At 52.3% G+C, this 69,767-nt stretch overlaps 3 protein-coding genes across 3 annotated transcripts in view; all 3 read left to right on the top strand.

Moving 5' to 3' along the window:
* The window catches only part of LOC144228887 (kinesin-like protein KIF6), a 102,455-nt gene extending 82,990 nt beyond the window's left edge, over positions 1–19,465 (top strand). Inside the window, exons 6-9 of the mRNA XM_077760789.1 lie at positions 3,007–3,104; positions 10,538–10,627; positions 12,639–12,745; positions 18,488–19,465. Of these exons, the coding sequence (XP_077616915.1) occupies positions 3,007–3,104; positions 10,538–10,627; positions 12,639–12,745; positions 18,488–18,498 (306 nt within the window). The 3' untranslated portion in view covers positions 18,499–19,465. The remainder of the gene's footprint in view (positions 1–3,006; positions 3,105–10,537; positions 10,628–12,638; positions 12,746–18,487) is intronic.
* Positions 19,466–31,567: 12,102 nt separating this feature from the next.
* KCNK16 (potassium two pore domain channel subfamily K member 16) lies at positions 31,568–37,729 on the top strand. The gene is made up of 5 exons (XM_077760788.1): positions 31,568–31,780; positions 34,884–34,998; positions 36,030–36,196; positions 37,059–37,224; positions 37,506–37,729. Exons 1-5 carry the CDS (start codon positions 31,568–31,570, stop codon positions 37,727–37,729), a joined length of 885 nt encoding a protein of 294 aa, XP_077616914.1.
* A 1,725-nt stretch (positions 37,730–39,454) lies between these two features.
* On the top strand, positions 39,455–54,121 carry KCNK17 (potassium two pore domain channel subfamily K member 17). Its single transcript, XM_077760790.1, has 5 exons — positions 39,455–39,806; positions 43,422–43,536; positions 48,345–48,505; positions 48,905–49,079; positions 53,380–54,121. The coding sequence occupies exons 1-5, from the start codon at positions 39,534–39,536 to the stop codon at positions 53,688–53,690; spliced, it is 1,035 nt and encodes a 344-aa protein (XP_077616916.1). The 5' UTR covers positions 39,455–39,533; the 3' UTR covers positions 53,691–54,121.
* The last annotated feature ends 15,646 nt before the right edge of the window (positions 54,122–69,767 follow it).

The raw sequence follows: 69,767 nt of genomic DNA, 5'->3' as shown, positions 1-69,767 counted from the left end.
CCTGGGGAAAGTTAGGGCCTCTGGGGACAGGCTGTCAGAGGCAGGCCCACGTGCTCTCAGCCTAGGATCAGGAGGCAAGCTCTCATCTTAGTAACGAGGAATGCAAATGGTCAAGGATGCGCTGTCTCTGTGCTCTGGTGCCTGCCACCTAGAAAGGTGGGCGATGGAAGGTGAGCCCAAACCAGTGGATTTGCCACTGTTTCTTTGTGTAACATTCTCCTGCGACACCATATTGACAGCATTGGGTGTTTTTTATTACAGTCATATACAGTAAAGCCTTGGTTTGTGAGCATCATTCGTTCTGAAAACATGCTTGTAATCCAGAGCACTTGTATACCAAAGCAAATTTCGAGAACCATTGGCTCAGCTGTGATCATGTGACATTAGACGTACATACGACTTGTATTGCAAGGCCTCACTCATTTATCAAGTTAAAATGTATTAGAAATGTTTGCTCATCTTGCGGAACACTCACCAAACAAGTTACTCTCAATCCAAGGTTTCATTGTATATATGTGTGTGCTTATACATATGTGAGTATAGGTAAATATATGCTTCTATAATTTATGTGTACATTGTAGAAATTTTGAAAAATAGAGAAAAGCACAAAGAAGTAAAAATCACCATAACCCCACCATTGAAGGATAACCAATATTATCACGTTGGATTATATTACTTTTTTCTCCTCTGCATATATTTCCATTTTTATTTTAAGTTTATTTGTTTACCTTGAGTCTGGGAAGGGGCGGAGAGAGAGAGAGAGAGGGAGAGAGAATCCCAAGCAGGCTCCGTGCTGTCAGCAAAGTCCAGTGTGGGGCTGGATCCCACAAACCACGAGATCATGACCTGAGCTGAAACCAAGAGTCAGATGCTTAAAGGACTGAGCCACCCAGGCTTCCCTCCTTATATTTTTATAAAAATGGAATCATATGGGCTTCAAAGTATCATGAATGGCTTGTGTCCTGGGACTTCATGGTACAGCATGACCGCTCTTCCATGTTAGTGTTCTACATCATTCTAATGGCTATCACTCTTCCATCATATGAATTTATTTTAATCCACTTAATCTTTGCTTGCTTAATGTTTAGGTTGTGTCCAGTTTTGCACTGGAAACATGTTTGTAGAAAAATGTTTGCATATTTGCTAGACAGATTCCTGGAAGCTCTCTAATATTATGGAGGCTAAGATAACAAGTCAAGAAGCATTGATGCAAATGCCCAGGTCCAATTGTCCTCCGTAAGTCCTCATTTCTGGTATAATGGAGGTAGCTGGCAGATCTCTCAGAGATCATCTAACAGCTGATGCCTTCATTTCAAGGACAAGGAAACTGAGAGCCTAAGAAGGTATTTGGTCAAAAACACGCAGCCAAGCAGTAACCAGTGTGTTACCAAGTGGCCATGTTACCAGACAAAAGAGAAGAATATTTGGATAAAACTTAATATACAAGATGACAAAGAAAACAAGTAAGACTGAAATAAAGTCATCAAAATATTTTTGGGGTGCCTGGGTGGCTCAGTCCGTTAAGTGTCCGACTTCGGCTCAGGTCATGATCTCACGGTTTGTGGGTTCAAGCCCCACGTCAGGCTCTGTGCTGACTGCCAGCTCGGCGGCTGGAGCCTGCTTCGGATTCTGTGTCTCCCTCTCTCTCTGATCCTCCCCTGCTCACACTGCCTCTCTCTCTCTCTCAGAAATAAATAAAACATTAAAAAAATATATGTTTAAAGCAAAGCTATGGTATAATAATATGTACACCACTTTACAAGTGTATTAATGAGATACATTTATTAATATTTAACATAATTTCAAAGTAGTGGTGAACACAGTATTTCAGTATTTCTGCCACAGTGTAATATGATATGAAAATATCTTGTGATTTCCAGCTAGTGATGAAGTCACTGATACCACATATACTACTATGGTTTGTTGTCTACATTGTATCATTGAAAGAAATGCTAAATTTCAGGTAGAACTTAGGAAAAAGAAAAGGGTCATTGATTCCCATCCACATTCACAGCACACCTGGGTCCTGTCTGTTCTCCCATTAAGACCCCTTCGTGGTAAGGCCGTCAGCCACTGCTGGTCCCCAAGGGAGTTTAGCCACTGAACAGTAGACGATGAGGGTCATCCTGTGTGACTCAGGAAGTGTCCAGGAAAGGCTGACGGATTCAGATGGCGTATTTTACTCGTCTAGGCAGCAAAAGCCAGAGCAGCCAGAGATGTCAGCTCTGTGTACCCTCTGCCCCACAGGATGTCACTGAAGCAGAATGGACCAGATGACTGTGGTAGGGCTGATGGGGCACCCTGTTGCTGAGGAGTTCATTCTAGGCTGCCACTAGGCAGCTTTATAGCCTGCAGCTGTACACTGAGTGAAGCGAGGCAGAAAGCCTTAAGCCTCATCAGAACATGGGAGGTGATGAGAAACTGTCCCATGACCGACCCCCAGGGAGACAGCAAAGCAAGTGGGAAACAGACTAGTAGCATCTGCTCATGAGCCTGCTATGCTGTCAGGTTCTGGGAGAACCACAGGGCACTCTGCCAAGACTCAGAGAAGCTGCAGTTGAGGCCTTGCTCTCAAGCCCTGTGTGGAGACACGCAAGGTTGCCAGGGCACCACGGTGGAGCCGTTCCGTGGCAGGGAGTGCTGTGGATTTCTCCTGCCTCTGGTAGCATCTCTTTGGGACAAAGGGAAGCAAAACCAGAGAGGATTTCTGGAGACTTGTCAGATTGCATGTTAAACCCTTCTTCCTAACCACAAGTAAGTAATACAGGCTCAAATTGGGAGACTTAGCCCAGAAAAGGACAAAGAATAAGTCAGACATTATTATCAGAGATAATTTTTGAAGCCCATCATTACAGTGATCAGAGTGTCTAGATTAATTGTTTCCCCACACATGCTGTATATAGCAAGTTTTAGAGCTAGCTTTTTTGCCTTAAGAAATAAACATCAAGGACATTTTCCCATGTCACCAGATTCAAGCTAATACTTTGAAACTCCTTGGGCCAACAGGTAAATTCTTCAGCAGTGAATTCACTCAATCACACGAAGCCCTTTCCCCAGACACCTGAGTCCCAGTGTGAAAGGCCTCAGCTTCTCTGTAACCAAAGGTAAGGAGTGAGGTTGCAGAAAAGTTTTGCTGCCTCTCCTCAACCTGTTCCTGCCGCTGTATGTATGGGTCTCGATAGGCCACATAGATGGCCACAGTGAATCACTCGTACTGTTACATTTGTAGATACTCAAGCAGTCGTTCCAGGAGTATTTGAACAAAGGCTGTTGAGCACACCCCTCAGTCCTTTCCGCCCCGACCCTGACAGCCAGCAGACCTACTGCCACGGTGACAAGAGACAAGCGCTCTAATTGTCTGAGCCCTGGCCCTGCCCTCTGAGTGGGAAGAAGGGGTTGGCAGTAGGTGGAAGGGAGAGCTTGGGGGAGAGGGGGGAGGGGACTGGAGAGGAGGGGGACGTTGGTGGTAGGCCAGTCAGGATACAGAGGAGCTCTGCTAAAGGACTGTCCTACCACAGACTCAGGAGGGATGTGGGTGGCCTCCCAGGAAGGTGGCCTCCACATGAGGACAACAGGAGCCAGTTTCCCTGAATGCTGGCATGACCCAGTGGGGACTCCACTTCCTCCCACACCACCTTCTGAAGGCAGCTTCCTTGCCATGCCACCCACATTATTATCTCTTTCCAACCACACAACTCAGGTGGTAGAGCCAGTGACGCACGCCTCGGCCATCCTCCATCCCATCCCCCAGAGAGCTCTGGTACTGCTAGGCCAGAGGCCAGGGCAGCATGTGAGGGGTGCCGGCCTCTGCCACCAAGGAGCAGTCCTGTGACTGGGATTGAATAGGAGCTGAGCTCTCAGGTTGGAAAATGTTAAATAGAGCTTCACTCTATTTGACTGGTTGGGCGGGTGGGGAGGGGGGCGTTGTGCCAGACAATACCCTTAATATGATGTTATGAGAATGGCACCTTACCTCTATGGTCTTCTCAAAATCCCATCGTCCCAGTCCAATCATGAGGAGAACATCAACTGGGGGACATTCTTCAAAATACCCAACAGCACTCCTCAAAACTGTCAAGGTCATCAAAAACAAGGAAAATGTAAGAAACTGTCACAGACAAGGGGAGCCTAAGGAGACATGACAGCAAAATGTAACATGCTAGCCTGGATGGATGGGACCCTAGGTCCGAAAAAAATACACTAGGTAAAAATTAAGAAAACTCAAATAAGGGATGGACTTTAATTAATAACAATGTATCAGCATTGTTTGAAACATTGTGCCATACGTGGCACATTGTGACAAATGTGCTATACCAATGTAAGATCGCACAATAAGAGCAACTGGGTATGAGGTACATGGTACCTCTTTGTGCTGCTATCTTTGCAAATTTTCTAAAAGCCTAAAACTATTCTTTTGTTGTTGTTTTTAAGTATGGTTGACACACGTTACATTAGTTCATGGCTATTGAGCCATGGAAAGACATAGAGGGAACCTAAATGTATATTACTAAGTTAAAGAAGCAATCTGAAAAGGCTACCTAATGTGCAATTCCATCATGACATTCTGGAAAGGGCAAAACTATGGAGACAGTAAAAAACAAACAAACGAAGAAAACAACTAGTAAATGCCAGGGTGAGAGGGAAGAGGTGGACAGGTTGAATGGGGAAACACTAGGGATTTGTAAGGCAGCAAAACATATGGGAATATGACATTCTGCATTTGTTAAAATCTGTAGAACTGTACAACAAAAGAGTGAACCCCCAGGTAAACCGTGGACTTGAGTTCATAACATTGTATCTCTATTGGTTCATTGGTTGTAACAATATACGACATTATATACAACGCTAATACAAGACCAAGATGTTGATAATAGGGGAAACTACAAGATGGGGGGGGGGTTATATGGGAAGTCTGTACCATCTGCTCAGTTCTCTGTAAACCTAAAACTCCAAAAACAGCCCATTCATTTAATAGTCTTTAAAAAGACAGTGTAGGTAGGTTTGCTCTACGGCAATACAGACAGCTTAGCATCAGTGTCCTCCGCTGGCCCTCTCCGCATTCACCTGGGTATCTGCCAGCCTCTGGAGCATGTGAGCTTGCAACCCCTGAGGAGCTGTGTCCTTCCCCTGAAACTCCTAGACTCCGCAAAGCATGTTTGAAAACCACTGGCCCGGCCAAGAGGACAGGGCTTTCCCTCCTTGTTGCTCTGGCCCAGTCCTGAGTCTATCATGTATCCCACACAACACCAAGCTCCCCTCCCAATTATGAGGCTCAGAACCCCTTGTTATTTCCCCAGCCTCTTTTCTAGATCTCCTACATAGTTCCTTATTGGTAGAAATATCCTGCCCAGCAAATAGGAAGCTCCATCTCTAAGTTTTCTTTTGTGTCAAAGACAATGAAGTGTGTGTGTGTGTGTGTGTGTGTGTGTGTGTGTGTGTAAAGTCCCAGTACACACACTCCAAGGGCTATATGGTAGAAATAGACCATGCCTGCCAAGTGAAGTTCAGAACTCTGAATTTCAAAGTAAAGATCACCCATGGAAGCCTTTCTCAAAATCTTGCTCCCAGAACTGTACCCTAGGCCCCTTTGATGGCTGCTCACTGGAGGGTCTTTGGGGAGAGTACCCAGGGTGGCCTTGGAGTGACAGATGCCCTGTCATCTCCAGTGGCAGCCAGTGCTTTGGCTGGACCTCCAGCCCTCAGCAGAAATAACCAAGTATCCTGAACAGAATTCGCTAAGACACCCCAGCTGTGAGTGGTTGGCACCCCTAAATTCCCTCCCACACAGCAGTCCAGATACCAACAGATATAGGCAGAAAGTTTCCAATGGGTGAGAGGGAAGGTCCCTGCTACTACTGGAAAGGGACAGGTCTGGGGGCTCCACCTCTGACAAAGAAATCACCTGCCACATGCTTTCTAATGCTGGCGGAAAAGAGCTCACGGGCTCTAGCAGGGGTGAGGCGGGGAGGAGAGCCTGTCCCGGGTCATCGCTCCTGAGACATTTTCTGCGAACATCCCATAGTGTGCTTGTTGACATCCTTAAATTCCCTGAGGAGACAGCATTAGCTTTCTTCTCTCCCAGGAATAGTATCCTGTCATTTCCAAGAACCACACATAGTATCATTGTCCCCATTTTACAGATGAGAACACCTAAGCTCGGAGAGCTCAATTCACTTGCTCAGGGTCACCCAGCTAGTCAGTGGTAAGACAGGATTGGAACCCAGGCCTGTTGGTGTCCAGCCGCCCTGCTCACTCCTCACTCAATGACTGCCCTTGAGGGGCACCTGTATATTTTCTTTAGTAAGAGGGCAGTTTCCAGCCCATATTCTGTGCTATTTCATACAACCTTGCTTTCTTTAGATTCTACCAAATGCCAGGCCCTCCTGCTTGGAGCCTCCCCTCTTTCAATGTGCCCATAGCCTGATTTGCCCAAGGGGCCAGGATTTTCGAAAAGGAAATCTACACTTGCTTACAAAGCCAGCCTCTGACTGAAAAAACCAGAACTCCCTGCCATCGGCCCCCACCATTTCTGTCGAGAACCCCTGAATTCAACCACTCATTTAACTAACTGAGGCACGGAAAGGAAAGGGATTGTTGAACCCTGCGGTTGGTAATGTGAAGGGCTACATTGTAACCCTGAACTCCAGGCTCCATTCTTCCCACCTCCCTCTCCCCTGCTCTCTCCCCACCTCCTCTCTCCTCTCCGCTTCACTCCTGCAATCCATTCTTCCCCATCCCCTTCCTCCACTTTCTCTCCCTACCCACCTTTATCCCCATCCTACATTCCCTTTCTCCCTCTTTCTTCGTTTGCTTTCCTGTCTGAGCTTCTTGCCCCTTCTCGCAGGCTCTCCATCAGCCAAGGCTGCCTCTTTGTATTGCTTGTCCATCTGTCCCCCCTGCCACCAGCCTTTACCTGCCCGCTTCTGTCAGAGAGTGCCCACCATGGAAGAAGTCTAAGAATCAGCCACTGGGCAAGGCCTCCTGGAATCTTCTTGGAGAACCACTATAAGAATCGTGGCCCCTTCCAGCACCCACCTGTGTGAAAAGTAGGGCCGTGGCATTCCTGGACACTCCTTTTCCTTAGGTATTCCAGCTGAAGATAGTCCCTGGATGTGCTTGCCAAGACACCCTTAACCCTGAAAATCCAAGCCATGGATTTCAGAGGTGTGCATCAGATCAGCCCGTTGGCCACCTGCAAGGAGCCCCTTCCGTTTAGACTTTCACAAAGAACATCTGAAAGAAATCTTCATTGTACTTCTTCCAATCAGCGGGCCCTTGAGCAAGGCAGCTCGTCCTTGGGGAATCTCGTCATCTCATCTATAAGATGCGTCAAGGTCCCTCTGATGCTATAATTCCATGAGCAGATAAATGCACCAGTGCCATTGAGAGCTGCTGGGGTGAGAGAGCGAGGGTCCAGCAGGCAGTTTCCACCAAGCTCCAGAGAGGCTGCTCTACATGGACTCACTGCGGGCCCGGGGCGCCTGTGCCTGCAGGCTGATCACACTAAATGCACGACACTCTGGCAACCCAGGAGGCTTTTTATTAATACTACTTATTAATTCTTATTAAGAAAGAGGTAATTAATTCTGATGGCTGGCATGTTCTTTCTCCGAAAGGAATGTCAACGTGAGAAATGAATGCAGTGTCACAGGCTGGTTGGTCAGGGAAGAAAACAAAAGTAATTTGTGGTATGATCCTAAGGGTTCAGAAACTTAGTTGCAGGGACACTTGAGCAGCCTCAGGACTGGAGGAGTCATCTCTCTCAGGAGCCCAAGCCTTCACATAACGCCATCCTCCTGAATGGTCCAGGCAACAGGCTGGGCAGCTGGGCCTCTGCAGAGGGTCCTAGATGCCCCATCTTTCCATAGTGTGATCATGACACCTTTCTGCCCTGTCCACTGTCCATCTATGCCCCTCTTCCACACACTACAGTGTGGCCCCTCAACAGTTTGTACCTGTGGATGCTCCCTGGAATCTTAGGCAATGACCTACTGGGAATGCACTGGGAATGCACTGGGTTAATGAGCCATTTGAATGCCAGTGACTTGACCTTGCAAGAGTTGCTACAGTTTCCAGACTGACTCTGACCTGGTGAAATGGAAGCACCTATGAAATGGAAAGCCCTCTCTCCCCTTCCGGAGGCCTGCACCAGGAATCATTCAGAAGGAGCCCCGATCATTGGCCACTGATCTCCAAAGAAAAGCATGCAGAGCCTGCCACCTCGTGGCTGCCTCTAGTTCTACAGCTTCTGTAACCAGACAGCACAGATCCTCATCTCTCCCTACCACCCAGTGGAGTCTGGGATGCAAGGAAAGAAACATGGGGATGGGAGGGATTCCCAGGCTCTGATTTCCTTTCCCGTTTGTTTGGCCCACAGTCTTGAACCTGTGGAGGCAGGCGCAGGGAGGGCTGAGCTGGGAGAGGGCAGAAGGCTGGAGCTGGGGAAGGGGCTGTACCCATGGGTGGGGGAGCAGGTTGTGGGGCCTGTGGAGTGCCTCAGACTGATGGTGCAGGCTAGGCAAAGCTGGTGGCCCTGTCTCACCCTAGCCCACCTCTCAGCCCGAGTGCCGCCATCTGTAAAGGAGAGTTCCAACCAGAGGAATGTTTAGGCCTCTCCCAGGTTGGATATGGTGTCTAGGCAGGACCATCCCAGAGAAGGGAGAGGATCCTATCATGTCACTGGCATCTTGGGACAGCTTTGGTGGCCGGCGTCTTCACCTCCCAAGGAGCACTGTTGGGTTCTGCTGTTTATAACCAGGAGTCAAAGGCAAGGCACACACATCAGGCAGCCTAGTTAAATGGGCCAAACTGCACCTCCCTGAGTGAGCCAGACACCTGTTGGGTCTGACTCATCATTTGGGACCAGGGGCTGGTTGTCAGTGTGGCCAGGAGTGAGCCATGCATCTCCTGCATGTGCTTCCTAAGAACCCCACAGAGCCAAGTCCAGTTAATAAAGTATCATGGCTGAGAAACGGATTCTGATGCCTCACAGAGTCATGGATCGGATTCAGACTCTACCACTAGCCAGCTGGTAACTTTTAGGCTTTCTTTAACCCCCCTAAACTTCCGTTGCCTAATCTATATAATGAGGCAATTGAGAGGATTAAATGGCACGATGTTTGCAGAGCACTCTCCAGGATCCGGTGTGTAGACATAGGTGTCTGTAAATGACCGCTATTCTGCTACGAATGTGCACTATTCCTCCAAGTTAAGGGAAGACTGACCCCAATGGCAGTTGAGAGAGCATCCTGGCTGCCGCCTCCATTTCAAAAGGGGCAGTGGGCACTGCCTACTCATAAGCTCTGGGGGCAGGGCCTCCCAGCAGAACCGTGAGAGCACGAACCCTGCCCGGCAGAGTCCAGCAGGACCTTTGCCCAGTGGGTCCAGAAAACAGGGCTGTGCCCCCAGTGAATCCAGAAGGCAGAACATTGGACCAGAGAGGATTATTCTCAAGCCTCATAGAGTTTGCATTGCTAGATTTTGAACTTGCCTGGGACCCATCACCCATCCCTTCCTTCCTTCCTTCCTTCCTTCCTTCCTTCCTTCCTTCCTAACTTCCTTCCTTCCTTCCTTCCTTCCTCCCTCCCTCCCTCCCTTCCTCTTTCTCCCTTGTGGAATGGAATGTCTAACCTATGCCTATCCGCCATTGTATTTTGGAAACACAAAACTCATCTGCTTTCACATGTTCACAGCCGGTGAGAAATTCCGCCTCAGAGTGATTCGACTTCCAGTCTCACCTATCTCTGATTTAGATGAGACTTTGGACTTTAGAGTTGATGCTGGGATGAGTTAAGCCTTTGGAGGCTGGTGGGATGGAGGGAACTGTTTCACTTGTAAAAAGGACATGAATTTGTGGGAGGTAGAGGGGTCAGGGGCAGGGACAGAATGTTATAAACTGAGTGCATCCTCGAAAAATTCATATGTTGAAACCTAATCCCAGATGCAATGGTATTTGAAGGTGCATCTTTAAGTCACAAGGGTGGAGGACTCATTGATGGGATTAGTGCCTTTGTAAGAAGAGGCCAGAGAGCTAGCTCACTCTCTTTCTGTCCTGTGAGAACACAAGAATTTGGCAGTCTGCCAGAAGAGGACCCTGTGAGAACATGACTGTGCTGTATCCTGATCCCAGCCTCCCAGCCTCCAGACTGTGAAAAACAAATTCCTATTATATCATCACATCACCGTCTCTAGGGTGCAAGGACCCTCTTGCTGGCTTGAAGGTGGCCATGCTTTTGCTGTGTCCTCACATGGTAGAGAGACAGAGAGAGAGAGAGAGAGAGAGAGAACTCTGATCTCTCTTCCTCTCCTTATAAGGAAACCAGCACCATCTTGGTGGCCCCACCCTTAGGACCTCCTCAAAACCTCATTACCTTCCAAAGGCTTCACCTCCAAATGCCATCACATTAGGTGCTAGGGCTTCAACATATGAATTTGGGAGACACAAACATTCAGTCCATACGGCTCCTAAATATCAACTTAAATTTCTCTTCTGGAAATCTCCTCCCAGACCTTTTCCTTTTGTCATTTTCCCTTGCAGTGATGTGAATGCCAGGAAAATCTCGCCCTCACCTTGCCCCATCCTGCACAGCCGGGAGCCCAACAGCACCAGCACCTCCCTGAAAAACAGGTCTGACTTCTCCCTCCCATGCCTGTGGCAGCCCTGGCCGTGAGTGGAATGGGTCAAAATTGCCAGTTCTCTTCTCCCACAGCCTGAGGGGCCTCATGTCCAGTGGATGCACAGACACAGCCCAGGACTGGCCTCTACCTTGACACCCCAGGAATACCCTGAAGTCTCTCACAGATGCTGAGTCCCAAGGCAGGGGAGTTTTCTCCCAGGGGTCTCTGCAGCCCTGTGCGGGCAGAATTGCTTCAAGTGTCCATGTAAATAGATGTACCCAGGGCCATTAAAGGAAGAAAGAGCCAGCCCACCCCAGCCATTCCAACGTAGCCCCATTACAGGGTCCCCAGGCTGGGAAGGGCAGAGAGTTGACAAGCCTAGCTAGCCTCAGCCCTGTGAGCCATTCACTCCAGACCGAACAAAGCTGTCAAGGCCTCTCCCCAGCAGTGCCCTTGATGCCTTCGGACTACAATACCTGAGCACCCTTCTTCACCTGGCAGACCTTGCTCACCTCTCAAGTAGTCCGAGGGGTAAGGTCCAGCCATGTCCCCTGCTCCAAGCCCAGACAGAAGGAACAGCTCTGTGCAGTCTCACTGGAGCACTTGTCACAGACTGCAGCTGGATGCCAACACAATTACTTGTGATGGTGAACAGCCCCTTATTGTAGACAGTCCTCACTGCCTTCTGAGAGAGTGGATACTATCACCTGCCGTGTGGAGGCACAGTATGAAGATGGATGAGGCTTGCAAGCCAGGAGGGCACTGCTTTGAATTTTCTTGGGGGGATACTGGTTACTGGTTGGAAAAAGAGGAGGGAGAAAGGTACATGCATTCTTACCTTTTTAAAAAGGATTTCTTGGAAGGCCCATACTACTTCTCTTAAATCTCATTGGCTGGAACCTGGTCACCTGACCACACATAGCTGCAAAGGAGGCTGGGAAATGTAGTATTTTTTTTTCCAGTCATGGCAAGTTACTCAGCTAACGACTGTGGTTTTGCAGAGAGAGGGGAGAATACTTATCTGCCCCAGAAACTAGCTAAGCTATGGTTGAGGGTAGGGATGCACTGGGGAGATGTCCCTAACGGATGTGCCCTCTATGTTGGGTGCTGAAGGAGACAGTCAGACCCCAAGTGGAATGGGCTTGGTTTAGGGAAGGGGAGAGGTGGTGGGTGCATCAGGGATGGATGCTGAGACAAAGCATATTCGACCCTGCAAAGATCTTGAGGGGAGAGAAGTCTGGGGAAAGGAGACAGCCAAAGCAAAGCCATTGAGTAAGAGAAGAACAGAAAGAAGGGCAGGGCTGGGATGTCTGGGTCAGTTGAGCATCTGACTTTGGCTCAGGTCATGATCTCACAGTTTGTGAGTTCAAGTTGCACGTTGGGCTCTGTGCTGACAGCTCAGAGCCTAGCACCTGCTTCAGATTCTGTCTCCCTCTCTCTCTGCCTCTCCCCCACTCCTACTCTGTCTCTCTCTCTCTCTCTCAAAAATAAATATTTTTTTAAAAACTTAAAAAAAGAAATGAGGAGCACCTGGGTGGTTCAGTCAGTTAAGCATCCGACTTCCACTCAGGTCATGATCTCACTGTTCATCCACATCGGGCTGTGCTGACAGCTCAGAGCCTGGAGCCTGCTTCGGATTCTGTGTCTCCCTCTCTCTCTGTCCCTCCCTGACTCACACTCGGTCTCTCCCTCTTTGTCAAACAAACATTAAAAAAAAAAATTATTTTTAAGAAAGAAGGGCAGGGTAGCTGGAGTGTGGTAGTAGACCGGAACCCAGATCACACTTGAAGAGAGTCTGAATTTCACTCCAAGTGAGGAGAATCCACTAACTGGGTTAAGCCAGAGGAGGGGGATGTGATGAAGGGGTCACTGTGGCTTCTGTACAGTGGAGAGGTGAGAAGGCAGACTGCGGTCCCACAGCCTCCTGGGTGAGATCCGGTCACTGAACATGGAAAGCACTTTGGAAAGGCATGGAGTTCAAATGTAAGGTGCAGTGATGTGTGACATGTGCTTGTCCACAGCGTCCCTGAGAAGCCAGCATCATCTGTCCCTCTCACTGGGGACAGCCAGACTGACTCCGACATCCTGGCATTCATCAAGGCCAGACAGAGCATTCTGCAGAAGAAATGTAAGTGCACCTTCCTCCTCCTCCAGGGACACAGGTCACCCGGTTCTGCTCACCAACCCTTGAGGGAAAAGCCAGAGGGAAAAGCAAAAGGGAAGGCCAGAGCCAGAAGGGAGCTTCCTGCATATTCCTGAAACCACAGGACTGAGCTTGTGGTCCTTTCACACATGCCCGGCCTCAGCTTCCTCCTGGAAAAAGCTCCAGGAGACAGCATCACAAACACCAAGACAGGCCCAAGGGGGTGGCGGGCCCAGGTGCTCTCGCCCTGCTTGTCAAAACTTCCCTCCCTCCTCGGGATCTTCAGCTCCTTTGTTCTGTGTCCTCAAAGCCAGTTCTCCTTTGTCCAGCCTTCTCCATATGGGAAGGAGCTGAGTGATGGTTTGGTAACTTGAATCCCTAGCTAGAAACATCACTCTCCTTTTGGAGTGTGGTTCTTGCCAATGAGTTGTAGATGTAAACACCACTTGAGAGCTCAGGCCTGAGAACACTGCTAACAGTTACAGAAGAAATACTTGTGTTGTGTCAGACCACAGGACGAGGCAGAGAAGGCCCCTCCTGGCCTTTGTGACCCACCTTCTTCCTCCTGGCAGCTGACCCCTGCTGTGGTCAGGCCTTCTCTTCTCCTGCTTCCCTTCTCCCCCAGAGACCCACAGCAATGAGACCCAAGACTCTGCCCTGGCCCTGTGTTTAACCTTGTCCCAATAAGCCAAAGGCTACCAGACAGGTTGAGCATTGCTTTCCCATGTCAACACCTTGACGGATGAAATGCCAGACTTGGATCCTATAATGACTGACACCTGCTCCAAGAGGCCCACAGTCAGTTTCATGGCCAACTGTCTGCAGTTGAGACACTAGGAGGTCTGCACATGAGGGTGGAGTGCCCAGGCAAAGGATGGCCTTGCCATGTCATCCTCACCCTCCCCGAGATGCCAGCCTGTCCACTGTTCTCTCTCCACCCCTGGGATCAGCAGCACTGTCAGGTCTCCCCAAGACCTGTATTTATTGGGCACCTTCTGTATGCCAGGCACTGTATCGGTGCTGGGGCCATAGCCATGAACAAGATGGAGTCAAGATGGTGTTCTGGGGGTGGGGAAGAGATAGATGATGAATGAACACACCAGCAAATAGAGAAGATCATTTGAGGTGGTGGTAAGAGCTGTGAAATAGCTAAAATCTATAATGTTGTAGAGGGCCCCCAGGGAAGACTGCCATTCGCTGGGGCAAGGGCAGAGACAGGGGCTCCCTAGAGAGGAGAACCTTGAACCAGTAGCTGAATAGTAAGAATGGAGTGGCCGTGCAGTGTCCTGGGAGCAAGCGTTCCAAGCAGAAGGAGCAGAAGGTGAACAGCCCTGGAGGGAGCTTTGCTTGGTCACAGGATGGGAAGGAGACCTGAATCGCTGAGGGGCTCAGCTCGAGAACAGGAGCCAGATCAACAGGCCTTGTGGACAAGGCCTTCTATTCCAGGTGTAGTGGGAACCCACTGAAGAATTTAAGCCATGGTGTGGTGTGGTCTGCCTGGGGTGTTGGCAAGCTGACTCTGCCCATTGCACACAAGCAGAGGTGGTAGAGGCCCAGGAGTAGCATAGTCATTCAGCTCCTGGGGAGGTCCAGCAAGGGGTGAGGGCAGCCTGGACCTCACAGGCGATCAGACATGAGTCATGAAGGAGAGGAGAGCCGGCAGGCTCATGGGCATCCGCTGAGCAGCTAACAGGATGGGGATGCCATTGGCCGGAAAGCAGGGAGGGTGGGCACCAGAGGGAAGTTGCTGGGGGAATTCAGATTTCCGGCTGGCCCATTCAAAGTTTCAAAAGCCCTTTGAGACCTCAGAGGAGATAAGTAGGCCCCTGAACATGAGTCTGGAGCTCAGCGGCGAGGCCTGGATGGAGTATAGAGCCATGCACTGGGTGAAATTCCTGTTAAGGAGAGCAAATAGGGTTATTTGTGCCCTTGGGGCACTCCGACATTTGGAGGTAAACAGGAAGATTCAGCCAAAACTACTGAGAAGGCACAGCCAGGGCAAGAGAAGAGCCCGCAGGGGAGTGAGTGTGGCCTCAGGCAGGCCTGCAGGAGAACGTGGCCCAGGGGAGATGGGCTGGTGGAGCCCAGAGCTTCTGGAAGGCTAAGCAAGGGTGGGACACTGCCTGGTGGCCACTCTGCGTGTCACAGGGGCCCTGGACAAGCACCCTGTAGGCAGAGACCTGAGAGAACAGAGGAGCCATTGTGGTGGTTGAGGAGTGAAGCAAGGAGTGAAAGTAGAGATAGTGGAGTGGAGACAGATGACCCAGGGGCTTGGCTGGGAAGAGGAGCCGCCAGGAGCTGGGGCTGAAGGGAAGCGGTGGTTGTGAAGACACGTTTGCCTACGGAGAGGAATGATCCAGGAGAAGAAAGGAGGCTGGTCGTATGGAGAAAAAGGCCAAGGCTGCAGGGGAAATTCTTCAAGGAAGGAGACCGCATGGCGTCTGGGACATAAAGTGGACGAAGAACCCCCTCCCCTGGAACAAATGCGTAGCAATCAACCATCATCCGTCCCCTCAAGGAGTCTACACGTCAGCAACATTGATTGTTTACCCAGCTTTTGCCCACATAAAGACGCTATTTCCAACCGTCTCGGACAAGAAGAGGCATAAACCCAAGGTCTATGTCAAGATGGCACACTCCTGCTAACTCCATTACGCATATGACACAGAAAACTGTACTGAAAGGTGGGGTGCTCTAAGTGTACAGAGTCAAGAGTCTGATCCCCTTTTTGACAGGAAGGGAAACTGAAGCACACAGGGTTGAATAACTCGCCCAGCTAACAAATGGCGGAGCAAGGATAACCCAGGTTTTCTGTGCTCTCTCCACTTGGCCACGCTGTCGTGAAATGCCACTCTGCGGTCGGTCGGGTGTTTGTCTCCTGGCTTCCACCCACCCTGCAGCTGGGAGCTTTGTTCTCCAAACAAACAGCCTGGAAGTAATTCATCAAAACAAAAGTTCAAGGGTTCAATTTTTATTCTTCAGGGGGAAAAAAAAAACCAATCTTGGGTTCTTAGTGGCCGTGAGGCTGCAAAGGAAGCTGAAGAAGGGTGACAGGGGTTCCGCCGGGTCAGGGCCAGAGGGCCAGCAGGTGCGGCCTCCCCCGACGTGCAGCAGATGGCCAGGCCCCACCACGCAGCACTTTCCACACAGCCCACTTATCAGGCCTCCCTGTCAGGCAAACACATAGGCCAGGCCCCGGGCACCTTCCCCAGCCAAAGCAAACACTTCCCTCTCCCCTGCCCTGGGCTCCCTCTGCTCTTAATTTAGTGGTGCTGTCTGTCTGGGCTTCTTCAGGAGTGCTCATTATGGGGAATTTGTGACTATCAGCCTAAGAGCGGGAGCCCAGAGAGGGTGATTTAGCGTAAGCCTCGCCTGCCGGCTCACACACTTCACCAAGGGCCGGGATGAATCTAGTTGATTTAGGATTCATGGAAAACCTGTGGAACATTTAAATCCCTGCCAGGGGCACGTGTGGACAGGTATATATCCCCCGTATGGGGCGTTCATCATTCACGAAGTCAAATCTGCTGTTTCCACCTGCCAAGGATGGCTTTAAAATCTGAGACAATGAGGTTAACCCCTTTCTAGAGTGCTTTTTTTAAAAGGCCTTCCTTAATCCCTGAGTTTGAAACTGTTTCCATCTGGACAGGAACCTTGGTGTGACCCCCATGGCCCCTCTTCTCCAGCCGGTGCCAGGCAGAGCCCCCTGCCAGCCTGGACGCTCCCGTCCCCACTCCGAGAAAGCCCCCAAGCTCTCCGCTGGGCAAGATCTGTCCCAGGGAAATGGAAAGACCCCAGAACCGGGAGGGAGGAGGCCTAAATGTGAGACTCCTTGACCCTTGGCCCTGTGTGGCCTTAGGCAGGTCACCTCCCCAGCCCCTTCACTCATCTGTCAAGTTCAGAGTCTGCCTTCGTCAAGGTGGCCAGCTTCTCCTGAGATAATGTCCATAAAAGTCCCTCGTACATGGCCAAGCACCACGGAGCTGTTAGCGGGAAACTGGCCTCTGGTGAGAACTGGCCCAACACGGTGAGGAGCGATCTCCTTTCAGTGGCTTCTCTGTAGCAATACCCTCTAGTCTGGGAACCTACGGTCGCAAAATCCCAGTGTAGACTGACAGCTCTGTCACTTCACTGGGGTTCGTCAAGTAAAGAAATGGCGCCTTTTCTGCTGGGCTGAGGTCTGGATCTGTGGCGCTCCTCCTCAGCCGCACCCCTCCCCTGGTCACCACTGCAGGCAAGTGTACGTGGGATACAGTGACCGTCCTGGGGCAGGAGCTGGCTCAGATCCTATGCTCCTCCCCACTGGTAGCGCTGACTCGTCTGGCCCAGGCTGCTCGTCAGTGGTGCAAAGGGAACACCAGAGCCAGGAAGTGCCCAGGAGACACATGCCTGCTGGTCCCCGGTACCTGCCCTCACAGCCCTTGGAACAGAGAGCCCACAAAAGCAGCGGGTTTCAGCCCTGGCTCCTCATTGGTGTCACCTGGTCCCCTACCACCACCACGAGATTCTGATTTAATCTGTCCTGGGAGTGGCCTGGGCATTGGGATTTCTAAAGGTTCCCCCCACCCACCCAAGGGTTTCCAATGCACAGCAGAGCTGGGAACCATGGGTCCAGAGTGACCGGAGTGCATCCCCTTCATGTGCACTGGTGGGCCCGGTGTTCTCCCTTCCCGCTCTGTCATCTAGAACAGCTAGGAATGTCTGAAAAGTAAGGACCATCTTCACTTAATTGAACAGCCTAGGGTCTTGCACTCAGAATTAGATCTGAAGGACCAAGGGCTGGGAGCCTTAAATTGTTTTCAACCTCTGCCTCCCTGTCACCTCCCACATTCAGTGCAGCACAGAGATTTACTGGTTCTTCCTCAGTGATGTCAGGCAGACCATGACCACAATCCTCCCCCACTCGCTGCCAGGTCCCCATGCCCGCACCCAGATGGCTGCAGCTGCCCCACTTCTCAATCTCTCTGCCCTCTGCAGGTGTTTTTAACACTGTGTTCCCAAGCCCTTTTGCTCTTATTAAGATAGCCAAACTTTAAGCGAATTAACTGCATGTCACTCATACCATTTCTTCTCACACATTAATGTGCCAATAAATCTAGGGGTTAAAGTGCAGATTCTCGTCCTGTAAGTCTGGGTAAGGTCTTAGATTTGGCACTTCTCAACACGCTCCCTGGGAATGCCAATGCTGCTGACCCACGGACCACACTCTGAGAAGCCAGGAGCCATGCCAGCTACCTTTCTTCTACCAGGCACCTCATCTGCTCCATCAATCTGGGTATTTGGAAAGTAAGACCCAGATAACTAACATGATTTGCCCATGATTTGCACCATGGGATGGGGACCATCCTGGCTAGACCTCAGGGGCCCTGGTTCTTAGTCCAGATAACCCTTCTCCCTCCCTGTCCAGCCATGGGAGGTGACAGGATGGGCCACGGTGCTCAGGTGAAATATAATGAATATAAGGAGCAAAAAGAGAATCTCTTGGAGAGTTTGGTAGGGATGTCAATGGGGCTGAACAATGACTATTGGTCCTGGTTCAGGGAGAGGGCAAAGGAGGCATCATCCTTCACTGCTGGGGGAGTAAATGCAGCCCCTAGGAGTCTGGGCACAGAGAGACACACTGCCCAAGACCCAAGGGGTCTGCCGTCGCCTCCCCGTGCACTTCAGTCAGGGAGAAATCAGTGCCCCCATGCACAGCCTAACCAAGAACACCCTGTCTCTTTTCAGGTTTCCAGTAAGCATCCGGCTGTGCCCTGTGCAGCAAGAACAGAGTATGGATGAAGGAAGGCGCCTTTTCTCACTCACCCTGGCTGCAGATGTGATCTGTGGACTGCTGGGAGCAACTAGTGATTTGGGTTCCAAGAGAGAGAGCTATGTTTCCTTAAGTATGGTGTCTGGAGGCTGCCAGTGAGGCTGGGGCTTCTTGCGCCACCCGTGCTGTGGGTGCTGGGGCTGTTGGCCAGACCAAGCAATGCCAGGGTGCTAAGGGGTTAAGATAAGGGCTTCTGCTCACTCCTGTAGTAGTTGATTTTAGACCTTGGAGATGATGAAATAGTACCATCATAATGTAGTGGCAGGGGAAGCTCGTGCTTGTAGAATATGGAAGAAATGACAATCTGTTATTTTTAGCTACCTACCAGCCCACTCTCTGCCCCACCCCCTGGTGTAGGAGCCCAGGAATGGCTGGGACAAGCCAGGCAGGACGTTGCGGCCAAAGACAAAGCAGTGGAGCCCAAAGCATCCTGATGGCCAGTCCTGATCTCCCAAACCAAACCTTCCACCATCACCCTGACGGCCCAGATGAGCCATATTTCCAGGGAGTCACCTACCCTGCAGGGTCCAAGGACATCGTTGCACCCTGGGAGCCGTGGATGGCTCCTAGGAGCTCTGCAGAGAGCATGGGAGGGGCAGTGTGGGCACCTTGGGCCTCACACCCTCACCCAGCCTCTTGGGGCTCTGCAGGACTTGGGCCAAAACTCCCCAAAATCCCACCAGGAAGACAGAGCTGCTGGGGGCTTGCCTCAGTGAGCGTTGCAGCACTCCATGGCCTGGCTGCAGGATACAGACCCAGCGGAGGGTGGGCCAGCCCTCAGGAGGCCCTCCAAGGGCAGTGGCGCCAAGGTCCCAAGCCAGCAGTAGATGGGGAGGGGTGTGGAGTGGGGAGAGGAAGGGCATTTGAAATGAAACTAACTGAATAAAAGTGTTTGTCTACCACTCCTGCTCTCTCTGTCTTATGAATACAGGACCTGGCACCCTAGAGAGAGAGCAGAGAGAAAATACATCAAATTGGCTTACTGTCCCCCCACCCCAGGACTAGGTAAAATGATCATGCAAGGGCTTCTTCGTGGCAAAAGTCCTCTCCTCCCTGGCTTTCCATGACCACCCAAATAGAGCCACCCCCTAGTTACTCTCTATCCCATTTCTCTGTTTTTCCTCATCACCGCCTGACATATCATCTTTCTTTATTTGCTTATTTTTTTTATGGCCTGCAACCCCTCCCCCAAGACTAAAAGCTCCATGACAACAAGGACCTATATGTCTTGCTCATCACTATGTCCCCAGCACAAGTTGGCACTCAATAAATACTCCTTCAATTAATGAGTGGCAGAGACAGAACCCAGACTTCTCGGGCTGGTGTCTGGCCCACACCTTAACTCTGGCTCGGTGACTGAGGCCCATCGGGCAGGGTCCAGCCTCCCTGATCCACTGCTGGTCCTCATAGTTCTGTGGCACATAGTAAGTCCTCAATAAAGTCTGTAGAACCTAGGAAGACCCAACAAAGCCCTTATAGCCAGATCCTCGAAGCCTCCTCGAGTCCACAGGCCACACATGTAACACAAACACACTCTCAGAGTCCTGAGGAAGCATGGGGTTGGCCAGAGTTCCTCGGAGACAGCCTCCGTGTACCTGGCACACCTTAGTGCCCTCAGCCATTTAGAGCTGGTTAGAGTCTATTGACTTTAGATCTCCTGCTGAGAACTTATCTCCTGGATCCAAAGGCCTTATTGACAGAGATGTGTGGTGTGCCCCATGCAGGGTGTGAACCCGCCTCCCATAGCAATCACTGAAGGCAGGAGAGGAAATGAAGAAGAGAGAAAAACAGACAGCTGGGCCTGGTGCCTTGCCGAGGGAGCTGTATACAAAGTGTATACAGCAACTGGAGAGGGACCCCCCCCCACATGTCCCTTCCCAATGGAAGCTGGACCTTTGATGTGGACACATGCTTGACCACAGTACATCTTCCACAAAGTTCACTGGCCTTTAAAATGGGAGAAATGGATGCAGTGCTCTGAAAAGACTCTCCGGCAATCCTGAGCTCCATGGGGCATCTGAGTTCACTCCAGGCCAAACTGCAGAGCTTTCCAAAACATCTTCTGGAAAGCAGCCTGGCCAGGGACTCCAGCCCAGTCCCTACTAGAATTCAATTTGCTCTGCTATTCACTTGACAAGAGATGTTGGGAGGAGGACTGTTTAGAATGTGGCTTGCTCAGATCTTGCCATAGGGATTTTTAGGAAGCAGAGAAACTGTGGTAGATTGAATAACCAGTCTGAAGACTTTGCCCCCTGAAATAGAATTATACACCCAAAGCTTTGCCACAGCCTCATGGAGGCAGGGTATTCTTTCCTACCCCTTAAATTTGGGATTGACCCTGTGACTTGCCTTGGTCAATGGGATGTTAGCAGACATGATGCAAGTGGAAGCTTGACATGACCTTGCATGCTCGGGCTCACCTCTTGCACTCCAGGGATCTGCCTTGAGAAGAACATGCCCTGGGTAGACGCTGCCCCTTCAGCCTAGATCCCAAAACATACAGAGAGCAGATCTGAGTCCAGTCTACAGCCTGGAGCCAAGGCCAGCGGACCTGGAGCCTGGAGCAGAGCCTTCCCGTCAAGCCCAGCCCAGATCAGCTAAACCCTGGCTGACCCAAAGACCCAAAACCATGAGAATAAATGCTTGTTGTCATAAGCCACTAAGCCTTGGGGTGATTTGTTATGAAGCGTTAATTGTAGCCATAGGTAACAGATACAGATATTGAAACCCAGAAATGGTATGTGACTAGATGCAGAATTTCTCAGAGTTCACTCTTTCCGTCCATGGTGCTTACTGAAAGGGTGAGAGTAAGCTGTCTATGAAAAAGTAAGACCACCATTTATGGCCATGATAGAGCAACGGGGGCCTGATTTACCCTCCTGCTTTAAATAACTGAAAATGACAAAATGTATAAAACAATAAAACACTGGAAAAAGCAGTACAGGACATTGACCCCCAAGAGAAGGGAAACAAGTGAGGTGAACCCTATAGTTGCCCAACTTACAGCTCCTCACAGTGCTTAGGCCACAGTCCTGGAAGAGGGCACCAGGTGGCGCCCAGTGGTCTTCTGAATTAAGGAATTAGGGCCTGGAGCTCAGGAGGCAAAGCCAAGTACAAGAGACCAGTGAGCTGCAGACAGAGAGAGTGGACACACTCCAGAGATCTCTAGAAGGTACTCTCAAGGCTTCAGCTAACTGCTAGGCAAGGCATGTGGGTGAGGAAATTACTCAAGGCTGGGGAAAGAACCACCTTAAAGAAGCAAGTGGAAAATCTTCCAGAAATAACACAGGGCTGGGAGTACTTCATGCTCCCAACAGCCACAGTGGAGAAACCTTCTCACAATAAAGTCATTGAACAGAAAACACATAAGGTATTGCCTTGGAAGTGGCACCAAAGTAGCCATAGATCAAAGCTATTCTGGTCCCACCTAACAAAATCTAAAAAGTAAGCCTCAAGAGAGTCAAACTGTTTTCAGTGAGTTTCCAAACAGAGCTCAAAAATATTTAAAGGAATAAAATAAAAATCTAACACCCAACCATATAGAAGGGACACTGGTAGAAAAAATTACCAAGGATGCAAAGGAGCAGAAAAATATGATTTGTAGAAGAAAAACCGACTGATAGAAATAGAAACAGACCCAGGAATGACACAGATGATTGAATAAGTAGACAGGGACATTTTTTTTTTAATGCAATGGGTGTGTGTTTAAAACACAGGCAAGGGATGCCACGTGGGTGACTCAGTCCACTAAGCGTCTGACTCTTGATTTTGGCTCCGGTCATGATCTCGAGGTTTGTAAGATCGTTAGATCGAGCCCTGTGGGCTCTGCACTGACAGCACAGAACCTGCCTGGAATTCTCTCTCTCCCTCCCTCTCTCTCTGCCCCTTCCTCTCTCTCTTTCAAAATAAATAAACTTTTGGGGTGCCTGGGTGGCTCAGTCGGTTAAGCATCCGACTTCAGCTCAGGTCATGATTTCACAGTTTGTGGGTTCGAGCCCCATGTCGGGCTCTGTGCTGACAACTCAGCCTGGAGCCTACTTCGGATTCTGTATCTCCCTCTCTCTCTGACCCTCCCCTGTTCTCTCTCTCTCTCTCAGAAATAAATAAAACATTTTAAAAAAGAATTAATTAAAATTAAAAAAATTAAAAAACAATAAAAAACAAAATAGATAAACTTTTAAAATATATGTATAGGCAGAAAGATGCCTCCTGTAATTCCTTAAATGTAAACATGACTCACCCATCTGGTCATTCTTTTAACAAGGATGTACCATCCACTGTGCTAAGTTCCAATGACTCAGAGGTGACCAAGACAGAGAAAGTGCCAGCCCTCTTAGAACTTACATTCTAGGGGCACCTGGGTGGCTCAGTCAGTTTGGCGTCCAACTTTGGCTCATGTCATGAACCTGTGGTTCATGAGTTCGAGCCCCACATCTGGCTCTGTGCTGACAGCAGAGCCTGGAGCCTGCTTCAGATTCTGTGTCTCCCTCTCTCTCTGCCCCTCCCCTGCTCACCCTCTCTCTGGAAAATAAACATTAAAAAAAATTTTAAGAACTTATATTCTAATGAGGGAGATGGACAACTAACAAATAAGGAAATCTGAGCTAAGACAGAGTTGAGCTGGGATAGGATGGGCCTGGGCTCACTGTCAAGGTGGGTAAGAGTGTGAGATCCAGGGACAGGTTCAGAGAGGAAGGTGGGAGAGGCAGGTTTAGGAGTAGGATGGAGGGTCAGGAATTCAATGACATGAAGAGGCGTGGGGCTGAGCAGTCAAATAGGAACATAGAACATAGCAAATAGGAGGTTTGGGGGGTGTGAGCCGTCTAGAATATAGGGGGAAAGAGTATTTCATGACATGTGTCCAAGGGTCTGCCAGGGTAATAAGGCAGAGGAGATGTGGAAAGTTTGGCTGTGAATGTTAGAAATTGAAAATGTATGGGTAAAATGTGGGAGGAAGAAATAGCCTTCTCCTGTGTGGAAAATGGCCTCTAGCTATGGTCCTGGATGTTTTGGTGAGGGCAGGGGAGGAGGCAGCAAGCTTTTGGGGGGTTAACTGCTTTAGTTCTTTGGCCAAGTGCCAGCAAGCAAGGCTGAGCTCATTTTATGCACATTGAGGCGGAACTCAGAGCAAGGAGCAAAAAAAAACTGGTGAGGGATCCCTCCCTCTCACTTCACTCAACTTCTTGTCTTGAGAAGGCAGCCCTTCCCTAGACCAGCCCCCCTCCCCTTCACTCCCAGTCCCAGGTATGAGAAACTCATGTCATCTCTTCTCTGAAGTATCTTTTGTGTTTGCTTTTTCCATCAATTCCCTTATAGCCTAGCAAGGAGATGCCCTCAGCCATGACTCAGAGAGCCCTGAACTTTGAAGTGCCTTGCCAGAAAGATTCTAAGTCTCCTTCCAGTGCTGGGACGTGCCATGGCCAACAGTGCCATCCATGCAGGCCACCCCGAGCCCTGGCCAGGTCCATGTGGACCTCATTCCCTTTCCTCCCTTAAGGTCACACTTGCATGGATTGGTTGATCAGATGCCCCAAGGTGCTCCAGGATTCATGCCTACGGATTTGTGCTGGGGCCCCTCGGTCAGTCCCTGGTTCCAGAAGAACAGCCTGGCAACCTGACCATTTCATCAACCAGTCCAGCATTTCCTTCATGGCATTGCTCGGGACTAGACTGCCGGGATGGTGCCGACCTGCTGACTTGAGTGACTCTCACATAGGATAAGTATCAGACATAGAACAAAGAATCTTCACATGCACTGAATGAACAACAAACAAATCTATGAGTACCTGTTCTCTACGATATTCTAAATCTTCACCAGTAATCATTATACCTCACACGGACTCATGAACTTGGCAGTTTTAATCAAATTCTTTATATAGACAGGAGCTTACAAAAAATATTTGCCAGGACCCCACACAGTCAGGAGCAGCCCTGGCCTTTTCTATACTCTCAGTTTCTCTGTTCATTTTGTTTCCCAGGCCCTAGGGAGGCTCTGCTTCTCCCTGGGGCCAAGATGGACTGTATCTTGATCAACAGGCCACATCTACATCCTGGTCTCTGTCTTCCCAAGCTTATTGCTGCTTTTGCCCCAATGCATCTTGCAGCTCTGGGATTTTCCATAGTATGCAGACATAAGGAGACATAGGGGCTTCTTTATTTTTTTATTTATTTTTTATTTTTTTAACATTTTTTTTTTTACAAATAGTTTATTGTCAAGTTGGTTTCCATATAACACCCGGTGCTCATCCCCACAAGTGCCCTGCTCCATGCCCATCTCCCCCCTCCCCCCGCCACACCCATGAGTCCTCAGTTTGTTCTCAGCATTCAAGAGTCTCTCATGGTTTGCCTCTCTCCTTTTCCCCAACTATTTCTCCCCCATGGTCCTTGTTAAGTTCCTCCCAATCCTCCTATATGTGCAAACATATGATATTTGTCCTTTTCTGCCTGACTTATTTCACTCAGCATAACACCCTCAAGGTCCATCCATGTGGCTACACATGGCCAGATTTCATTCTTTCTCATTGCCATGTAGTATTCCATGGTATAGATAAACCACATCTTCTTGATCCATTCATCCGTTGATGGACACTTAGGCTCTTTGCATGTTTTAGCTATTGTGGAGAGTGCTGCTATGAACATTGGGGTACATGTGCTCCTATGCATCAGCATTTCTGTATCCATAGGGGCTTCTTTAGTACAGAGTGTCTAATGGATCCCTTAGCAATCCCTTTGCCTTTTTCAAATTTAGTGCCCAACACAAGAGAGAGAGGCATGATCTTCCCACTCCTGTTGTCTCCCCAGGGTATTTGTCTGACAAGCTGAATGATTCCCTCATTAAGTTCCACAGATGAGCTCTTTCCCTGAAGGATTTACAAAGTACAATGACTCAGAAAAAGGGGTATAAAACTAAGAGTCTGGCAGACACTGGCTGTGTCCTGCCCATGTCCCCCAACCCACCTGGAGGTCCCACGTAGCGTTAGTGAACAGTCGTCATCCACACCAGCAGCTTCCTGTCTCAAGTACCTGTCTGCCTCTACCTGAAGATCCTCTTCATCCACAGGAACCCTCTCAGTCCATTTGCAGGACAGGCCAGCAGCGCAAGACTTAAGCTCTCCTGGAGTAATCCTCAGCTAATGAGGGGCAGGTGCTGGTGGGTAAAACATCCCCAGCTTCCTTGTCCACTAGAGGTCAACTCTGAAGTGTGTCCCACATAGCCTCCTAGAGGTCCCCACGGGGCTGAGCCCCAGGTGCCCACAGCAGACACCTGTTCAAAAACTCACCTTGTATTGACTGCCCCCTTCTCCATCTCTCCTCCCCACTCTCTTGGGATCATTTCCTGGGATCGCTTCCTACATGAACTACTCACTCCCAAATTTTGCCTCAGACTCCATTCTGAGGTAAATCCAATTTTAGTGAGGGCATCTATTTCAAAATCATGAGTCAGGAGGGGTCTTGCGTCCAAGCCCTCCAAGTGGGAGCCCCAACCCCAACTTCAACCAGAGCCCTTCTCTTCACGGTGCTACATCCTGGGACACAGGGAAAGAGTTCATATGAGAAAGGAATTCTGCTGCTAAAAAAAAAAAAAAGGAAAATCTGAACAGGGTCAATACCAGGTGTGTTTGTTTAAAGTCTTTCCCTCAAATCACCCCTCAGCCTTCTCCCTCCTCTCTGCTGTCCACACAGTTGGGCTGGACCTCCCTGAGGTCACACTCTCTGGCCATGAGGACAGAGCCCTATACAAACCCATGCCACCCCTGCCTCCACACAGGATGCTCTCCTGCACCTTCACTGTGGGGACACATCCAGGAGCCCAGACAACCATATGCAGAACTTGTCGCTCTGGGCCCGTGGTGCCGCCAGTCAGGGGGGCTCAGGGCGGCAGGCTCTGAAACCATGGCTCCTTTTCTCCATCTGCCCTTTTCCCTGCAAGGGATGTACCCGGGGCAGGTGGGCCTTATCTTCTCCCTCAAGTTCCGGTCTGGAACGTGCCCTTTTTCATTTGTGCAGATAGATGTCTATTGAGTGAGTCCCTAAGCGAATACCGATGTTGGTTGGTGGGGTGGAGGCCTGTCCTTTTCCTTATCTCGGGGCTCATCCAGGTGGAAAGGGGCCCGTGCCCAGCTGCTCTGTTTACTCTGCATTCTCTCTCCATTGTGCACGAAATTGATCTGAGAGGGGTTTTGTTTTTCTTCTTTTTCCTCCAATCTCCTTATTAGTTCAGCCTCAGAAAGTCCCTTATCACTTGCCGGATGTCAGGCCACACTCTGCCATCAGGCCTGGCCATGTTAGACTCTCCATTAATTGATTTTGCCCTCCCCACTTGGGAAGCACAAATTGGCTCTGCCCATTAGCAGCAATAATTCCCTGAAAGGGATTATAAATCATGCCCTGTGTCTGTCCGTCACTCACAGCGGAGCGGTGCCCACGTGGGGAGGTGTCTGGCAGGGAGATGGAGCATTTGATGGGCAGGGAGGTCCCCACGGTGAGGCAGATTCTCTTCTAAACCTGACCAATGAGGCCACAGCCGACTGGAGGAGTCACCACAACAGGCCCCAGCACAGAGGGTTCGATCGGCATGTATTGAATGAGTCAAGGCAGAGAGAAAGAGGGCCCCTTCTGTGGTGCAGAGAGCCTGGAGAACTTCTGACTTGACCCCCATCCATCAATTCCACCATTATGTTACCACTCTTTGGCTCAGTGGGCTTGGGGCTTTCATAAGTACCCCATACACACACTAAAATGGAAGCGCTCCTGAGAAGGACTCCATCCTAAACTCAAGTCAGGTTTTTGGGGGTCCATGAAAAGTGAGCATGAGAACAGGAGACGAGGGGTGCAACCAGAGGAGAGCCGAGGAAGGAGCCTCAGAGGGGAAAGTGAGCAGCCAGACACGGGAAGGACAACAGGCACATAGAAGGTTCTCAATAAGTAGGTCATAAGTGAATGCAGCGGACCTGGGCAGGGGGCTCCAGTTGAGGGCTGGGTCGGACACAGAGCTCTGGCCCCCAGCCCCCACCCCTTTCTCCCACACAGATAGTCCATGCTCTTCCCTTCATTCCCTTGTACCTTGGAACGACCACCATTGCTTGTGGATGGTGTCCAGACCTGTGGAGGATACTTGGGCTGAAGAGGTTACTAAGACCTGCCTGAGCTTCCCGCAGACGTCAGTGGATGAGCGTTCTAAATGATACACAAGAGCACTCTTCACACATTGAGCTTCTCTAGGGCAATAAAACAGGATTTGATGATTACACGGCCCTGCAGGTGTAACTTCAACTCTAGCTTAAAGCCAGGAAGTAGCAAGTCTGTGATGATAAGATGGTGGCCAACACTGCGTTGTCCCAGTGTTGGCTATAAAAAAACACTGGTCAGGGGTGGGTTTTGTGAGTCCTGATGCTTCCTTCCTCCTCCGAGACAAGCCCACATCCCAGCACAGTGTTGTCTGAGAAAGCTCTGGGTATAGAAGAGCCTTGGATGGGACAGCTTGAGATCCACAGGTGGCTTCTGGGAACCCAGAACCAGGAGGATCAGAGAAGACGCAGCTGCCACGCCCAGGCAGGGCACCCCTAAACCAAGGGACGGTGAGGTGCTTCGGAGGGGGGACACCTAGGCTGCCTTCGGCACCGGCTACAGTGCCGGGATGTTCCCCATGGGTAGCGTCCATGTCCTGCCTGCACCTCCACACCCTGTTATTTGTTGTTGTTCTGGTTCTGGCCTCAGAGCAGATTAAGAACCTACGACACTACCACTCTCTTAATTATTCACATACTTGGAACAGTAAAATGAAAAAAAATAACTCCCCCTGGCTTTTATTTTCTATAATCTATCTCTCTCCCCCCTTCTCTCTCTCTCTCTCTCTCTCTCTCCTCTCATTCATTCTCATTACAGAAACCATCAGGACCTGTCCTGGACATAGAGGGCACAGTATCTGCCTCCCCATAGTCCCTTCCAAATGACACCTGTACATGTGATGCCCCCACCCTCTGGCTGGGGCAGAGCAGCTCAAGATATTGCTTGATTCAAGGCCATCCAGACCCACGTGAAAAGGTGCTCTTGACATTGGCCTCAACACAGAGGCAAGAAGTACCAAGAGAAAGAATCAAAGGGCAACAGCAGCTGATGCTGACAAGATGCTGGGGAGGGGGGGTGTCTGGCGCAGAATCTGAGGCAGAGAGACAGGGCAGAGCACAGGGAGGGAATGGCTGGCTGGCTGGCTGGGGCGATTGGCGGAGTGCACCCCGTGGGGAGAAGGGACAGAGCCCGTGGTTAGGAGTGAGGACACGGGCCCAGTTGCTCCAGAAGCCTAGTGGCTCCTGCCTTCCCTCCACAAATCATTTCAATTACTTCAGATAACTGGAGTGTGTTCCTATTCCTTCCAACTCAAATAAGCCTTGAACAATTAAAACAATGATGAAGATTTGTGTGGCCATTGAGGAGTAACAGAGTACCTAACAGTGGCTTAAACGAACAGGGTTTATGTTTCTAACATCTCTGAAATCTAGAGATGGGTGTGTGCAAGAATCAGTAGAGCATCCCTGCAAGCCTCTTGTCCTTTCCCTCAAGGACACAGGTGGCTCAGCAGGGCCAGCCGTCTGTGCATTCAAGGCACACAGAGGGGGAACGGTGGGCAGCTCAGCTGTGGCTGAGCCCTCTGCGGGGATGGAACAGCCTGGCCCCACACCTCCAGAGCTGGCTCTGCACACATCCAGTTGCCAGAACTGGGTCACAGAACCACTCCAGCTGCAAGGGAGGTGGGAAGGTGGGTGCAAGGGACGCTGTCCATCCTCTGACCTCCTCCCCATTTCTGTGCCCCTGTCCCCCTCTTTAATGTGTTTTTGCTTCCAATGTTCCAACGGCCTGGCCTGCCGATGACCTGGGACTCTGGTGGACCGTCCACAGGCTACCGGAGCCCTTTGCCAGCTGTGTGCCAGAGATGCCTCAACGACCAGCTGGTGTGGGATTATGAAAGCCCAGCTCTCCCGCCTCCACCTGGGACTAACAGAGTGTTGCGTTACCCACCAGGGCTCTCCACGAACCAGGCTGAGCTTGGACTGTGATCTCTTGTTTGACCCCACTCGCCCCACATTCTTATCGCTCTTTGCTTATTCTGCTGCTCATACACAAATCCCCCTCTCAGGGCTGCTCCTTGGAACCCAGCTCAGGGAGCCTGAGGCAGGATTATCATGATGGGATAGACCAATCATGCTCCATTGCACACAAGCACATAGTTGGGGCTCTGCTAGCTGGGAAGGAGGGAAAGGATGTGGGCAGGCAGCTCATGTTGTCTGCGGCCACAGCCCATCACAGAAAACGTGAGCAGAGAACTTGGAAGACACACACACACACACTGCAGGTGCGAATGTACAATGGTGCAGCCACTTTGGAAACAGCCAGGCAGTTCCTCAAAAAGTGACACATAGAATGACCACGTGACCAGTAACTCCACTCCTGAGACATGAAAACATACATTCCCACCAAAACGTGTCTGTGCATATTTGTTACAGGATTATTTCTGTTAGCCAAAAAGTGGAAAGAACCCAAATATCTATCAACTGACGAATGGATAAATAAAAATGTTGGTATATCAATGCATTGAAATATGATTCAGCCAAAAAGAAGAATAAAGTAGGGGCACCTGGATGGCTCAGTCTGTTAAGCATCCGATTTCAGTTCAGGTCATGATCTTAGAGTTTGTGGGTTTGAGCCCCGCATCAGGCTCTGTGCTGACAGCTCAGAGTCTGGATTCTATGTCTCCCCGTCTCTCTGCCCCTCTCCTGCTTGTGCTCTCTCTCTCTCTCTCTCTCTCAAAAATAAACATTAAAAAAAAAAGATAAAGTAATGACATGTGCCACAACGTGAATGAACCTTAAAAACATTACACAGAGGCCAGACACAAAAGGCCACATACGGTCTAATTGCATTTCTATGAAATGTCCAGCATAGAGAAATCCAGAAAAAGACAGCAGATTAACGGTTTTGCCAGGGGCTGAGGGGGCAGACTGGGTGCTCAGGGGTTTCTTTCCAAAGTGATGAAAAATGTTCTAGAAAAGATTGTGGGGATAGCTGCATGATTCTGAAAATACTAAAAACCCTTCAACTGTATACTTTAAATGTGTGAATAAAATGGTATGTGAATTATATCTCAATAAATCTATTGCAAATACACACACAAGCAAAGAAGAGGAAGAAAAAAACACCCTCCATTCCACTCCCCGGAGTGAAGCCACTGTTAACATCTCAGGCCAGGATATACTTTAAGTTTCTTTTTTACTCACACATACATCTCACCAATATTGTATCCTCTGGAGGGATCCTGATAATGATTTCAAGGAAGAAAAAAAAATTAGCAAAAGCTATGATGCAAATGCACACAACTTTGTTAAGAGCATCAACCCTAGTACTGTTCTTGGTCAAGGCTGTCGTTTGTCTATTTGCTTTGCCCTGATTTGTCACCCAGTTTATTATCCTCGGGTTCCCCAATAGGCAGGTCAATCCTCCTAGCCCCATTCTGTAGCCAAGGCAACTGAGCACAAGGCACATTTACACCCATCATGATTCCTTCCCAGCGTGGGGACCCGAAGCTATCCATCATGGGTGAAAAGCTGGGGGCTGTGGAGAGCACCTATTCAGACCTGGGCAGAATGAGAGGGAAAGCATCTGATTTGGTCCAGAAACACCCATACAACTTGAAGGCAGAGGGGAAGACAGGATGACCACAGGAGGGCCCGGTAGGTCTCTTTGAGGGGTCCATGCCACCGACCTGTGCTCTCCAGGACAAAAAAAGGCTGATTGGGGGTGGCTGGCCTGTTTGCACTGGAGGCACTTAGTGCAGCCACGCTGAGCTGCACTGTTCAAACAGACTCCGGGCCTCCAGACATCTGTGCCCAGGAGCGCGAGTAGGGCGAGGCAGGCAGGAGGCTGGGCACGGGTCCCCCGGGCGCGTCCCCCCTCTCCTCCCAGAGGCAGCCCCACGGCCCCGGCAGAGTCCTGGCCACAACATGCCCCAAGCCAGGCTCTGCAGCTGCTGGGGTAGCCGGCTTCTGCCCCTGCTGCTGGCCTACATCTGCTACCTGCTGCTTGGTGCCACTGTCTTCCAGCTGCTGGAGAAGCAGGCGGAAGCCCAGTCTCGGGACCAGTTCCAGTTTGAGAAGCTGCGCTTCCTGGAGAACTACACGTGCCTGGACCAGCGGGCCCTGGAGCAGTTTGTGCAGGTGAGAGGGAGGTGCTGGTGTGTGGGGGACAGCGGGCAGGATGGGGGTTCCCATGGCAGGTCCAGAGCTGTCACCTGGTGGGGGGCGGAGGGGCTGGGGGGCTGAGGCTCTGTTTGGAGGCGGTGTAGGGTGGGAACAGAGACCTAGTGAGATCTAGTGCTGGCTTCTGGCCCCTGATCTCGAGCCGAATCGCTGTGTGACACTGAGCAGGTCACTTAAACTCCCTGGTCCCAAATTTCCTCATCTAAAAGGGGAAGCAATTGATCTCAGAGGTGCTGCAGACATTCCCAGCGGACCAAACGCACTTTTTAAGCAGCCGCTTGCTGCATAACTGGGAACTGTGTGTCAGTGTTATCAACCCTGTGCAAATTTCCTTCTCGCACGCGCCAGACTTCCCCTATCCCAACCCCAGGGCTGCTAATCCTTCTGTCCTCTCCCCCCTCACTTCCTTCTGCCGACCACACTCGAGGGCTGTGGGTGGGAGACACAAGTAAAGGTCAGGAACAGCCCCCAGGGTGGCCTTCCCCGGCCCGATGAGCAGTGGCCAGGGTGACAGCTCCACCAGCAAAGTGTCCACGGGGGGGCTCTCTCTGGTGGCAGAGCATGTCCCCCACCCCCATCTGGGCCCCTCCTGCTTCTCTGCACAATCTCTGGAGCCCCAGCACCCTCTCTCCCAGAAGCACAGCAAAACTGGGGTGTTGCGAATGCCTTGGAGACCAGGGGCCCGGTGAATGACAACGTCCACTGCAAAGGGACAAGCCAAGTGCAGAGTCATCAGATGATAGTTGGCACTTAGCGAGCATTTACAAGGTGCCTGAAACAGTGGGGAACAGGCTTATCATGCTGGGGTTAGACCAGTCATGATCCATCCCCTGGAGCCAAGAATTTCATACGCGTTTCCTCGTAATGACCTATTACTATCACTGTCTCCAGTTGCGAGGTGGACACGGAGGCACAGAGAGGTGGAATGTCGGCAAGGCTGCATGCTTAGTGCTGGGGACAGAACTCACCCCACGCAGGCTGCTCTTCGCCATACAAATTAGCATAAGTGGGGGGGTGGGCACGGGGTGGGCAGGATACAGCCTAGAGCAGCAGTCCTCAAAGTGTGGCCCCTGGACCAGCTGCATCAGCATCACCAGGGAGTCCTTTAGAAATGCCGACCACCGCACCCTCCCCCCAGGCACTCCAAATCAGAAGCTCTGGGGGCAGGACCTGCAGCCTGTTGTTAACAAGCCCTCCAGGTCAGGCCCATGCCTTCGAGATGAAGAACAGCTGACCTAGAAGACGATAGTTGGGTAGAGTGGTCAGAGAGAACTTTCTGGAGATGTAAGAGACCAGTCCAGGCCCTTTCTTCCAGGAAACAAGGCTTCCTTGCTCTCCTGCAGTACAGGGCTGGAGCCATAGCACCCGTATTAGGACTGAGAAGGGCTCTGGAGCCTCCCAAGATGTCATGGGATAAGCCTGGAGGCCCTGACGCCTCCTCCTCCCTCACCCTAGGGCTGGAGGTGAAAGCTCTGGCTGGAGCCAGAGGGTGTGGGAAGGGTTGGTGGCTGGGATCTAACTAGCTCTGTACACAGAGGTGGGCAGCAACAGGCTTGACTGCAGCCCCAGCCACTGAATAACAACACTCTGGCCCTGGCCTCCTCAGGGGAGCCAAGACACCCCTGCCCTGTCTCCTTGGGAGGGACACTCCCTTGCCAGGGGATGCCTGGCTGACAGAAAGAATGCTGGGACAGGATTCCAGAAGAACACACATTACTGGTAAAATCACAAGAGGAAAAAGACATTAACAGTACCAGAGCAGTATTAGAGATGCCTCCACGGGGAAAAAGGCCCACAGAGGTCGTGTCTAACTTTTTCTAAATGTGTGGATTCTTACAGCAAAATGGAAGGTCGCACTGGGGGCCCCCACATTCAGTACCCTTGCTGAATCAAGGCCCCTCCTCAGCAGGATGGAGTGCTTTAGGTTGGCTGTGGGAGACAGCTGGGCCTAGAGCAAGAGCTGCTTCCAAGGGTGAGGGTCTCTAGGGAGTGAGCATGTTCCAGAATGTTCTGTCCTGGCCTCTCTGGGTGTGTGGGAATGGGAGGGAGACCAAAGTCCACATGTGAAGAGATCAGTTCTGCCAAAGTGAAGAAAAGCAGACAGCCCGTGTCAGGACCCCAGACTGGCCCAGCCTACCACAGCCACCCGCCCTGGCCAGGAGCACACTCACCCAGCCAGTGGGGAAAAGGTTCCCACAGGAACTAGAGGCTGGAGTGGCCCCCTCCCCTACTGCCCTCTTCCAGCTTTGGGGGCTCTACCAAGTGGGAAGACTGTGCTGCTGCCTGGCCTGGGACAAGGCATGGTCACAGGGGCGAGGACTAGGGAGGGATCACTAACCGTCTCTAACAGAGCTGGGCCTCGGGACAGAGGGGCTTAGTCTTGAGCCTGCCAGGGTTCAGATTCTGTAAACACACACTCAACACACATGCACATGCATACAACACAGAGTACCCATGCACATTGCCTGTATACAACACACCACACAGAAACACCACTACATACATATATGACCTTTGCCCTGGTCTCTGATGGAATTTCTCTTGTAGGCATAGGCTGAGCCTCACTAGGGGGCAGCAAAGAGCAAGGCTGCCCGCTCCCCTGGAAGTCCCCAGAACTGGGTTCTCTGTCCCTACCATCAGCCTTGCAGGAGAGCGGCCCCATGGCTTCCCTGTGGTCCCCAAAATCAAAGCTCTTCTGGGAACATCCAACCTGGAATCTTCCTATGGTCCTCGCAACACATCTACGTCTCACCCTCTTAGCCACAGACAGCATCTCCCTGGACCACTCCTTAAGCACCCTCTTCCTCCTCCTCATATCTATTCCCCTCCACTAGCCCATGTTTACAGCCCACACTAAGTCAGCCCTGGCCTGTGGAACAAGCAGTGGACTTGGGCAAGGCATTTAGCTACTTGGACAGAGCCTACATTTCCACAAAACGGAAACAAGGCCATCTAAGAATATCATTGAGATGACAGGAAAGCACACTCAGGAGAGCTTAGCCATCAGCAGGTCCCATCAGCTGCCTCTTCCTCCCATCCCATGCCATGCCCCCCCCAACAGGTCATCATGGAAGCCTGGGTGAAGGGTGTGAACCCCAAAGGCAACTCCACCAACCCCAGCAACTGGGACTTCGGCAGCAGTTTCTTCTTTGCAGGCACGGTTGTCACCACCATAGGTAAAAGGTCTGGGGTGGGGGGGGGCTTCACCAAAGCCCCTGTCTTGGTTGGGGTTCCCAAGAGCAAATGCTGAGACCAGGATTGTGGTTTCTCTAGATGATTCCAGGAAGCACAAGTAGAGAAGTGGGGAGATAGAGCAGAGAGGAGAAAGGGCAACAAAGTCTGCATTGGTGAACAGGTCCCAGTTAGGACAATGGGCCTCCCTCCCACGGGGGCTTTTTAAAGGACAGGCAGAGCCCAGCCTCCACACATTGTCCGTAAGAGGGAAGGAAATGAGGCCCAGCTCCTGCCCTCGATGGCTGAGGACTGACCCAGATGTGTGAACTCTCTAGTATTTTGAATCTGCCCGCAAACCACGCACACAGTCAGGTACAGAGAAAGGCAGGGGCTTGGAGCAGAGAGCCATCTGGGTGGACAGGAACTGTCCCCCAAGCTTCAGGTGATAACCCAGCTGTTCTGAGGGGACAGCACACCAACAGCACCTGTTATGCCCCCTCACCTCTCCCAGAGAAACCCCCAGACCTCCAATAACCATGGTCTCTTCATCCATTCAATTAAGTTCAATTCCACACACCTTCCTGGAGCTCAAGTGACATCTGAAGCAGAGGGAGCGGGGAAGGGAGAGAATAAACCTGGATCAGATCCAAGTTCAGCCCTCAAGGAGCTTCTGATCCAATAAAGAGCAATAAGATAATAAAATAAGCACACAAAAAAACAAGAGTACAGGCAAAGTAGATAATTAGACAGGAAGGACACAGAGCACTATGAGGAATCACTCCAAGTAGGGAGGAGGGTAGCAGTCAGGAGGGCTTCCTAGAGGCAGTGTCATTGGAGATGGGCCTTTCAAAGACAAGCAGGATTCTTACAAATAGAGATCATTCTAGCAGGGGGTGGGGAGAATGTTCTTGGGAAGAGAGGAGCTTCTCTTACACCCCCAGAGGTGATGGAAGATGACCACCTAGAGTCTATGGGGGAGGCAGTTCTGAACTCTCTCTTACCCATATCTGCACACTCCTCCCTCCCCCTGCAGGATACGGCAACTTGGCGCCCAGCACGGAGGCAGGCCAGGTCTTCTGTGTCTTTTATGCCCTGGTGGGCATCCCGCTCAACGTGGTCTTCCTCAACCACCTGGGCGCAGGGCTGCACACCCACCTGGCCACCTTCGAGAGGTGGGAGGAGCAGCCCAGGCGCTCCCAGGTAGGGCTTCCTCCTCCTTACGGCCCTCCTGTGATGGAATCTGTTGTGGGGTGAAAACAGAAGCTGATACTGAGACATGGAGGATCTTAGGGGTAGAAACCTGTGGAAGAAAGGGCTGCGCAGAGGGAGTAGTTGAAATGTGATCAGGCTGGACAAAGACTTGGCCAGCCCCCCTCGGATCTCTCCCATGTGCGGCCATGGGAGTTGTCCCACAGGGCACTGAACTGGACAGGGCTATATACCCTGGCTTCAATCAGGCACAGGGTGGCCTTCCTGGGAAGGGTGTGCCCATGGGCTAGGCAGTTCTCTGTAGCTGAGGTACACCTCAAAGGAGCTGAGAGCCAGAGGCCACTGGCTGACTGCTGGTCAACAAGGTCTTCTTTGAAGGGGAACCTGGACGGCACATCTCTGTGGCCATCACAGAACTCCAGCACCTCTTCCTATGGTTGAAAGTAAACTCCAGGCCCCCCAGCACATCCCCATCGCCCACCCACTTGGCTAGCCCCTTGCAAAGCCAGCACACTAAGAAGGGCAGGGATACAGGGGAATCTGGGATAGTTCAGTGGCCGTCCTCCATCCCAGATCTGAGTCATCTCAGACCCTGATGGGTCATCCAAATGTGATCCCCAGGCCCAAAGGAGTCTCCAAGTTCCAACCTGATCCACTAGTGAAATCCCTCTGACCAGATATTCCCCTGGCCCGGGCAAGAGCACACACACAGAATACAAACACCACCGCAAAGGTCTGCAGGGCAAGGAAGGGACATAGCTATGGCTCAGCTCCACTCCCAGATTTGCGTACTCCCCCTACCCAATCCTGGGGCCTTCCAAGTGGACTCAGAGACAGACTCTCTCGCTCCCAGCTGCTGCAGATCCTGGGCCTGGCTCTGTTCCTGACCCTGGGGACGCTGGTCATTCTCATCTTCCCGCCCATGGTCTTCAGCCACGTGGAGGGCTGGAGCTTCGGTGAAGGCTTCTACTTTGCCTTCATCACTCTCAGCACCATCGGCTTCGGGGACTATGTTGTTGGTGAGGACAAGGCAGTCACATTTCTCGGAGTGGGGGCCACAGGGACTCGGGGGACGGGGAGGTAGTCCCTGGTTATTTGGGGGAGACAAATGGTTTGTGAGGCTCCTGAGGATTGTCACATCCTTATATTTCTGTGGCCTGGGACCCATTGCCCTTTCCCCCAGGGACCTCCTCTGCAGATCCTTGTTGTGGGGAAACTGGTGGAGACCCCTGTGGAACCTGGGAGGGGGTGTGGCTCTGCCCTCAGAACCCTGGCATTTATCATGTCCCTTCCCTGCCAGGTACAGACCCCAGCAAGCATTACATCTCAGTGTACCGGAGCCTGGCGGCCATCTGGATCCTCCTGGGCCTGGCATGGCTGGCGCTGGTCTTCCCACTGGGTCCCCTGCTTCTGCACAGGTGCTCCCAGCTCTGGCTGCTCAGCAGGGGACTCAGCCTCAAGGAAGGGGGAGCCCCCGAGGTGGAAGGGGTCCCCAGACCTCAGAAGACCCCCATCTCTGCATGAAGTCTCCAGTGGCCCCAGGAGCCCCTCCTGCTTCCCCTATCCCTATATGCCTTCTAGACTTCCTGTTCAAGGTCCTCTCCCACTCCCGTCCCAGCCAGGGCTGGTCTCCGGAGCTCTCCAGAGAGCAAAGGAGACAGGAATGTCCAAGCAAGTAACTGAAAGGAGATGCGGGACAGAATGCAAGACGTGTGTGGAGTGAGATGCTCATCATTGTCCCAAAGCCCCTCCCCCAAATGTGACTTGGAAAAGTTGAATCCAGGCATGGATCACCATGGCCAAATCTCCATCATGCCCTCCCTGCTCCCCTCACCCCCACCCAGGAGACTTTATACAGTACAGTATAAGGTGACTTTATTTTCACCTTATTTGACGTGTGTACGAGGGGCATTTGTCAGGCCCTCACTGTGTGTCAGGCAGAGTGCCAGGCTCTGGGGACACAACAGTGAAAGATCCTGCTCTCTGTGTGTGTTTAGCCCACTGGAAGCACTGGTCAAGCAAAGAGGCCCCTACCCACTGGCCAAAATGCTACGATGGGGCAGACCAAGCCTGACAAGAGCCCATAGGGGAGGCTGGTAAGAAGGCTCAAGGAGAGATGAGGGTTGGGCAGGGACTTTGGAGCATCTCCGTGCAAACAGGATATCTGCCCTCAGGAAGCTGGCGGCTGCCTCTCAAAGCCTGCCGGTTCCCCTCGCCTAGAGGCCTAGAGCTGTCCGTGCACAAGGCTGAGGAGCTCTGGCGTGTCCCACCCACCCTCCTGAGTGTGGCCTCCCCTGACTCCCCAGGGTACCCTTTGACCTCATCACCCCCTCTGTGTGCCTTAAAAGACTTTCCAAACACACCCTGGGAAAACAGGGAGCCAGCAGATCCCAGATTTCCAGGAGATGAACTCCGTGGAGGCCTGGCCTGCTTTGGGAATGTTCTCTGCAACCCCGGCCTTTCTCCTGCCAGACTGTCACGTCTTTGGCCAGAAGGAGAGGAGAGATTTAGACCAATCCATCCACAGCCCAACCTCATCAAGGACTTCAAAGCTCTGCCCCTACCTCTGCCATCAAGGCAGGTGGATAAGTGGCCGGGTGGCTCGGGACACGACTGAGGCAAGGCTGTGCAGCAGAGAAGGCTCCAGACGGGACACGTAGGGAAGGATCTACAGCAGCACGAGAGACCCAGGTTACACCAGGACTTCCTCATATGGAGAAGAGGCCTGTGAAACTGAAGACCCCTGAGGGACCCCTTATATGCCCTGGACCCTTCCTCCTCCAGGAAGGGAGTTAGGGGGCCTCTTCAAAAGCAGAAAATGGACAGCCCACTGGTCAAGGATCCCCTCGCCTCCCAAGTTCATAGACAAGTGGTCATGAGCTGGGGTCCCTCATCTTTGGGAAAGGAGGCAAGTCTCAGTTCCAGGGTCCAAGAACCTAGGCTGGGGCCCTAAGACAATAAACTTGCCTTCTACTTTCTCTTCCCCCTGAGTGCGGTCTCCAGGAGTCCCTCCCACTGTTTGCTTCAGTAGGACACGCTTGGGGGGCTCTGGGCCCCTTCCGCCTCAGGGCCTGCGGTCAGCCAGCACCCCTCCCCATCTTCCTGAGCGAGGCCTGGGGGTGAGCACTCCACACACATTCTAGGCGGGGCCAGATGCCCACAGCCGCGGCCTCATTTTGCCCCTGGGATTGGATCCCGGTGCAGGGTGGGGCAGGGCTGTCCCATTCTCCGGCAAGCCTCTGCTGAGAAAACTGGGTACAAGCAGGCGCTGGCTGGGGAGGGGACCAGCCGAGCTCCCAGCCCTTTCTTTCGGCCTCAGCCCTAGGCCATGGCTCCAGGCCCGGGCTTCCATGCCTCTCTGGCTCTGCACAGACCCCGAGCCCGGGCGGCGCCCGACGACAGGGCTCCAGACTGCGCCGTGCCGGGCACCGTGCTCCTGCTGCTCGCCTACCTGGCTTACCTGGCGCTGGGCACTGGCGTGTTCTGGGTGCTGGAGAGCCCCGCGGCGCGCGATTCCAGCGCGAGGTTCCAGCGCGACAAGTGGGCGCTGCTGCAGAACTTCACGTGTCTGGATGGCCCGGCGCTGGACTCGCTGATCCGGGTCAGGCGCGAGCGGGGGCACGGCGGGGGGCGAGAGGGCACGCCCCGGCTCCGGAGTGAAGCGGCGGGGTGGGGGTGAGGGCTTGACGCGGGACGACTAGGGCGGGCGGAGGGTGGGAGTTTGGGGCTGCACCGCCGCGGACCCGGCTCCGGGGCGGCGGGAGGGAAGCGCACCTCGGCGCCCAGTCTTGCTTTAGGGCAAAGAGGGCACTACCCGCCGGGTCCGGATGGTTGCTGGGCGCAAATACCCGAATTCGAGCACAGGGACTACAGGGGCCGTACCTAGCCAGGTCGGGCCGAATGGGGGCAGGGCGCGCTGGACGGGTCTGGGAGGTGGCGGGGCGAGGGTCCACTAGGACCGCGCGGAGCTGCGTCGGGGTCGCACCGCGGGCGAAGGACGCAAGGGCGAGCCCGACCCCTTCCCCCGAGAGTGGAACTGGGGGCGAGGCGGGCAGGGGGCGAGCGGCGGTCAGAGGAGGAGCAAGACTGAGGGCACCGTTGGAATCTTGGGGGCGAAGGGTACAGGGCGCGCTTGTCCCAGCGGGTGAGTGGAAGGGGGCTCGGGCTCCAAGTGCGCAGACCCGACCCGGGACTAGAGGGGGCAGACACAAGGGCGCTCTTGGGCTGACCCCGCTCGACTCGAGTCTTCCGACTCAGGGGCCAGATGCGGAAGGGAGGTGCGCAGGTCTCCGCGCACGGACTGCCCAGGGGGCGGGACCCAGCGGGGCGTGGGGCGGAGGAAGGCTGGGGCGGGCTCTTAGGGGCGGGGCGTCGCAGACGGGTGGAGGGGCCCTTCGGCTCCGGGCGGGGCCGCCGCCACACCGGGACACGCAGGATTTGGCGGATGCTTGAACGTCACACAGCTGTGCCCCTAGCCCCAAAACCGCGGCCCGCAGTCCCGGTGCCGCCTCCATCGGGGAGAGCAGGACCTGAGTCCCAGAGTCGCCAATCCGAAGCCAGTCCCCAGAAGGTAGCGGGGCAATGTCCCTGCGTGGAGAGTGACGCGGCACTGGAGTCCTGAGATCTTGGACGGGGCTGATCGCGTAGGGCCTGGAGCTGGGCCGGGGAAGGACAGCCCACTGAGGACCTCACGTAGCACCTCCACCCCCCACCTCTAAACGTTTACAAGTACTGGAGGCTGGGTGACACCCCCTTCGCAAAGGTGGGGAACTTCGGTTCCCAGTAGCGTAGGCCCAGGGAAGAGGACAGTGATGGCAGTGATCATGGTAAATGCTCCTGTGTGTCAAGCCTTGTTCCCAGTGTATTAACTTGTATTAACTCCTTTCATCCTCACCTACCTCACAGGTAGGTACCATTTTATCAACCCCATTTTCGAGATGAAGAAACTGAGGCTCAGAGACGTTCGGTGTAAATGCATGGCTACATAGCCAGGGATGGGCCTGTTAACCACCAAGATGGATCTCAGTGCAGATGTGTGTATGTGGGTGTTTCCCACCGTTCCTGGCAGGGCTTTCATTTCTGTACACTTCCCCCACAACCCCCTTCTGCTGCCCCTGCACTTTTTTTTAAGTGCTTCTTTATCTCTTTCTGAGAGAGAAAGAGAGAGAGATAGAGACAGAGAGAGACAGAGTGAGACAGTGGGAGAGGGGTAGAGAGAGAGGGAGAGAGAAAATCCCATACAGTCTCTACTCTATTACTTCAGAGCCCGATGTGGGGCTCGAACCATGAACTGTGAGATCATGACCTGAGCTGAAGTCAGACCCTTAACCGACTGAGCCACCCAGGCACCACTCCACCTGCACTTTACCCCTTCTTCAACCATCCTGTGGGTTTTTTTTTTAATATTTTATTTATTTCTAGGAGAGAGAGAGAGAGAGCGTGAGCAGGGGAGGGTCAGAGAGAGAGGGAGTCACAGACTGAAACAGGCTCCAGGCTCTGAGCTGGCAGTCAGCACAGAGCCCGACGCGGGGCTCAAACCCACGAACCGCGAGATCATGACCTGAGCGAAAGTCGGACGCTTAACCGACTAAGCCACCCAGGCACCCCATCCATCCTGTGGGTTTGACCATCCCCAAGATAAGGATATAGTGTCTCCAACCCACATCTCCCTCTGAGTATAGACATATGCATGCAGCTTCCTCAGATTCCCCCAAGGTCAAGAGCAAGCAACCCTCCTCCTCCCAGCCCTGCACCCCAACCTTTTCTAAATCTATCATCGCCCCACATTCCCACACCCTCACAGTGGTTTAGATGTTTTCCTCACTACCCACACCCAATAGGACCAGATGCCTAGGCTTCTGAGTATCTCGTCTCTGTTCCTCCTGGCCCACTCTGTGCTGGATGCAAGCTGGACCCTCTCCATCACTCACCCCTGCAAAAATTTCTCCACTTCTGGTCTGCTAACACCTATGCTGCCAGATGCCAGGGGACACACAGACCTGATCTTGCCTCCTCTTTGCTCACTGGCCGTGGAAGAGGCCTGGAGTTCCATCCCTGGCACGGCAGAGTCAAGCACGGCCTGGCTCCCGGCTGCCTCTCCGTCTCCCTGTGCTAGATCCCAGGCACAGTCCTGTGCCCCAGACTTCGCTCCTGCTGTCCCATTCACCTGAATGTCCCTTCCACCAGGAGCAGTCCTTTTTGGCCCTCAAAGAAAGCCCAACTAAAACATCACCCCCTCCATAAAACTTCTGCTTCTACCCCCATCAGAATAAACACCTTTCCTCTCCGTATTCCTACAGCATTGTATTTGTAATAACGTTGGTGATGGCAAACACTGCCACTTACCATGTCCCACGTACTGTTCTAAGTCTACACCGACCACCTCATTGTACCTTCATACACAATTCAATGGGGTAGGTGCTATTACTATTGCCATTTTACAGATAAGGAAACTGAGGCACAAAGAAGGTGGGTATCTTGTCCAGGACCCTGCAGCTGTAGTCCCTTAATGCCCAAAGCGGCACTGACTGCGCTGTCTTAGTTAAATCTGTCTCTGATCCACTGAGGACTGAGGTCCTGTCTCTTCCATCTTTGGGTCCCCTAAAACACCGCATGTCCTGCCTGGCCAGTGTTTGTTGCAAGAATGGGAGGAAGCAGGGGCGCCTGGGTGGCTTAGTCTGTTGAGCGTCCGACTTTCGCTTAGGTCATGATCTCGCGGTTCATGGGTTCGAGCCCCGCGTCGGGCTCTGTGCTGACTGCCAGCTCAGAGCCTGGAGCCTGTTTCAGAGTCTGTTACTCCCTCTCTCTCTGACCCTCCCCTGCTCACGCTGTCTCTCTCGCTCTCTGTCTCCTAGAAATAAATTTTGAAAAAAAAAAAAAAGAATGGGAGGAAGCAAGGGAAGGGGGAGCAAATGGTGTTCTTCCAGGTGGTGAGACATCCTAGGCTGACCTGGGCTCTAGGGTAGAGAGGGAAAGGAGCTCTCCCCATGGTCCCTGCCCCAGGGAGGCCCGGGTTAGAGAGAAAGAGCCTGCTTGTCCTGGAAAGGCTGAGATCAAAGCGTGGTTGTTAGGATTGTTTATGAATGTGTGTGTGTGTGTGCGTGCGTGCGCGCATGCACCCCCGTGCATGTGTATTCATGCATACATGTGTATGTGTTTGAGCGCAGGGGCCCAGTCGCCCCACAGAGCGCGGTGGTCACTGTAGCCTCTCCCCCAGGGCATCATCCAAGCCTACCAAAGTGGGGACATCGTCCTTGGCAACACCACCAGCATGGGGCGCTGGGAGCTCGTGGGCTCCTTCTTCTTTTCTGTGTCCACAGTCACCACCATAGGTAAGAGCAGGATGGGGCCAGAGCGGGTAGGGCTGGGGAGCGTGGCCTCCCCCTGAAAGATGGGGGGCAGCGGATGGTGCTTTTTGGAGGGGTTACTAGGGTCCTGTGACTCCAAGTGCACTCAGGCCCAGCAGCATGGCCAGCACCTGTGGGCAGAATCTGGGGCTGACCTGGAATTTGCTGAATCCATTTCTGCATTTTACCGAGGTCTCCCAAGAGGTTTGTATGCAACAAAACTTTTGAGAAGTGCTGCTCTTGGGGGATTTCTGCCCCACACGACCTTTCAGGAAGTAGAGAGCCCCCATGCAGCAGTAAAGATGGGTTTCAGCTCTCTAAGTATCCTGGTCCCCTGAGTCAAGCCCACCCAACACTGGGGACGTGGAGGGCAAGGGAAAATCGGGAAGCAAGGAGGGACAGAAATCCAAAAAGAACCTTTCCACCCCCTGTTCTCAGCGCTGGGGAAAGACGTCCATTCCTGGAGGCCTCTCGGCAGCTCACTAAGGCACCCCTCACCCCATCACCGTCCTCTCCAAGCCCCCTCCCTTCCTCCCTCACACACAGGGACCCCTGGGACCAGATCTCCTTCCCATTTCCCTAGCCCCGCCTTCAGGAGACTGAAGGTGGAACCTGCCCTGGGAAGGTGCCTGGGGGCTCTCGGAAGGGGAAGGAGAAGAGCAGCCTAAGTCTCCCTCCAGCTCTGAAACCCAGGAAGTAACTCAAGTCCAGAGCCCCAGCCCCCTGCTCTGGTGGGGGCCCCGCCCCTGCATGAGCCTGCAGCGACCACCAGGTGGCAGGCTGGCACCACTGCTGGCCAGGGCGGCCTCTACCAGCCCTTGGCCAGCCAGCGTCCTCTCCCCAGCACCCAGTGTCCCAGTCCCTGTCCTCCCCAGAGGGGAGCCAAGGAGGGACGCCCAGAGGACTCTGCTTAGCTTTAAATCAACCAATACTTCTTGGAAGCGGGTCTTGGGGCTGTACAGAAGCTTGGGTTGTCTTCCACCTTGAGGCTTAGGAGGCCCCTGAGACTCCACGGACCCTGTACCCCTAGAAGAATGAGCCAGGATGGTATTTATTCACCTTTACACCCCCTGGGTCTGCTACAAGGCCCAGCATACAGTGGGCGCTCCAATTCCAGAAACACCTATGCCCTCCAGCTCTTAGTCATTTCCAGGGATGTTCGATGCAGAGTCACCGCAGGGAGACTCCCTAGCTGTGTGTGGAGGAGGGTGGGGGAGTCTGTAGTCTCTAAAGCCCACACCTCCTACACCCTTGGCCCCAGATCCTGACTTTGGCCCATTGAATTCCGACCTTGGCAGCCCGTCCCTTCCTCTTTACTCCGTTCTGCCCTAAAGCTGTCTGAGCCAGCTCTGAAGGGAAGGAGGGCAGAGGACGGGGGAGCCCACCCCACCCTGCACACGTGGTCTACTTGTACGAGGCACCGTGAGGGGCACTTTTACAACTGAGATTTCATTTTGTCCATATGGTCCAAATTTCAAGGATAGGGCTTATTATTTTCATGTCACAGAGGAGGAAATGGAGGCACACAGAAGTTGCAAATTCCCCAAGGTCACAGAGCTAGTAAGTAGCAGAGCCGGGATTCGAAACCCAGCTGGGGGATTACCTTGCTCTTTCCAATAGTGCCTGCCTTTAGAAGGTTTACAAGCTCGAGTGGGAATTCTAAGCAACAGGAAGAAAGAGGGCCATTCTAGGGTGAACAGAGGGGAAGTTCATGACCTGTATGAACTGAACACACACACACACACACACACACACACACAGAGGGGGTGCAGAGAGAGGAGGAGGGGGAGGAAGAGGGAAGATGGGGTATATGTGGAACACTCCACGAGGGAAGGAAGGGGTACCCCGAGGGGCACAGCAGAGAGCTGTCTCCTCGGTGTTCCTGTCACCCTGGATCCAGCACCCTGTAAGAGTTGCACTTTCCAAGCCCCAAAATGAAATAGTGTCTGACAGGCCCACGGACACCTCTAGACCAGCTGGACAGACCTGAGCCCCTCCCCACCCGCAAAGTGTCCACCATCTGTGAACTCAGTTCCCGGCTTGCTCATGTGTTCACTCATCTAGCCGTCCATTCATTCAACAAATAGACTTAGTAGCTGGGGGAGCAGAAAGTTCTGGGAAGACAATGGTGAACAAAACTGGCAAGTCCCTGCCCTTGGGGGACTAGCGTTCTAGCGCAAGAGGACACCCCACAAACAGATACATAGACAAAATTCAGGTGGTAGGAGATGCTTAGAGAAAAATAATGACAGGGAAGGGGGTCTGATAGTGATGGGGGACTATTGTATATAAGGTGGCCATTGAAGGCTTTGCTGAAATGGTAACACTGAAGCAGAGACATGAACAGAATAAGAGAGAAAGCCGTGTAAATATCTGGGGAAGCAAGTGCAAAGGCCCTGAGGTAGGAGTGTCGTTGATGGGCTTGGGGAACAGTAAAAAGGCCCAGGCGACTGAAAGGGGTGGAAATGAAGGCTGACCTCAGAGGAAGTGCAGGGCAGCCCAACCACAGACGGCTTTCCTGGGATGTCCTAGGGTGGACTGGCAAAGTGAAAGAGGTGACAGGTAGGAGGCCTGCTGAAGGGAGAGGTGACTTAGATGGAACCATGGTCACCGAGCACTGAGCAGGCAAGGGAGGGCTTCACTGATACCCACCAACAGCGCCGAGCGAGGGCTGGCTGAGAATGATGGGGAGAAGAAAAGCCCCACCTAACATCAGCTTGAGAAAGGCAGAAGCTTCACAAGCATCCTCCCAGATATGGAATCTTCTAAGTGCCGCCATTCCACAGGTTAGAAAAGACCCCCAGGGACAGAGGAGAGCACTGGGGGGACCCACAGAAGAAGAGGGGTCAATGAAGAGTCAGGCAAAGAGGGTTCCCAAGACATCTGCCTCTCCCTAGATGCCAATAGAGCTCCCTCCTCTAGACAAGGGAACCCATCAAGGCCAAGAGGTGGAAGATGGATGAGGCTCTAGAGGAGGTTGCTGGGGTCCTCAGACCACAGGCTGCTCCAGTGGAGTTCGATCATTCATCCATTCCTTCGTGCAGCAAACATTCCTTCCGCACCTTCCGCCTGTCACATGCCTGAGAGCTCACGTTCCCATCTGCGCACACCGCCATAGTCTCCTTTTGTCCGTAAGGTAGACGTCAACATGTCCGTCCTACAGAGAGGGAAACAGAAGCTCAGAGAGGCCAAGCCATTTCCCCAAGGTCCCACAGCCTTCAAGCGTCAGAGCTGGGATTCAAACCCAGGAAGCACGTCTGATTCCAAAGCCCACGCTCTAGACTAGTGTATGCTTTGGGCTCTCTTGGGACCATCCCCTCCGAGACCCCACTGTAAGGTGAGGGTGGGTGTAAACCACCAATTTCAATACAGTACAAGTGAGTGTGGAGTATGTGGGAGTGCAGGGCAGGGGGGCAGGGTGTGAGGCATCCATTCATCTATTTACATATTCATTCCTGTATTTCCCATTCACTCACTCATTCATTCATTCATTCATTCTTAAACTCATTCAATACACATTTGGTGAGCATCTAATTAGGTATCAAATCCTGTGCCAGTTGCTGAGAACATAAAGCTGATTATGAGACTCATGACCCTCAAGGATAGCAGACTAGGAAACAAATCATTCTCATACTGTGGGTTACCCTCAAAACTGGCCAAGTACTCGGGGAGCCATTGCATTGGAGCCATCATTTATTTATAGGCAGGAGAGGAGGAGAGCATGCTCTTGGTAGAGGGAGAGTCATGTTCAAAGGCACAGAGGAAGGAGGGGGCTGGGAATGCAGCAGGACAGGAATGTGGCCAGACCTGGGCAAGTTGAGGACCAGGTGGGCTCAGAGATGGGCTGGGTGAGACTTTGGGCCTTCCCCAGCAGACATGAGGAATAATGGCAGGTCATAATCTGGGAGACGATATAAGTAGGCTTGCATTTAACACAAGACAGGACTGTGATGGTGACCAGAAAGTGGGGAGAGACAGAGATGGAGGAGAATGAAAGAGGAAAGAATGCCCAGGCTAACTGAATCTTTTGAGGAATGCCTCATCCTCCCCTCGCCTCCCCCATCCCTTATCTTTATGATAGAGAAGGTAGCCAACCTCTACCTGGCCCAGGTCACCTGATTGTCCATCCACAGCCCCTCACTCCCGAGGGGCTTGGAAGGGAGCCCAGGTGTGTTTGTTAGGGCTCTCTGGAAATCAGGCATCAAGGCAGAATCAGAGGCCTTAGAAGGATGAAGAAAGAGCAGGAGAGACGGTGAGAGCCTTGGACTGCAAAGTAGGTGTGAATCCTGAGAAAGGAGAGAGGGAGGGAAGGGCCTGACTGCAGGGTGGCTCTGAGGAAGGCTTGGCCAGGCCAGGCAGGGGGCGCCCCAAGCAAGACTGCCTGCTGGGGGGGCCACATCAGCTTGGGCGTCATGCCCAGAGACAGGAGGCTGGAGTCCATAGGGCTTTGGCTCAAATGGTGCAGGTGATCCTAGAGGTTCCACGCCCTTCCATGCCCCTCCCCCATGTCCATCCAGAAAGGGGGAAATGAGGGAGAGAAGGGAATCTCACACTTGGTGGGTTTGAGCTCACACTCATTGCCGAGCCTCCTGGAGCTTAGGTTTTCCGGTCTGTAAAATACAGAGCCGAGCCCCCAACTGGAATAGACGTTGGACGGAGGGAGTGAAGGGACAGGGCCCCCTGCACAGTCCCGGCTTGGGAAAGGAAGGCCAGCCGGAGGGGCTTAGGAATGAGGGCTCTGGGGATGGAAGGTTCCCCTGATGTGCTTCTGTCTTGCCTCTGTCTTGCCTCAGGCTACGGCAACCTGAGCCCCCATACCATGGCCGCCCGCCTCTTCTGCATCTTCTTTGCTCTCGTGGGGATCCCGCTCAACCTCGTGGTGCTCAACCGACTGGGGCATCTCATGCAGCAGGGGGTGCACCGCTGTGCCCGCAGCCTGGGGGGCGCCTGGCAGGTGAGGGGGCTGCAGGAGCCAGGGAGAGCTGGGCTACTTCTAGGATGAATGGGGTAGTGGGAATCGGGGGGAATCGGGCGGCCCCGGGGGCAGGGCACTGGAGGGAGCAGGGGTTCCCTCTGGAACTCAGAGTTACTAGTGAGGATGTGCTGGGACTGCAGGCCCAGAATGGAGGTCATTAGTGACACAGGGGCGTCAGGGGAGGGCACACAGTAGCAGCTGGTGGACCGGAAGGGTATCAGCCAACCAAGGTCTTGCCCAGGACCCTGGAGAATGCAGAGGAGGCGGAGGAGCCGCAAGGGCAGCCCCAGGGGAGGGGGGAGCGTTTGGCCTGCCTCCAGCTCAGGAGTCCACACGGGGCAGAAGCCACATGGGGGCCGGCACGGTGTGCACCCACAGGACCCGGCCAAGGCCCGGTGGCTGGCGGGCTCCAGCGCTCTCGTCTCAGGCCTCCTGCTCTTCCTGCTGCTGCCCCCACTGCTCTTCTGCCACATGGAGGGCTGGAGCTACGTGGAGAGCTTCTACTTCGCCTTCATCACCCTCAGCACCGTGGGCTTCGGCGACTACGTCATTGGTGAGAGACCCCCGCAGGCAGAGGGAGGGAGGCCTGGCCTGCACTCGCCCGCTCCATCCGCTGGTGCCTGTGGTGGGCCAGGCCCTGTGGTGACTCGGGGGCCCAAAGTCCAGAGGACACAGTCCTGGGCAGGTTCAACCCGCTTTGTGGTGTGATGGGGCTAAGGTCGCCCAGGTAAAAAGTGGCGACTGGAATTTGAACCCAGCGCTTGGGGCTGGCTGTAAGTCATAGTCCTGGTTCTCTGGACGAGCACTGGACATGTCCACAGGCCCATCGATTGTTATGAGAGCTCACCAAATTAGGGGAGCCCCCGACCCTCCCTTCCTGGCCCTTCCTTGTCCCAGGGCCCCTCCTCCTCACCTCACCCCGCCCCATGAAACACCAAGCTCCCCACTGTCCCTGGGCTGGGGGCCTAGATTCCACACCATGGGCCACAGGGACCAGGCTGTCTCAGGAAATCCCGGCCTCCTGCGACCCTCCTCGGAAAACAATTGGCAGACAAACTCAGTGCCACTAAAGAAGGGCTGTGTGTCCAGAGGGCCCAACATGAGGTTTAATCAGCCATCACTACCCAATGTGGGCGGGACAAGGGGCCCAGAAGCCAATGGCCTTGCCTAATAAAGCTACGGCAGGTACCCAGCAGGTGGCAGTGAAGGGACATTCTGTGGGGCCGCAGGGGTGGCTGGGACCTCATTGCTGCCTCATTATCCCCCTTTGCTGCCCTCCACTGAAGCTTCACCATGTGCGCAGCGGCCCCTGGCACCACCACCACCACACCCGTCTCAAGGGGCTCTGCACCCTCCCTCAGACCCCTGGCCCTATATTATGGAGGAGGACCTGCCCTTCTCCACGTCTATAGAGACAGAACCCAGCCTGGATTATTGAAATGAGGTCTTACCAAAGTAACAAACAGCTAGCTAGCGCATCAAACAACTTAGAATAACAATTGTCACCCCCATTTTACTGAGGGGAAAGCTGAAGCTCAGAGAAGCCTAGCCATTTGCCTGAGACTGCACAGCTAGCTGGAATTCTGATCTGTTGACTCCCAAACCCACACTCTTTCCAGACGGCCTCACATATCCCCTCTCGGGCCTCAGTGTTCCTATATATGAAACAAGGGGTCAGGACTAGGTGATGGCTGAGACCCCCCCTCAGTGCCTTCTCACCTGCATGCAGGGTGGCCTTCCCTGAACGTCTCCTTCCTTAAGAAGAGGCGTCCTGTGTCAGGGGCCTCATACTGCCCCTTCCCAATAGCCCCCATCCTGGGAGGGAGGCTGTTGCTCTGGAAGGAAATTTTTGAGGTTTCCTCCAACTGGGCACACTCCCATGCCTACCCTCAAAGTGGAGAGATGCGTCTGAGGAGAGCTGAGCCCAGTGGCTCCAAGGGCCACATCTATCCCCCTTGCAGCTCAGACAATGATTCTTAGATCTGTCCTGTCCTCTCTGTCCCCACTGCCATCTCCTTAGTCCAGCCAGGATTGTTGCATATGGCTGGTTATGCAGGTTGGGCACTGCACAACCCTAAAGGGTTGCCATTCACATAAAGCACATGGAATGGCACCCATGGATTTGTGCAGCCTGTATCTCTGTCCCCCCCTTGGTTTTTAGGACCTTTAAAAGTTTTAAGTGCTATCATGTCAACTGCCTAGCTCCTGTGAAAACCTTCAGTGTCTTCCCGTAGTCCTAGGATGGAGTCCACAATCCATGGAGGCTGGCGAGGGCTACTCTGTGTGGCTGAGCCCTGCCTCCTTCTCTACTCTGAGCTCTCCCTCTTCCACCCTGCATCGGGGCCGCCATAGCAGCCTCAGCCCAGGGCTACGTCATGTGATGGGTCCTGCCCAGCCTCCTGCACCACCAGGGCTCAGGACATGAAACTCGGGATTTGCCCCGGTGGTGATCCTGCACCCAGAAGGCCTGGTTCTCTGAGGGTGTTCACTGATCACCAGGTTCCCCCACAGTTTGGTCCTGGGTGGGAATAGCCATCGGGAGGACCCCCCTGGAATCCTGCCTGGAGAAGCCCACGTGGGACTGAAGGGGGAATCTCCGTAAGGATGTTCTGAGGCACCACAGCCCCCGAGGCAGGGTGGACACAGGTCTAGACACAGACACCCTGGGAATGGGAGGAAAGGCCTGCACCAGCATCAAGGGAGGGCTCCTGATATCCACACAGTCGTCCCTGCTCGAGCAAGGAGGGCTGGTCGGGGTCCCTGCCTCCTACAAACCACCCCGTGGGGAGTGTCAGGGCCAGGGAGGCTGGCTATAAGTCACAGTCCTTGTTCTCTGGACGAGCGCTGGAAATGTCCACCCAACATTCTGACTGAGGAGGTGTGGCTCAAACCCACAAGGCCCCCAGACAGATCACTCCCACCCGTGTCTCTCCTCCTTTGTCCTCCAAGGACAAGGTCAAACCCCTTTCTTGGATGGGAATGCTGAGGTCCACCACCTGGTCTCAGGGCTCCCATTGTCCCTGTGACAGCAGCCCCAGGGGTGTTGTCTTCACAGCTGCTCCCCTTTCCCCGAAGGCCGTGGCTAGAGCAGCACCCCGGTCCCAACCTCCTGCTCCCCCCTGGCCCCCCCCTTCCCCAATTGCATTTGTAACGCAGTTGAGCGCCTTGCCAGCTGCCAGATTGCCCACCACTTATGATTTCGGCTAAAAAAAAAAAAATGAAATAAAAGGAGAGGATACCTCCTCCCCTCTGCTGCCAGGAGCAAGCCGAACTGGTGGGTGGCGGGGGCAGAGAGCTGGCTCATGGCTGATCTCATTTGGGACCGCCAGCGGAATCTTGGCCCCGTAACTCAATCAGCCTAATCCAATCCCGGCTCTTGCCAGGCAGTGAGGCGGGGTCCAGGGCGGCAGGCTCATTCCCTAGCTGGGGCCCAGGAAAGGGGCCTGGGCATGAATGACAGAGCAGAGGGGTCGTCTTGAGGACAGGACACAGAGGGGTGGGTGGGACAGGACACGAAGACAGAAAAAGATGCTGAGGGAATAAGAGATTTCGCCCTTTGAACAATCCCGATCTGATGAGGGTGACAAAGTAGACACCCCAAGAAAGGAGGAAGAACTGAGTTACGGAGCTCTTGAAATGACTTATCTAAGCCCCTCAGTGACTTCCATCTGTGCCTTCCCTCCGCCATTACTTACCCTGTCCTGACTATGTTTAGGGTGCCAGTGTGGGGATCTCAGAGAGAATCAGTAACTTACCCAGCAGAGGCACATGGGCTGAGGTCTATCCGCAAGTTTAGGGGAAGTTAACTGGGCCAAGAGGAATTGGAAATGAAGAGCATTCTGAGCTGGAAGGACAGCAAATGCAAAGGCCCTGGGGCAGGACTGGTGATGAAGGGAGGGCAAGGGAAAGCCCAGTGACCAGCACAGCACTCAGCAGAGAAAAGGCATATAAATCGAGGCTGGGGGAGTAGATGAGGGTCTTGGGATAAGCGTTTAGGACTTCATCCCAAAAGCCAAGGGCTTGGGAAGAAAGTAGTCGTCTCATTTCACAGGTGAGGGATATCCAGACAGATGATGGTCACACAGCCAGGGAGAACTGAGGCAGGATACAAACTCCAGTGGTTCCACCTGTTGTCCCCAAAGCTCCTGGCAAGTTGTCCTCTGTTCAGACATGAGGGAACCAAACTCAGAGACAGGCAAACAACAGAGCAGGCATCAGCATCTCTTGGAAGGCTCGTTAAAACACAGGTCTCTGGGCCCACCCCCGGGGTCTGCATTCAGTAGGTCTGGAGGGGGGCCCGACCAGTTACATTTCTAGCAAACTCTCAGGTGATGCTGACGCCGCTGGTCCAGGGACCCCCACTTTGAACCCCTGGGATAAAGCACAGGGTCCATTAGAAAGACAAAGGGAAAATGTAGTTTCCAAACTCAACTCAAGGTGTCAACCCAGGGAGGCTTCCTAGAATCCTATAGTGGTGACCACAAGTCTAGCAGTCACAGGGGCGCCTGGGTGGCTCAGTCGGTTAAGTGTCCAACTTCAGCTCAGGTCATGATCTCACAGTCTGTGGGTTCAAGCCCCGCATCGGGCTCTGTGCTGACAGCTTAGAGCCTGGAGCCTGCTTCAGATTCTGTGTCTCCCTCTCTCTCTCACCCTCCCCCGCTCACTCTCTGTCTCTGTCTCTCAAAATAAAATAAAGACATAAAAATTTTTTAAAAAAAAGATTAGCAATCACAGACCAATGATGACTTCCCATATTCTGCTCATAAACATCAAGCCATGTGTATCTGTTTCCCTTTGGGAATGTGGCCTTGACTTTCCCAGGCCTCCTTCCTCTGACTTTGCCTCTCCCCCAGGGATGGACCCCTCCCGGAGATACCCGCTGTGGTACAAGAATACGGTATCCCTATGGATCCTTTTTGGGATGGCGTGGCTGGCCTTGATCATCAAACTCATCCTCTCCCTGCTGGAGACCCCGGGGAAATCATATTCCTGCTACCACCACAGCTCTAAAGAGAACTTCAAGCCCCGGAGCTGGAGGCAGAGCCCAGATGGGGAGGCAGAACCCCGTTCGCCACAGCCTGGCCACTATCCGGAAGGGCCTATGAAACTCACACAGCAGCCAGAGTCCTCTACTCAGGTCTCATGCTGTGGAAAGGGCAACTAGTTATACTCCCATGTGCATTCCATCTTCTTCCTCAGTAACAAGAGCCCTGGCTTTCAGCTTTGCACATGACCACCTGGACTATAGACTACTTTTTTATCTTCCCTTGAGACTATTTGCAACTATATGATTAAATTCAGCCCAATAGAATACCCAGAGAAGAATCCTGTGGGACTTACAACTGTGACTTTTTGAGGCAGGTGGTATGCTCCTCTTCACTACTTCCTTTTTCTAGCTGGCTGCGATGCTGATATAGTCGCTGGAGCTCTGGCAACCATTTTGTGCCATGAGGTAGAGGCCATGTTTGAGATGGGTGACACAGTAAGATAGAAAAGAACCTGGTTCCTAATGGTTGAAGAGCTTCCGTAACCACCCGGACTGAATACCTCCAGACGTCATTTATGTGAGAGAGAAATGAATGTCAATCTTGTTTACGATAGTATCATTTGGGTTTTTCTGTCACGTGCAGCCACAACTAGTTCTAACTGACACACACACCCAGAGACAAAGGCAGCATCTGAGACTGAAGCATACACAGAATCGACTCCCTTTCCCGGGTGAGTTTGCCCAGGACTGGTGGAAGGAATGGATTGAGGGCTGACGTTCAAGTCCCCCTTTACATCCAGAGACCTTCCAAGTAAACTCACGAAAGATCTGCTGATCACCGTCAGGGTTGATACAGCTAAGAGGCAGCTGGTCCCCGTCTGGCTAATCGATGGCTCCCTGGCACCAGGGAAAAGCCAGGGGCAGGCCAGCGGGCTCCTCCTGCCTCAGCCTGCCCTGCTGCACTTGAGAACTCTGCTATCACAGTTTGCTAGGCCAGGTAGAGTCGGCAGAGAGTACTTGTTTTTGCAGAGCGTCTCACCCTGAGCGTTTCTATCTCTCCCTTAGGGTTGCTACTAAGGCGGCATACCCCTTACCACACCCCGAGCCTGGCCAGCAGCCCCCGGCAGTACCGGCCGCACCTGAGGGTCACCGGCGGCAGCTGGGGTCTCGGCCTAGACGGGTACCTGTGACTGGGCTCCCCTCTACCACACAGGTAGTGTGGCACAGGGACCCAGGGGGCCCCCATGTGGCCTCTCCCTGTGGAGCCTCAGAGCCCTCCTAAAATTGGGTCAAGGGCAGCCTTTTGGCCAAGGAAGAAGGAAGGGTTGTTACACCATCCGACTTGCGCCATCTGGCCTGGCCCTAAGTGGACCAAGGCCAGACCCAGGAGCGAACACCAGTGAGTAAACAGCAGGGTCTGTGCCCTCTTCCTGATGCCCAGGGGCCGGGCAGGAGAAGATAGCAGTGAGGAAGCGATTGCTGGAGGCCTGAAACTGTCTCCCTTGGACTTGGCACAGTCCAGAGAGAGGACTTTCCCATCGTTCCCACTCTGCCTCACCTTGAGTCCCTTGCTCCCCCTGCCTGGCCTCCTAAAGTCCCTCTCAGCCCCATCAGGCCCTTTACCCCATGCACACCCCTACCCATGCTCCCAAGGCCCACTCCAGAGAGCACAAGCCTGTGGTGCTGCCCTGGGGCAGAGGAAGGCTTCTGATCGGCCAGGTGCCTGCGGATGTCAGCTCTTTGGCCAACGAGAGGAGTCACTGGAACCCTGAAGCACGAGTCCAGAAAGTGAAAGGGGCCGTATGACAGAAGATAGGATTCAGTAGACAGAGAGGGAAAGGTCAGGGCCTGATGTCCCTGGGTGGGGAAAAACACATATTTTGGAACAATGCTGGGAGCGGCTGACCACAGCAAACCCCCGGGGTGGAAGGCCCCTCTTCAGAATGTAACACACCACCTACTCCCCCTCAGGGTCCCCTCAGGAATTTGACAAAAGTCCTGGCTAAAAATGCGTAGGAGACCATAAAACCTAAGACACCCAAGGAACGGTATGGCCAAAGACCACCCTTGCACCATGGATTGAGCCAATCAGGAATAGACAACCCAGCACCTGGAGTTATCAAGCCAGTAAGAGTAAAACCTGAGACGGAACGAGGGGGAAGAGAAGAGACGGCTGACCAGGCCCTTATAAAACAGGGACCCTTGTCTATAGTCGAGCGCTTGTACTTTCAAATGTCCCCTTCTCTGTAAAGAGAGCTTTCCTACTACTAGTCTTCCTCTCTGATCTCCTAAAACTCTCCTAAAACTTTGCCTGCTGCTCATTTCGTGTCCACCTCTTCGGAAACCATAGCCTGGGATGGGCAGTGAGGTCTTTCAGAGGAGAGAGAGAGGGGAGGTAGGAAAGACAGCGGTATGAGAAAGTGCCCGGGCAAGGAACCAAGTCATTCATTCACTCATGCCACCTCGGCCAGGTGACCGAGGCCCTGAAGGTGGGGCCAGGGGGCCCCTCGGAGCAGCACAGCATAGCTGCCAAGGGCGTGGAGCTCCGAGTCCGCCTACCTGGCTCACCATCTCTGTGACTTGTGCAAATCACTTCACATCTCCCTGCATCGGTTTCTTCCTCTGCAGATGGAGATAAGAACAGGGCAGATCTCCCGGGATCAAATGACTGAGAAAAGTCACAGCAGGGTGTGCATCATGCTTCGGGACCTCAAAGCAACTCAGCTTGTGACCTTCCATGGCAGGCGCCCGCGGACAAGGCAGGACACAAGGTGCTGTGCAGGCTGGTGGCTGCGTGGCGGGCAGTGCCTCTGCTGACCCCTCTCGGGGCTCGGGGCCTGCCAGGCAGGCTTGACCGAGCAAGTGGTGATGCAGAACGGAGCCCTGCCCTTGGAGGCTCCCCGGCTAATACCATCACACTGCTGGCTGGGATGAGGGGTCTGGACATGCGTGAGTCACAGGTGAACCTCCTGGCGGAGACCAGGAAGTGCATGCCGAGCATGCAAACACAGGGCCGGGGGACCGGCCACGCTGCTCCTACAACGCTGAAGGGCAGGCAGACCCCTCACACCAGCGGCTGCCCTGCCTTCTCTCTCAGACAGGCTGTCCAGCTCTGTGGCTTCAGTGCAGCCAGGGCAAGATCAGACTCACTGTCACGTGGTGCTTCCTTCTAAAACAGTGACACCCCTCATCACCACGTCATCATCCCGGTCATCACCATTATTTCCTAACATTTATTGGGTGCTTATTATGTGCAGACACTGTTGTAAGCTTTTTTGCGTGTACAAAGTTATTTATTCCTCCCCTCAGTGCTGGGAAAGGAGCTGTTCTTTTTAATGCTGTTTTAAGATGGGGAAAATGAGATTTTAGGTGGATGCAAAGCAAAGGTAGACACCCATCCTGGTGGGTGAGACTCTTCCTTTAAGCCCTGTGTGATCTTGACCAGCCACTCCCCTTTCTGTGCCTCGGTTTCCTCATCTGTAAAAGAGGAGGCTGGCTTCAGCAAGCCTCTAGCTTACTGCCTCTATTCCCTCAGCTTCTGTCTGGATTGTTCTAGTTGATCACGTTTCGGGGACCACAGTTCCTGACCCCACCCGTCTCCTGGGCCATCATAAGCATTTGGATCCAAGGAGTCTCTCTGTTTCTCTCTCTCCTCTCTCTGTCTCTGTCTATCAGTCTGTCTGTCTCTCTCTCTTTCACACACACACACACACACACGCACGCACATGCAAGTTCCAAGGTCCTTCCCTCTCGGTCCCTCAAATGCCAGAGGCCTGGCTGGGGGAGGGATGTCCATTCACTTTAGGAGCTGGGTCAGAGAAGAACCTGACTCAGTAGGAGCCAGAGGACCCCCAGAGTCTGGGCAATAGCTATGCTGAGACTCCCCCCCATCCCCAATTCCCTCTACCCTTACCTCACCGGTCCCCACCCCTGGGCTCCAGGCCCAGAGAGCACTGCCCTGAAGTCGACCCCCTGAAGCCCCCCTACTCACCCCAAACCACCCACACAGCTGGTCACTGGGCCTCTCACACCCCCACCCCCATACACTCTCAGAGCTGGGCCCTGGGCCCTGGCCCCTCTGACCCTCCCTCCTTCTCCCCCCAGTACAATATACACCCCCTTGCCCTTGGCTGACCAAAACTCATCTCTAGTTAAAAATGTTCCTTGAAGGGCGCCTGGGTGGCTCAGTCAGTTAAGCATCTGACTTTAGCTAAGGTCATGATCTCATGGTTTGTGGGTTCGATCCCCATGTCCGGCTCTGTGCTGACAGCTCAGAGCCTGGAGCCTGCTTCAGATTCTGTGTCTCCCTCTCTCTGCCCCCACTCATGTTCTGTCTCTCTCAAAAATAAACATTTTAAAAAATGTTCCTTGAGGCCAAGGAGCCAGCAATCCCCCTGCCCCTCAGCCCACCCCTAAGGTCTTTGCCCAAGATTCCTAGCCCACCCCCACTCCAATCACAAAACCTCTCCCAACCCCTGGGGACCCCGTGGCAGCCCAAGGCTTAGAGGCGGGAAGGGCAGCCAGAGATGGACGCCTCCCACCTCAGTTCCGCCTCTCCCACCAGCATGTTCTACAGAAGCGTGAAGCAAAACCATTCAGACTCACCCCCCACCAGCCACTGACTGGTTCAGTCAGTGGTTCAGACAGGGCTCAGGATCCTGGGCTTGGGATCCTGTGCAGCCTTTGCCCACATTCCAACTTTTCCACATCTTTTCAGACTAACCTTTGTCTCATTTATTCTTCCCTGGATTCAGGCATACATGAATCATCTATATCCTGATTCTATCAATTACCTGCTTGCTGTGCAGCATTTGAGAAGCCACATAACCTCTCTGGACCTAAAACGGAAACGCTGATAGCATCCTCAGGAATGTTTTGATGACTGCAGGGGAGTGAGTAACGAATGAGAAAGCACCGTGTTGGATCTGGTACATCACAGAGCTCAGAAATATGTGTTCCCCTCCCTTTCTCTTCTTGGACTGAAGCGCTCCCTGACTCCACCCCCTTTCATCAGGCAGCTCCGGGAGCCCTTGTGCACCCCTTGTGCACCCCGTCTTTTCAGAAGACCTCCTAGACCCGCCTACCCTTTGGCCTCCAGGGGACTTCGGAGGGGCGGGAAGTGAGGTGGGGATGGAGGAAATAAATTTACCAACGCTCTGGAAGGCGAGGAGGCGGACTGTAAAGTGAGAGGGTTAGTGTGTGTGTTGGAGGCGTGGCTCCCGGTCCGCCCACTGGCTGACCTCTCGGGTCAGGTCGCTTCCCTGGTGGGTGGGTGTGAGCCTTCCGCAGTGCTCCTTGATAATCTGTCTCGGCTCCTTCTCCCCATCCACTCTCGGACTGAACCCCTGAACCTCCCTGGTGGGGGTGGGGTCTGACCCCCATGAGCTAAGGCACCCAGGCTCCTGTGGGTTTTGGCTTCTGACCTGATGAGGCCTGAGAGGGAACGTGGTGGGAGAGAAGTCAGGGCGTTTGCCCCCCTCCCAGCAGGCCCCGGTTTTGGCAGTGCTGTGCTTGCCTAAGGGCACAGTGCCTGTCCTGTTGGCCAAAAATTTTCCCAGGGTAGCAATACTGACTGGGTTCTAGTAAGAGCGCCACCCCCGCCCCACCCTTTCAGGACCAGAGGTGGTAATGACTTCCCAAGGGACCCAGTCTTGGGAGCTGCACCACCACATAGACCTGCCTGCACTCTCCCTTCATTACACTCTCTGCAATGAATCTTCGGGAAATGCAGTCTGCTTCCTGCAAAGACCCAACGGATCCAAGTGTGCAGTTCATCAGTCCCCACCCCCCACTCCCTGAACCAAACTGCAGTCCAGGGAGGGGACGAGGCTCAGAATACTGCACTAAAATCATGGAGGAGTCAGCCCGGCCTCCCTGATCCAGGAGAGGCTCTAGCTCCGGGGTAACCGCAGGACCGGAGACCCAGGCCCGGTGCCAGGTACACTCCGTCACCACCCTTGCCTGCCTCTGCCTGGCCGGGGACAGCAGAGTGAAGGAAGCGGGGAAAGCTTCCCCTCAATCATGTTCTGGGCTGCAGAGAAATCAGGGAGGAAGGGACAGACCCTGTCCCCCACAGGAAACTCCTTATCGGACTGGGAGCTCCATGTCCCCGCCCCCCACCTTACGAGGGGCTCCCTGAGTGCGGGGGCTGGTCTCACTCGTGTGTTTTCTTCATATCCCCAACATCTAACTCCAACAGGAAGCAGCTCCTCAGTGCAAAATTTAAGGACACAGGAAAAGTACAAACTGCGACCCCTGCCCTCAGGTAGGGAAGGTCTCTCTAAAAGGCCCACTGAGGGGCGCCTGGGTGGCTTAGTCGGTTGAGCGTCCGACTTTCGCTTAGGTCATGATCTCGCGGTTCGTGGGTTCGAGCCCCGCGTCGGGCTCTGTGCTGACTGCCAGCTCAGAGCCTGGAGCCTGTTTCAGTCTGTGACTCCCTCTCTCTCTGACCCTCCCCTGCTCACGCTGTCTCTCTCTCTCTCTCTCCTAGAAATAAATAAAACATTAAAAATTTTAAAAAAATAAAAATAAAAAAAAATAAAAGGCCCAGAGAGCAGGGCAGCCCACGCAGTCCGAGTGGTCCAGAGCTTATCCCCAGGAGCACTTGACTGGCTTCAATCCCACCTTGCCCAGTCACCCCTGTTACCCTAGGGCAAGTCACTTTACCTTGGGAAGCCAACTGGTCTCAGTTCTCCGGAGGCTGTCCCGGGAAAGTGCCACTTCCAAGGACATCCCTTAGTCCCAGAAAAAGCGGGACAGTTGTTGGCTCTCCCTGACCGCCCTGTGCCTCAGTTTCCTCATATGTGATATGCAAATGAAAACAGCAATGTGATAACGATAACAGCAACATGTGCCTCATGAGGAAGGCTGTGCTATACAGATGCAGTCACTTCATGCAAATCCAGACCTTAGAAAGGACCCGGCACAGAGTAAGTTCTCTATGATTTACCTTCTTAAGCTGAGTTTGCCAGGAGCAGATCACGGGTCAGGATTTGCCTGCAAGTAGTTTATTGAGCAAGTGGCTCTAAAAAGCCCTAGTCAAGGAGTAAAGCAGGGAAAGCATACAGAGAGCCGAGGGGCAGGGGAGGGCTCCATCCCAGTGCAGAACTCTGAAGCCTGGGTCGAGCATGGCTCCCAGCTGCCTGTCCTGGGGGACAAGGAAGCTGAGATATAGAACCCCCAATCCCATTTCTCACCACTTGAGGGCTGCTCTCTGAGTAGGGAGGTGCATACTCCCCAGCACTTGTGGCACAGAAGCCTGCAGAGGACGTGGGAAATGTTAACCACACTTAAAATATGCAGGAGACAGGGGAGGAGAGGGGACACCTGCCCTGATGCGGGAAAGGGGGTCAAGGCAGGAGGAGATATTTTCTGGGTGAGCTTTGAAGCATGAATACAAGTTTTCCAGGTAAAGGAGGAAGTAAGCATTGCACGTGGTGGGCTCACAATACATATTTAAATGAATGCCAAACAAGTGGAGGGAGATTCAAATGCTGGCACTAGTGGAGCTGATTAGATGGTGGAGAGGCATGGCCAGTCAGAGGAGGAGGTGATGTAGTCAGACATGGGGGTGTCAGGAAAGGCTGGATCAAGGCACGAGGATCTGAGCTGGTCCCTGGTTACCAGGTAAGGAGGAGGGAAGGTAGACCACATGCCTACCTTCAAGAGCAAAGGCAGAGAAGCAGGAATGGGCAGGGCTAGAAAGGAATGCCAAAGAAAGGGAGGGAAGGGGAAGGAAGGGAAGGGGACATACGGGAAAAGAAGGAAGAAAGAGAAGGGAAGAATTGAACTTCAGGGAGGAGAAAAAGAGACATAGAAAGCTCAATCACAGGGCCCTGCTTCCCAGAGGTCAAAAGAAGAGAGGGAAAACAAAGCTTTATCAAGTACTCAAGGAATGAGTCCTGCCCAGAGTAGAAGTAATCCAGGAAGGCTTCCCAGAGGAGGCAAGCCCTGAACCAAGAGCTGCTGTGAGCCCAAGAACAGGAGCTTCATGGAAAGAAGGCTGCAGGGGCCCTGTGAGTGAGAGGGAGCAGAGGGCCAGGCGCTGCCAGCGAGCCAGAGGAGGGTGGGTTCCAGTGGTTATTACCGGAGCTGCACAAATATTGTTGTTTTGACTGGTAGTGGGGATTGGTTTATTTTTCCCCGGGAACCACAAGTGTGATGCGCAGGTTCATTTTAGAACATGACACCACGGGTAGAGCAACAATCTCTGACCCCGCCTTTCCCACTTCTGGTAAGATGCACACATGCACATATGCGCGTGAGCGCGTGCGCGCGCACACACACACACACACACACAGAGTCATAAAAAATAACCCAAACCACAAATGTTTAATCCACCAACGCCAAATGTCTGCTGGAAATATCTCAGTTGTCGCAATGGTAAGAGCGTCCCACTTTTTTATATGCAAAGCACTTGCAATAGTGCCTAGAATATAAAAAGTCTCATAAACATCTTTACTATCATCTGGAGGTTGAAGAGCTCAGCAGCTAAGAGCATGGACATACAGCTACATCATCTGAGTGCCGAGCTCAACTCCATCACTTGCCAGCTGTGTGACAGCAGATAAATTGCTTAATCTCTCAGTTTCTTCATCTAACTTGGGGATAATAACAGTACCTCACTCAAAGGGTTGTACGGTAAATGAATTAATAACATATAAAGAGCTCAGAAAACGGCCTGACTCAGAGTAAATACGTTATAGACACAGTAGTCATTATCATCACCACCACCATCACATCCTTCCCATGAAGTGCTCAAACTCCTTAGAGCCTATGCTATAGACTCCCAGCCCCCCCGACCCCTCAACTTCCCACGGGAAACCAACCACACCCCAGCCAATAGTGCCCCAGGACTAAGAGGGACAGAGAGAGAGAATGAATGGATGATCTGGTGCGTTCAACAGAAGTGTCAGATGCCCAGAAGCCTTGACTCCAAGATAGTTCAGACCTGCCCCTTCCACCCCTAAACCACATAACTGCATCCAGGGCCGAACACTACAGCTAGACCTCTCTCCACCCACCCCCTTGAGGAAGAGGAGTCTTGTAGGGAGAAGGCAGAGCCATGCCTTCTCTGGTGGAGACTCTGCCTGCACCGGCTAAGCTAAGTTCCAGGGGTGAGGAGAGCCTACGAACTAAAGCTTGGGTCTCGTCAGGGTTAAATCTCTCTCAGTGCCTGGCTGTGTCTGGGGAGAGGGGAGGTGAGGGCGGTGGGCCCTGTTTCCAGGTTTGGCTTGGAGCAGGAGCTCTCAGACTCGAGTGTGCGTCCACGTCCCCTGAAGGGCTTTTTCAAACACAGGATGCTGGCCAGACCCCCAGCGTGTGTGATTTCTAGGACAATTTGCTCTTCTAATGAGTTCTTGTGTTGAAGCTGCTGGTCCAGGAAGCACGCTTGAAGAAAGCCTGGTTTAGGAGCTCCAGCCAAGTCCAGCCTGGACAGAATTTTGTCTAAATCCCAGTTCTACTCCTAGGAGCTATGTGACATTGTTAAGGTCACTGAAATTCTTGGCCCTCAATCTTCCCACTTCCTTTTTTTTTTTTTAATGTTTTATCTATTTCTGAGAGAGAGAAAGACAGTGTGAGCAGGGGAGGGTCAGAGAGAGAGGGAGATACAGAATCTCAAACAGGCTCCAGGCTCTGAGCTGTCAGCACAGAGCCCGATGCGGGGCTCGAACCCACAGACCATGAGATCATGCCCTGAGCTGAAGTCGAACGCTTAACTGACTGAGCCACCCAGGTGCGCTCAATCTTGCCACTTCTAAACCCAGGACTATAGAGGCGCCTGGGTAGCTCAGTAGGGTAAGCGTTCGACTTTTGATTTCGGCTCAGGTCATGATCTCAAGGTTTGTGGGATCCAGCCTCTCATTGGGCTCACAGAGTGGAGCTTGCTTGGGATTCTTTCTCTCCTTCTCTCTCAAAAATAAATAAATAAAAGCACTAAAGAATAAACTAAAATAAAACCAGGACTCTAATAGCTGTCCTCAAGGTGGCTGTGAGAATTCCAGAAGGATATGGAGGTAAAGTGGCCAGCACGGTGCCTGGCTCTCGGTAGACAGACAGACAGACACTGTGACTTTGCCATTATTCTTCCAGCGTCTGGGACTGATGGTTTTCTTCCAGTAGCTGCTCCTTCTCTTTCCCAGTAATGTGCCCCTAATTATTACATGGGCACATAGCTATCCAGAATAAAGACCTCATTTCCCAAGCTCCCTTGACACAGCGCGGCCTTATGATAAGAACTGACTAGGGGCGCGTGGGTGGCTCAGTCGGTTAAACACCAGGCTCTTGATTTCAGCTCAGGTCATGACCTCATGGTTTGTGGGTTGGAGCCCCACATCCAGCTCTGCACTGACAGAGTGGAGCCTGCCTGGGATCCTCTCTCTGTCCCTCCCCAGCTTGTGTATGTGTACATGACTCTCACTCTCTCTCTCTCTCTCTCTCTCAAAATAAATATTTTTTTAAAAAAGAGCTGACAATTGTATACTAGATGGGATATTATTTTACTACTAAAACAGAGACGCAAAATCGTAGTTACCTAACTAATGGAGAAATGTATTTTTTAAACGTTATTTTTTAAAATTTATTTTAGGGAGAGAAAGAGTGAGCAGTGCGATCCAGGGAGAATGGCAGAGGGAGAGAGAAAGAATCTTAAGCAGGGTCCACACTCAGCTCAGAGCCCAGTGTGGGGCTTGAGCCATGATCCTGGGATCATGACCTGAGCCAAAATCAAGAGTCAGAAGCTCAACCAATGAAACTACCTAGGTGCCCCTGTATTTATTTTTCATATAAAGGCCAAATAGGTGGTCTATGACCCTTCTATCCTGTTGCTTTCTCATTCTCAATGTAAGACCTTCATCTCATCATATAACATGGCTGCTCCAGCTCCTGCCATCACATCCACATCCCAGCCAGTGGGAAGGAGAGAAAGGAGAAAGAAAGGTCATCTTCATTCACTTTATGGTCACAACTAGTAGCTGTAAATATCATTTCTACTCACACTCTATTGTTTGGAAGTCCGTCACATGACCACGTCTAACTAGAGAAGGCTGGGCGATGTACTTTTCAGCTGACCAGGTATATAACCAGTTAAAAATGCCATTACTATGTCAGAAGGGTTGAATGGTATGATGTTTGCAACAGGATAGAGTCAGTTTGTGTGCACAGCCTTTAGGAATTGTCCTTAAAGGAAGGGAGTACTTGCTTTTTCAGCCCTCACTTCTTCCTGTTGCTGGAATATTATAGATGTGACGGTAGAAGCTTAAATGGTCCCTTTGGACCATTAGGTGAAAGTTGTGTTCAGGAAGTAGACCAACTGTGTAGGAAGGCTTGTGTCCCTGACCATTGTGGTGCCTGACTATTCCATACCAGCCCTGAGTCACTCCCCTCTGGGCTTGGTTTACATGAGAAATACATCTTTGCCTCATTTAGCCCACTGCTGTTTGGGATTTTCTGTCCTGGCAGCTAAACTTAATCTTAGTTGACCGTCTTCTTCTTCCCAGCTACCTGAGCTACTTCCCTCCTAGCACTCCAGCTCAGTTTCCCCGAATTGTCAGGTGTCACAGGTTCTGGGAAACGAGAGGGAAGATGGGGATTCATGGGATGTTCTAATATTTTACTCAGCTCTTACCAGTGCACCCCCGGCCCTGGGTTACTTGCCATGGTGGACTGAAAAATGGCCCCAATTCTTCATCTTGCCCTGGATCTCTGCCTTCTGCCATGCGACTCTGCGATGGCTTCCCACTCTCTGCGTGGACTTGGTCATGTGACTTGCTTTGCCCAATGGAGTGTCAGCAAATGAGATACCAGCAAAGCCTCAAACAGTGTTTATGAGTTTGAGCTTGTTTCTCTCACCCTCCCTCTCTCTCTCCGTATGTGCAGCTCTGGTTCTGTCTGCCATACCCATGAGAATATTTCTAGGCTCACCTACTGGAGGAAGAGAAGCTATGAGCTGGGCTTTTTTTTTTTTAAGTTTATTTAATTTTGAGAGAAAGAGAGAGAGCACGGGAGAGGCAGAGAGAAAAAGAGACAGAAAATCCTAAGCAGGCTCTGCTCTATTAGCACAGAGCCTAGTGTGGGGCTCAAACTCCTGAACGGTGAGATCATGACCTAAGCCGAAATCTAGAGCCAGTCACTGAACCAACTGAGCCACCCAGGTGCTCCGAGCTGGTCATTTCATTTCAGAAGCAAGAACCCAGGCTCAGAGAACATGAACTGCCCATGGGCACCTCTAGGAGAAAAGGAGGGAAGGAAGGAAATGACAAGATCCTCAATTCTTGCTATGTGCCTGGACACATCAGTTAATTTCAGTGAGGTGGTAATGCCAGGCCCAGGCCTCCATCCAGCCTCTGGCCTGGTGTTAAAGCCCCGGGTGTCCACACTACACCACAGTGCCCCCAGAGACAGCCCCTGACCCTGCTCCCTCACCCATTTCAGCACAGAATCTATCCTGAAGTGATCCTCTAGAAGGACAGACCTCCAGGTTAAGTCCAGGTGTGTTAGCTCAGGTGACTGTAACAAAATACCACAGACTGGATGACTTATAAACAACCGAACTTTATGTCTCACAGTTCTGGAGGCTGGAAATCTGAGATCAAGGTGCATGTGTGTGGTGGGTGTCCATTCCTGGGTCATAGACAGCCATCTTCTCACCGCATCCTCACATGGCAGATGGGGACAGGGAACTTTCTGGGTCTCCTTTATAAGGGCACTAATCCCATTCACACAGCACACCGGAAGTCCTGAACCCCTGATGCTGTCATATTGGGGGGTGTGGGGGCGTGTAGGATTTCAACATATGAATTTTGAGGGGAAACACATAGTCGGGCCTTAGTATCAGCTTCACTTTCCAGCCTCACCTTACCTGCTGCTCTCAGCACGTTGGCATGGGCATGGCTTCCCTCTCCTGGATTTTTTCCTGCTTACCTGGCCACGCTTTTCAGGTGTGGCAGGATAGTCTCTCTGTCTTTATTTTTGTCCTTTTATACTTTCCTCTTTTGCTTCCTCCTTTCTCTTGTTTTCTTCCATTCTTCCATCCATCCTTCCTTCCTTCCTTCCTTCCTTCCATTCTTTCTTCCCTCCTTCCTTCCTTCTCTCCTTCCTTCCTCTCTGAAATGGAAGACAACTGACCTTTGTCAGATAAAGGGTCATATCTAAGGGACATTTAGCTACTCAAATGCAGGGCAACCACGCATCCATTTCTCTGAGCTTAGTGGAGAGGGTGGATAATTTGCAAAATCCTTAGAGACATTCCCAGAGAGAAATGTGCTGTGCCAGTTACAATAGTGCCCCTCTGGCCGTGAGATTTGTGGATGGATTAGACTACAAGGCTCCAGTCCTCTCTCACCCCATGCTTAACCTCAGGACCTGGCCCTTGGAGACAAAGAGACCCCTGAGAGTATTGTCAGTTGCAGATAACGTAGTGCCAGAGGGGGATATTGGAGCTCCAGCAGCAGGGCCCATGGAGCCTGGGACCTTTAACTGGAGTCCTATCTGCTATCCCAGACCCCATGGCTAGCGCTATTTTCTGTAAATGTTGGTTTTCTCCCAAGGTTCATCCTTAGGCCATCTTTTTTCTCATTCCATATTTTCCCCCTAGGCCATCAAATGCCTGCCAAGATTTCAACAACCAACCACAGCTTGACCTCTCTCAAATTTTCATCTCGAAAGCAGAATTCTCCTTTGAGCTCCTGAACCTAAGCAGTCAAGGTCATCATCTTCCAATCATCTCCTGGTTTAAGATGGCCACTTGAGCTCCAGCCATCTTGTCCCCATTCACTCAGGAAGGAGGAAGGGAAGAAGAGATGTTCCACATTCCTCACCACTGTAGGGAGATTTCTTAAAGAGCCAAGAACACATTTACTTATACATCATGGGCTAGAAGTTAGTCACAAGATCATATCTCACTTCAAGGGAACCTGGGAGATGTCGTCTTTGTCTGGTGTCTGCCTACCTTATCAGCCTTGTTTTCTGTGTCACTGTCACACTCTGCCTTCCTCTCTCTACAATGGTCACATTGACGTTCTCTTCATTCCTCCAACAAGCTCAGTTCTCTGCCACCTTGAGGCTTTTGGATAAAGCATTTACTCTGCCTAGAACACAGTGTGGGCTCCCCCCTCACACCATCCCACATGCTCAACTCCTTCTTACCAGTCAGTGTCCAGTTCAGATACCATTTCCTCAGAGGACTTGCCAGAAGGAAGTCATGGCCCCACTTGAAAGCCCTCACGTCTCCCCGAAAGCTTCTTTCATAGCATTTACCATACAAGTTTGTAATTCTATATTTATTTTGGTGTTTAATTAGTCCTATTCAACTCAACACAGCAGATATTTATGAAGTACCTATTGTATGTCAGATACTCTAGCACAGCACCTCCTCCTGGTCCCAGTCACCAGCCCACAAGGGTACCTTTCTTCTTCTTTCTCTTCCTTTCTTTTTTTAAGCAGGCTTCTCACCATTGAGAGCCCAGTGTGGGGCTTGAACTCAAGACCCTGAGATCAAGGCCTGAGCTGAGATCAAGACCTGAGCTGAGATCAAGAGTCTGATGCTTAACTGGCTGAGCCATCCAGGTGCCCCAAGGGCTCCCTTTCTGGTAATTTCTCTGTATCTGCTGTTTGCCCTTGAGGGACTGGGACCAAACCACCCAGTAGACTTCGACAGATCACGACTTGAGGTAGGGAAGACTCCCTCCCAGTCTATCCTTTCCAGGGTCTGACTGGCCTGGTTGTAGTCAGGGCCAGTGGAGGGGATGTGCAGCATGGGTTGGGCTCGTGGAGACTGAGTTTTGGGACAGCTCTGCTCCCCTTGGGACATAAGGCCTTAAGACAGTCACTGTGTCTTCATCTATGAAAGGAACCCTGACTTTGGATGAATTCTTTGAATAAATGACCAAGACTTTTCTGAAAAATCCATGATGGGCTTAGTGTTTCATTCATTCACCACTTTATTCATAAATTCAATGACCCATATTTATCGGCTTCCCCTCAGGAGACCCAGAAAATGACAGGAATGGGGTCAAGGATGAAACATGTCAACAGGTAATCCCCATTCTGTGTGGAAAGAGAGATTTCCACCTACAACTTCTTGTATTGGCAAGAAACATTGTATTCTTTATTTCTTTATAATTCAATCTCTATTTCAAGTACCTCCTGATATGGGGTAAAAAGAGAATGTGTTCATTCTCTATTGCTCCTGCCTTCTCTTCTTCCATCAACTCCTTTCGATCTTTCCTCTTTTCTTCTAGCCCAGAAGTATTGTTCAAGTCAAGAAAAGGATGGGGTCTGGGGCAGTCTAGTTACTTTGGTTGTATAGCAAAATACTCCCCAAATTTAGCAGCTTGAAATGACCACATTTATTTGGCTCACAGAGCTGCAATTCAGGCAGGGCCTGGGAGGACACCTCTGCTCTACCCCACATCGGGTAAGGTGGCTTGAAGTCTGAGTGGATCATCTGCAGGGTCGCTCAGTCGCTCACATCCGGAACATGATGTTGGCTGTTGGCTGAGACCTACCACACTTACATGTGGCCTATGCTTTTTCATAAGCTGCTGGCTGCTTGTCAAGGCTGAGCACTGAGAGAGGGAGAAAAGCTGTAGCCCCTCACACCAGCTAGCCTGGGACGCTGCACGGAGACACTTGCACCACATTCTGTCCATCCAGGCACTGGATCCCATCCCATCCAGTTTCAATGGGATGAGGGAATAGACTCTACCTCTTCAGGAAGAGCATGTGGGGAAGAAATAGGGCTGTGACCAGTTTTGGAAAGTACTGTCTACCATGAAAGTGGAGAGGGGTCCTCTTTACTTTTTTCCTCCATTTCTTAAAAATTATGGTAAAATACACATAACATAAAATTTACCATCTTACCCATTTTGAAGTGTACAATTCAGTGGTATTAAATATATTCACATCACTGTGCACCATCCCCACCATCCATTGTCTTAACTCTTTTCATCTTGTAAATCTGAAACACTGTCCCCATTAAACACTAATCTCCCATTCTCTCCTCACTCCAGCTCCTGACTACCAACATTTTACTTTAATTATTTAGTTATTTATTTTTTATTTTAGAGAGAGTGTGTGTGAACAGTGAAAGGGGTAGAGAGACAGAGGAGGGAGAATCTTAAGCAGGCTCCATGCTCAGCACAGAGCCTGACATGGGGCTTGATCCCCTGATCCTGGGATCATGACCTGAGCTGAATTCAAGAGTTGGATACTTGGGACACCTGGCTGGCTCAGTTGGTTAAGTGGCCAACTTCG

The sequence above is a fragment of the Crocuta crocuta genome, unplaced genomic scaffold, assembly GCF_008692635.1.
Source record: "Crocuta crocuta isolate KB4526 unplaced genomic scaffold, BGI_CrCroc_1.0 scaffold826, whole genome shotgun sequence".
NCBI classification, from domain to species: domain Eukaryota; kingdom Metazoa; phylum Chordata; class Mammalia; order Carnivora; family Hyaenidae; genus Crocuta; species Crocuta crocuta.
The sequence above is the reverse complement of the archived record's forward strand: the minus strand, read 5'-3'. Positions and strand labels throughout refer to the sequence as shown.

Excerpts from the sequence above, each read along its gene's own strand:
- KCNK17 (XM_077760790.1), top strand. The coding sequence starts at position 39,534 with ATGGCTCCAGGCCCGGGCTTCCATGCCTCTCTGGCTCTGCACAGACCC. Across the intron at positions 39,807-43,421 it reads CGCTGGACTCGCTGATCCGG|GGCATCATCCAAGCCTACCA; the intron begins GTCAGGCGCGAG and ends CCTCTCCCCCAG. Across the intron at positions 43,537-48,344 it reads GTCCACAGTCACCACCATAG|GCTACGGCAACCTGAGCCCC; the intron begins GTAAGAGCAGGA and ends GTCTTGCCTCAG.
- KCNK16 (XM_077760788.1), top strand. The coding sequence starts at position 31,568 with ATGCCCCAAGCCAGGCTCTGCAGCTGCTGGGGTAGCCGGCTTCTGCCC. Across the intron at positions 31,781-34,883 it reads CCCTGGAGCAGTTTGTGCAG|GTCATCATGGAAGCCTGGGT; the intron begins GTGAGAGGGAGG and ends CCCCCCCAACAG. Across the intron at positions 37,225-37,505 it reads CTTCGGGGACTATGTTGTTG|GTACAGACCCCAGCAAGCAT; the intron begins GTGAGGACAAGG and ends CTTCCCTGCCAG.